Genomic DNA, 52803 nt, shown 5'->3' with positions numbered 1-52803 from the left:
AGCATTTATTATTGAGATTTTTCATTATAGATTAAAATGCGATTTCAATTTTTGTGATATTGAGAAAAATCTTGTTTAATTTATATAAAAAATTTCAAAATGCGAGTTGAAATTATTGTGATTATAACCCTGTCACGTCTTTTGCAATAGTAAAAATATCACAATAATTTCTGAATTTACAGTAAGCTGCTGTCACATATTTATCATAGGAAAACCATTTCTATTTTTAGATAAAAAAAAACATTTCATGAAGGCACATTATCTCACAATAGAGAGTTAATTATGTGAAATTGACAAATAATATCTGATATAAGTAACTAACTTGGATTTCAATTAAGAACAATAATCACAAAATTAAGGAAGCATTTCATAATAATCAATCTGTGAAATGGGTTTGACGGCAAAAGTTTAAATCTTCTTCCTTTGGTTTAAATAAAATATTTTAGGTGACAGAACTTTTAAGTTTAGGGTCAAGACTGAATACATTTCACACATGTTTTAATTTGCATGCACTTCTTTAAGGATCAAATATTTTAACTTTAAGCTGATTTTCAGTTACATGACGAAATTAGAAAAAGTTTAACATAGCACTTTTATCCCTGTCATCAATTTTATCATGTTTAAGGCAGCTAAAGGTGCCTTATTTTCTGGAAAGAAGCTGTTAACATATGGCATCAGAATTATATATGATCATGGATACAAACTGTTAATGTCTCTCTTTAACCTTTATATCAGGTGAGCCCACTTGTTCTAGCTAGCTATATGTTTTAATATATAAAATTTCAGTATTCATTTCATTGATGTTAATTTTAAACTTTTGATTAAACAATTTTATAATATATTTTTGATTTCTTTGAATCAATTAACATAATTTTAAAAGCTGAACTAGCATTGTTATGCATTGACATGTAATAACTGATACACAGGAAGTATTCATCTACTTCTGTAACTTGAGTCTACATTAAAATCAAGAAACTACAATCTTCTATTTAACAAGAACAGCTATGTATATGTTGCTGCAAATATTGTAAATTCACTAACAATAAAAATCCATTTACAGCTTTGGCAAATATCTGTATAATTATTCTGAGAGCACTATCAAATAAATTATTGCACCTCGCATAACTGTAAACCATTATAAACATGACAAAGTAGTCTATTAGTAAGCTGGTTAGAAACATTTTTATGATTATCAAAATACACAGAGAAATCTATAATGTCATACATTTACAAAGAAACATAAAATTTCTGTGATAAGTTAATATGTTCACGCACATGATAAAGGATGAAAATTACAAGGATTTAAATATTTCCTACCAATGAAAACAAGATTAAGTGCACATTTCATGTCTCTACGAGTAAGAGGTAGAAGTTATATTGCAGCCAGTTATACCAATAACAGGCAGTTTTTAATGGCTACTAGTACTAATTAACAAACAATAAAAATAGATTGAAAATAAATGTTTCAATTTCTATACCTAGTATCAATATTTCAAAGCTTGGAAAGATTTTGTTGACGGATAAATAACTACTTAAAGATAACATGGGTAACAATTTCATGTTCAAGAATAGACTGACTGCAAATTTCATTTCCCTTTCTTTATCTAACATATAACAGCCAAAAATTGAGTTTTTAGTTCTTTTGAAACATAGAAATTTGAACAAAAGAATATGTTGTCTACAAAATTTGATATAAAAGCATGAAAACCATTGAATTTTTAAGAAAAAAACAGCATGATGACCCCTAGATGTCTATTTGTTTTTGGGTGTTGTTCGGATGCTCATTGATTAAGATAAGTCATAGCACAATATGTAAGTCTTGTCTGATCTAAAGTAGCAAATAATGTCACGAGAAACTTTACGCTTAATGATAGTAAATGATGATTGTCAATTTCAAGTTCAAAGTGAATAAAAGTTATGAATTTTCTGCATTTCTGCATTTGGTGTAATAATTAACACAAATGGTATCACATACAGACTGTGATACAGTGTATTCTTATTTTTACTTGCATCTTTTTTTTACATCCTGCATTGATGTATCCTCAAAATGTTTTAGAGAATCTATAGGTGGTTTTTTTTTGGTGTCTATTGAATTATTCAGAATCTTAGCAGAAGTTTATAAAGTGAAAACAATCAGCATTGTGATGTACAATGATAAATAATTAGTAATACAAATTTCTGTGTACAATGGTGTATAGGTTCCAAATGTCTTGAACAAGAGAGATAACTCAATTCATTTTGCCCACATGTTTTATCAGTTTCTATTCTTATTGAGTAAGAGACAACGATATTGATTACAAGAACACAAAAATTTACATGTTATTTCAGCATGTTACAGATTTAAATGTGTTGTTGCTTTGTTTTGGTGACACTTAAACTGAATTCAAACATTCTTTTTTCTTCTTAAGACAGAGGTATAATGTGTTACAACTTACAAGTTTTGAGTTTGAATAAAACTACTAAACTGTAGTTCTTATTCTAACATTTGATCAAACCCAGATATATATTTATTTTCTCCTAGCTATAGCCTACTATAAAGAAGTTTGCCATTTCACAATAGTATCACACAATTAATATTTGCTGCAAAGATATCTTATAATAATTATTATTAACTTTATACATCCGTAAATAACATAATCTATAAAAACTGTAAACCTTGAGTAACAGATATAATTAAGTACCATTCTATACAAACTCTTGAGTAACAACAAATATATACATAAGTAATTCTATTCGATGGTTTATACATTATCACAGTGGTAAATATATCAGGTGGAACTATTGTCATGAAAACAAAGGTTAAGACTTAAAGTTAGTATTTGAAATAAGAGGAGCCATAGTTAATGCTCAATTAAACCCTTATTAAATTATCATGTGAGGAAAAACTGTTTTAACCTCTTTTTAGATATCAGAATTGGAAAACTCATCCAACAGTTTTCTTATTATGAAATCTTTTTTTTCTAAATGATGATATTGCTAGTGAAATACATGATTCTTCCATTTGTACAAAGTGAAAAAAATCAGTTTCTTGTAAACTTTTTCAGCAATTGTCTTTTTTCAACAAATTAGTCAATCTGATTAATTGGAATGTTATAAATATTGCACTTTACTTTACTTTCAAAAATCTATGTATTATTAATACCCCCATCTTTTTCCTAAAATCTGATTTGATATTTACTATATATTTTATTGAACTTGAATCATAACACTAAAATTTCTGCTATATATAGATTCTTACATTGGTACCAGTGGATTATCGTATTTATCCAATCGAGATAGTTAAATTATCAATTTTAAAGTCCGAGCCGCCTCGGCGAGGACTTTTAAAATTTATAATTTAACTATCGAGATTTGATAAATCCGATAATCTACGAGTAACTATGTAAGAATCTGTTTCTGTAATGATTAAAAAGACATTTTCTTTTTTTTGTTAACCGAAAATCCCCTTCAAGTGCCTTTCACATTGCACGAAGTTGTCAATTTCATTAACACCGGTTATCAAATGTGATTCATCCAGTTAGCTAAAAAGGTCATGACCCTTAAAATCATCCAATGATCTTTTGAGATCACCAGCAACCACACGTTGATTAAATTTTTTTATACATTGGGTTTCGGAAAGGGATAAATTTCCATAGAATTAGAGAAATTTTCTTATAACACTAGTAACATTTTAATTAACAGATCCTAAACATGTCATGCTACAATGTTACACTCTAGTTTCCATTATTGTTCTGTTTAATTTGACAACTGTTTCCTTTTTCTTTCCATTTTTCTGTAAATCAGATCCATCTCTACTACTTTGATTTGACTTTTGATTTCCATTAACATCTTTACTTGATTTCGTACCTGTCAATTTGTCATCAACACATGATGAAACAGACTCCTGATATGAGACATTTAACTTTTTGGCAAATTCTTCCTCTTGATTATTCAGGTAACTTGTTTGGGAAGTTCCTAAATCGAAATTAAAACGATTTTCATCTACACAATTATCAGCCGTACTGATAACACTCGTCTGTGAATCTTCACTTAACTGTCTGCACACATATAACTTTCGACAAGTTTTACGATTATTCCTTCGAGAAGATTTCACATCCCATGTTTTACTATACTTTGACCAATCCTCCTCGGTCAATGCATTGTTTGAATTTTCATCAATTTCATTCTGTAGTCTATGAGCTACTTCCTCAGGGAATATAGTGGATTTTGATCGAGGACATAACGATACTCTTGTATTTGAGTTTTTCCTTGACCCTGATCCGTGCAGTGATTCTTGATGGAATCGTTCTGCTGCTTTTCTTAAAAGCATTGGAGAGGATGGTAAAGACTGACTTCGTCTTTCAGTTGTGTTTTGTCTTTTACCAAAAATATCAGGGGTTCTGGGCGTACATGGTGGAGTTAGGGCATCTGATGGAGACGGAAGATCAAAACCCATAGAGTCTCTATTACGTGGAGTACCTAATATTTTCCCACCATATCGTTGAAAGGCAACAAAAGGATTAGCATCAGCAGGAACATAGAATGGATCATCTTTACTCATTGCTTCTCCTACAACCTGAGGGGTCAAAGGTTCACTATAATCCTCTACTACATCCGTCAGATTTAATATATTGTCCTCAGATTTGGACCTTTTGTGACCAGTTAAAGCATTTCCTAAAAAAATATTGACATATTTGTTAGATTACTAGCAAGTGAAATCATTAATTTGAATTCAACTTTTTTTTGTAAATTCTTAACACACAATAATAATGTAAGAGCATATATTTGCAGAGAACTCATTTTAGTAATTTTTGCAGACTATTTCTTTATTACTGTGGAATCATTGATATTTGTTTTTAAAATACCAATTCCGAAAGATGACAATTGATGACAGAACCTTACATGATCAATGAAGATTGATTGACTATCAGCTGCTTAACACTCAGAAGCAAATATAAAAAGAATATTTAGAGTTAAATATGTAAATGTTATAAGAAGATGTCTTGCTTTGTTCTATTCTGACTATTGAGCAAGAGTTTTTTACATATGCTAGCTCGATAGATAGCAGAAAACATGTTACCATTTCTGAATTATTTCGGCCCTTAATGCTATATGCTTGGCAAAGAAGCAGTGAATACCAGTTTTAAAGTCTTTGGAATGACCCTTAGCACACTCATCTAGGTGGTTTGGTAAAGTCGGGTCAGAAGAGCTATTAAATGTAAACTAGAAAGAAGTGTTTTTTCAGTTGTTTGGCTCACAAAATAATGCCCCTTATATATACCTTTGATATGTTGTTTCTCTGGAGTATTAAGATTATCATCTAATAACCTCTGTTGAATCTGAATTAATGAATGAGCTATCTCTGTAAAACTTGGCCTCTTCTTTGGATCAATCTGTAATAATGGAATTGTATCAGTTATTTATACTTTATACTGACAATATGTTGGTTTTTTTTTTTAATTTTGAAATGTTACTAACATACATAAATCCATTACACACACATATTCACTTAAGGTAGATTCACTGTATACCACCATCTTGGATTGTCCAATAGCAGTACATGTCTAGTTCTTTGCTAATCTTCATTTTATTTTGTGTTATTTATGTGTAAAACTGCTTATTTGTATACAGAAAATTAGGTGATTGATTGCATTATCCAAAAATTAAACAAAGTACCAATATTTATGTTTTTAGAATCAATTTTTCATCTTTGACAGGTGAAGATAACCCTTATGAATTTTTAATGTTTTACTAGTAGTAAGAAAACAAGTTCAGTGACACCATTTTTTCTTTATATTTTCTTAAAGCATATTATAAAACCTATCTTCTTATATTTTATTTCAAAATTCTGTCGCATAGATTTCTTAATATTCACAAAAAAGTGTATCATTTTGTTTATTAATTTGGACTGATCCCCTTTAAAAAAAAATTCTTAAATTGACATCATACAATCCTGAAGTGCTTTTGTATGAATTAAGAAAAAATAGTTGCAAGCTGTACCTTTTTGTAGTTTTAATATGGGTAGGCATTATATTCATGATTAAATTTTCCAAAGTGCTAGTGAGGGCTAAAATAACATGAATATAATGCATACCAATGTTAAAACTACAATAAAGTATAGCTTGCATCAATTATTTGGATTCTGATAATAACAATTATGGTAAGTTCTATGTCTGATGTGTATAAGCGTAGAACGTCTGTGTAGGCCCTTCCTTGAAACTCCCTTTTTTGTTTGTAAACAAGCAAAAGACTGGCAAAGTTATGTTTCAGAGGGAGGAGTTTTGAACAGCCAGCATGAACTGTTGTCATATATATCTAAGTCAAATATGGCAATTTTGAATTGTAACACATTAGTCATAATAAATGAATAAGTTACAACATGTGCATCATTGAAGAGGTTAGAATTGTTTTAAGTAAACCAAATATATTAAATGCATGCCAATTTGAAAAAAAATCAATTTTCTGTAGTAGTAAATATTCGCATGTGCAAACAAATTTTATTGGATTTAGAGCATGGGTTTATTCACAAAGCCTGTAAAGCACGTCATATCAGATTCAGATACAAGGATGACAAATATAGTAGAATACACTTCAATTTAAACCCGTGTTCTTTTTTTTTTATTAATTTCTATTACGTTGATGTTTTTATATTTTATTAAGAATTTTTTTAAGAAACCCAAATGCTCTTTTCTTTTGGCTATCATTTTTTTTCTGCAAAAGTATTGTTCATTGAAAGATAGCATGATTTTTTTTACTTCATTCTACATTTTAATAAGTTTTGTTTCATTCACATTTTTCCTCCATGCTATTGTGGAAGCCCTTTTTTCTCTTTAAAACAGACTGTTTGAGAAAGGAATCAATCCAAGTCTTAACTCAGGACAGAAAAATAGTAACATTAATGAGTGGGTCTCATTGGGGTCTAAGCGTGACGCGGGATTGGCGATTTTTCGTAAGCGGGAAACGTGAAATTCAAATTATTGTGTCGTGAAAACGGGAAATGAGGTCTTGCAGGACCCGGGAAATGACAAAAAAATGAGAATTGCTTACGTATATAGTGTAAGCGGGATACGGGAATCTGACAAAACAGTAAGCAGGATCCGGGATCGGAACCCCCCAATGAGACCCCCTAATGAAATTGTAAAATTTCAAATTCTGCTGTTATAAGTATAAAAACATTCCTAGATGACAATTTGAAATTAGTCCACTTTCAAATAAAGACAACAATCAAATGAAATGACCTTTACCATCTTTTCACAATGTTATTTTTGTCTTTTTTCTCACATCAATACACATTACCTGTAATTTACTCAAACAATGTGATGTTTATCTTTGTTTTAAGGAAATATTTTTGTAAATTTTCCTAACATTCTTACCTGACAACATCTGAAGGTCAACCTGAGATAATCCAAAGGACAAAATGATACCATCTCACAAAACTTGACATAATCTAATCCAAATCTCTGTGAAAAGACAATACATACAATATAATATGAAAGGATAATTAAATTGCATAATATTAAAATATTTTATGTTCACTTTTCTATAGATTTTTTTTTTATTTTTTCCTGATCCGTGATCATAGAAATTTATTTTCTGTGTGTGATTGCCAAAAAATCAACTCATGAATTGAGCGGTTGTGGTTTGTTTTTTTATGTACATGTGGTTCATAAATGTATCTCTTTTCTCTTTCTTTATAAAGATTACCCTTTGGTTTTCCTGTTTGAATGGTTTTACACTAATTTCTGGGCCCTTCATAGCTTGCTGTTCAGTGTGAGCCAAGGCTCTGTGTTGAAGGCTGTACTTTGACCTATAATGGTTAACTTTTAAAAATTGTGAATAAGATTGAGAGTTGTCTCATTGGCACTCATACCACCTCTTCTTATTTCTATATACAACATATGTTAACATACTTCACTGAGACAGGGTATACATGTAACTATTTTTGTATTAAGACAAGCAATTTTTTTCTATGATTGTTAACTGAAGATCATGCATATAAAAAGTTTTCTGCCATTATTATAACTTTTGTAACCAAAATATTCTAATTTACCGATGTTCTTGGCATAAAATCTGGATCAGCATCTATTCTGGCTGTTATTTCACAGGATATAATACTGTAGGAAAATATATCAGCCTGAAATGAAAGCAAAATATTAACAGAAACTAAAAACAGCAAAAGTAAAGTCCTCAAGACAAAAACAAATGGCAAATTTAGGCCTTCAGACTTGCTTTCCTAATGGCTTAAATAAACATGTAAATTAATTTTCAGAAATATGGCAACCAAGTCATAACAGGTTAGGTAAAAAAAGGCTGTTTTTTTTTAGCCTGTTTATATTTCTATCATTTATTCACTGTTACTACAAAAAGGAACCAGATGCTCCGCAGGGCGCAGCTGTATACGACCGCAGAGGTTGAACCCTGAACGGTTGGGGCAAGTATGGACACAACATTCAAGCTGGATTCAGCTCTAAATTTGGATTGAGATTAAATAGTTGACACAGCATAGGTTTCTGACACAGAATGAATGTGGTCTAATGAACTTAAAAATTTTTTTTTGCCTTGGAGCAATTCACTATGCTGTTGAATATTAATCCTCTCAAAAAAATGTTTGAAGAAATTTTCTTATTTATTAAATCTGAAATGGAAAAAATACCCCCCCCCCCCCAATTTTTTTTTCACATCCCCCTTTCCCTTATTTCAAAACTGATCTCAATTCAAATTTCTAATGAAGTTTGCAACAATAACTACTCATTTAAATACATCATAAAATATTAAAATGTAAAAAAAGTGCTTGTTATCACTGACAATGACTGAATGGTAAAGATTGTTTTAATCTATCAGTTGGTAGTAAAAGTGAATATACATTGTATATTGTATAAAACAATGATTTAAGTTGATTCAACTACTATTCTGGACAAAGAAAGATAACTCCAATTGAAATCCAATTGGAATTTCTTGCTATTGCACAATATTGTGCAATTAGATATTTCTTGCTATTGTGCAATACTGTGCAATTGAAAATATTTTCTATTGCACAATACTGTGCAATTGAAGATTTCTTGCTATTGCACAATACTGTGCAATTGAAGATTTCTTGCTATTGCTGAATTTATAACTGTGCAATTGAAAATTTCTTGGTATTGCACAATACTTAAAATAATAATTTTGGATCCTGATTTAGACCAACTTGAAAACTGGTCCCATAATCAAAAATCTAAGTACATGTTTAGATTCAGCATATCAAAGAGGCCCAATAATTCAATTTTTGTTAAAATCAAACTAAGTTTAATTTTGGACCCTTCGGACTTTAATGTAGACCAATTTTAAAACGGGACCAAAAATTCAGAATCTACATACAGTTAGATTTGGCATATCAAAGAACCCCAATTATTCAATTTTTGATGAAATCAAACAAAGTTTAATTTTGGACCCCGATTTGGGCCAACTTGAAAACTGGGCCAATAATAAAAATTCTAAGTACATTTTTAGATTCAGCATATCAAAGAACCCCAAGGATTCAATTTTTGTTAAAATCAAACTAAGTTTAATTTTGGACCCTTTGGACCTTAATGTAGACCAATTTGAAAACGGGACCAAAAATTAAGAATCTACATACACAGTAAGATTCAGCATATCAAAGAACCCTAATTATTCAATTTTTGATAAAATCAAACAAAGTTTAATTTTGGACCCTTTGGGCCCTTTTTTCCTAAACTGTTGGGACCAAAACTCACAAAATCAATACCAACCTTCCTTTTATGGTCATAAAACTTATGTTTAAATTTCATAGATTTCTATTTATTAATACTAAAGTTATGGTGCGAAAACCAAGAAAAATGCTTATTTGGGTCCCTTTTTGGCCCCTTATTCCTAAACTGTTGGGACCAAAACTCCCAAAATCAATACCAACCTTCCTTTTGTGGTCATAAACATTGTGTTTATATTTCATTGACTTCTATTTACTTAAACTTAAGTTATTGTGCGAAAACCAAGAATAATGCTTATTTGGGCCCTTTTTTGGCCCCTAATTCCTAAACTGTTTGCACCAAAACTCCCAAAATCAATCCCAAACTTTCCATTGTGGTCATAAACCTTGTGTCAAAATTTCATAGATTTCTATTGACTTAAACTAAAGTTATAGTGCGAAAACCAAGAAAATGCTTATTTTAGCTCTTTTTGACCCCTTATTCCTAAAATGTGGGGACCAAAACTCCCAAAATCAATCCCAACCTTCCTTTTGTGGTCATAAACCTTGTGTTAAAATTTCATAGATTTCTATTCACTTTTACTAAAGTTAGAGTGCGAAAACTAAAAGTATTCGGACTACAACGATGACAACGACGCAGACGACGACGCCAACGTGATAGCAATAAACGACGAAAATTTTTTCAAATTTTGCTGTCGTATAAAAATCATTTGACTTTGTCAGCATTATTGAAAGTAGTTTAGCTTTTAGAAAAAGTTTTAAATTTACAGATGAAATAATGTAAACAATACCAGTAAAGTCTGTGTAAAGTTAACTTCTCAATTGACTATTATTCACGTGTATTCATACTTAACAATCTTGTAATATATGTTAATTGTGATCAAATATTTGAATCTTGAACCAGTACCTGTTCATTATACCATTCTCCATTAAGGACTTCTGGAGCCATCCAATATGGTGAACCTACTATGGACAACCTTTCTGTCTTGTTTCTGCAAAATAAGTTTAAATAAAGATGCATGTCATTTTCTGGAACATTGCAAGACTTTTTTAGATTCGCCACAGATAAAAACAAGTCACAAGGGAAAGTGTTATACACAATTTGTTCAACTTGCATCATGAAAGTTATTGAAAATGTCAACCAGATGCTCTGCAGGGCTCAGCTTTATACAACTGCAGAGGCCGAACCCTGTGGCAAGTATGGATGCAACATTCAAGCTTGATACAGCTCTGAATTTGGATTGTGATTAAATAGTTGACACAGCATAGGTTTCTGACACAGAATGAATGTGGTCTAATGAACTTAAAATGTTTTTTTGCTTTTGAGCGATACACTATGCTGTTGAATATTGACCATGTGGTTGGATATCAACTTGATCACTTTCTTTCCATGTGAACCTTGGTGGGTTACTGTCTCATTGGCAATTATGTCACACCTGATTATACTTGTTTTATAATGTATTTTGTTAATCAAGCATATATTTGGCATGTAACTGCAATTTATAATAAATAATGACTATTACAGACAACAATTATCCTTATGATAGATTATATCATATCTTACACTCTATATAATTAAACCGATGATTGCAAAATGGTTGCCAATAGTCTGGTATTTTTTTTTTTTGTGCAATTTTGTAGCATTCTGCCATGTTTTATTTTTCACAACAGATCATGCTTTTGATATTTTCTGATACTACCCAAATTGCTGTTTTTGCTATAGATCATTGACTATATACCTCTTTTTTTTACTTACAGTTGATCTGGAATTTTTGCTGCCAGTCCTAAGTCTGCCACTACAGCTTGTAAATTGCCTTCTGTAATTCTCACTAATACATTCTATAAAATAAAACGTGTAAGGGACCAATTAGCATTTAAGGTAATTTTCTAAATACTACTGTATACATATTTCAACTATCTTAAATGGAATGTTCAATGTCTATCATTCAATAGCATTTTCACTTCTGAACCAATTCTAATAGTTAATGAAAATAAAATAAATAAAATTCAGAGATATTTTCAAATGGTTATATCAGCAAGTTTACAAGATATATCCATTACTTTCTATTGTTTGGCTAACCCTGGAGACTTTTTACAAATATCAATATTTTTATTCCAAGTCCTTAAATAAAAACATGAAAAGTTGTAACTGTTCAATCATTCAAATTAAAAAGAAACTTCACTTTATCATAGTTTCGTAGAAGTATAAAGAGCGAGATATTTTATTGCATTACATAAATCTGCTTCTGCTGCACAGTGTGCACTTCCTTTCATGTTAAGTGCATCTGTATGTTATACATTGACTACAGAGATTTATAATTGATGATCAGTACACTACAGGTAATCTACTGGTGAGAGTTATTTACAGGTAATTATCACAAGGTGGGCTACAAAGACAAACTACCTATAGTTATAAATGTCAGGATTTATTGAAAAGTTGAGTGAATTCATCTGACATTATCTAGTTATTCTCAATCGATTGCACCACCAGAGTGATAAAATAAAAGTCCTGAAAGATATTATTTTCTATTTTTTGTTTTGCTTTTAAATTTGATAAAACTGATAAAAAACCTTACTTAAAATAGAGTTTTTCTTATTTTTTATTACCATTCCCTAATAATTCTGGTACCAATTTTTGTTTACATTGACCTTAAGATATATTTTATGGTTGATCATGTATGATAGTAAACAATAATAATTACATGAAAAGTCAATAACAAATGTAAATTAAGTATACCACAAAACCTGACATCTCAAGGATACAAACTTTATCTTTTATCTGTTATAACAGCAAATAAAGTAGCTTAGCACAATTTGTAAAATAATTCTGTTTTTGTTTTATAAATAAATGTGTGCTTTGAGAAATGATGGTCATCTAATTTAATTAATTTCATCTAAAAAATTTGCAATTAATTCGATCGAGTTCCCAATCCAACCACTTTTTCTGAGTTACATAACTCATTTTCATTTAATTCAATGCATTTATCACCATCAAAATATTTAAAATACCTACGTTAATCCATACTATCTGACTAGTTTGGATTAACATGCTACTTAAAGGCGCCGGCCTTAAACAAAATACTTCAATGAAAGATAAAAGGGAAGTAACTTTGACCTGTTTAAATCTACAAAAGTAAACAATAAGGGTGTCAAGCTGAGTCACATACAACTTTTAGTCTCTACTGACCAAATTAACCGATTTCAATGGATTACTCAAATACACTTGGCAAACAAACAAATCCTTTGAGAACTTCCTTTTAATTCACAAACATAAAACTTCCCATGATAAGTAATATTTCTTTTAACAGGAAACAAAATACAAGATAACAGGATTGCTTCACTTCCTTGATAACTATGTATTACCTATATCTTAATTCAGGGTATATAATTAAATCACAAGTTAATTCATCATCCCACAAAATTTGATGGGAAATGCAAAATTTGCACATGTACAATCACGACTAAGTAAAACCACCTAAGGAAATGTATAATTCGGCACCTGTTTTATATTTCATAACTCGCAGCTAATACAAGTTGTGACAATATTTTCCTGTGAATGAAATTTCCGTCTGAAATGTTAATTTAATCATGTATTATCTAGAATGTGGTAAAATTTCATATAAGCAATAGTACCCTCATCTGATAGTATTTCAATTAGCTGCTTCTAGGATATATCTTACATTCTCAATTTCCTATTTACAAATCCATATCAAAACTAAATTGTTCAAATTCAGCAGAACCTAGTGTTAAGATTCAATGCCTTTTAAGCTATGAAAAAAGATAGGAGACTAATATTTTTTCAGGGCGAGTTGATGACCAAAACCATGTTTTATTTTTTGGATTCGAATGGGCCACCTTCTTAAAACTTCTGCTAAAGTGACAAATTACCCACTTAACACAGCCACTTTGAGACCATCTAAATATTTTAGGTTAACAAGTCTTGGGTAATTCTCTGAGAAACTAGCCTTTAAAGGTATAGATTTTCCATCTATTTTTGAAAAGACTTACTCTAGATGTCAGATCTCTATGGAACCAGCCTCTTGAATGTAAATACTCCATCCCCTTGGCTATATCTAATGACATACTTAATTTGGCTGTCCATGGAAGTTCAAAGTCTTTATCAGCCACCACTTGATCTAAGCTTCCACCATTAATATACTACAATATAGGAAACATTCTATCTATGTGGTTTTTTTTTAATATAAAACTACTAGTATTTTATCACATTCTATGTAGTTACTGATAGACAGAGAAGATTTTTCAATATCTTATACATGCAGTGTGTTAATAAATTTATATTAAACCCATTTCACATGTATATGTCAAGAAAAGTTGTCATTTGGAATAGTAATAATGTACTCTTAGTTGACAAACATAGAAAAATCCAGGTTTTTCAATGACAAATTTGTTGATTGGTAAAACATGACAAATTTTCACAAGGTTCCCCAAGTGGTATACCCATTGAAAACAGGACATGTTGACATGTTGGTGAATTGGGTCATTATCATGTAAACAAAATCTTTAGTATTAAAGATTTCAATTTGATGCTGCATCTATACTATTACATCAATCAAACCTATCTATACTATTGATACTTTGGTTTACACCTAATACTACATAACCTCTCAATTTGAAGTGTTATTGGTTACAAATTGTATATAGAATGTAGAACATGGTTAATATCTACTTCTACATAAACAATATGTTAGAAATCTGAGTAATTGTCAATTCTCAAAGTAGATTTTAGACTGATCAATTGAAGCTTCATCTCCTTCATAATCAGCCACATACCAGTTTAGAAACCAGAAATATCAAAGCCTACTAGCTTAACTGGATGAAATGAACAGATAGATTCAAGTTAATCACAATATTTTCAATTACACTTTATTGTTTATAGCTAATATAACAAGTTTATATATATTGGGTGTTAGAGATAGAACTGTAACAATTATGGATGATGGATTGGTTAGCTGATTAGGAAATCTTAGGATCAATACAACAAACTTAGAGATTGTTGTAGCCTTATGTTACCTTAAACCTCCAGTGTCATATATATTTCCTTTTACTTAATAGGATGATAGAGTTAATTATTCATACTTATCTGGTATTCATTAGTATCATTGATGCTATTGTTAACATCTAAAGTAACATTAAAATCACACAATTGTTTTCCCTTAAAAAGTTACATTCCCGTATGTGTTCTTTTTTTCTTTTTTTTTTATATAATTTTCCAAATAGCATACACATATTTCATTTTATTATTCTTACTCACATATCTTGTCTTGAAAATTTTACAAGAAAAAAGATTATATTATCAGATTCTGTTTGAACAAATGTGTGAACATGTGAATAACCTTTCTGTCTTTGGATGGGGGAAGAGGAATTACAGAAATATTTTCTCCCAAACTCTTGGTACACCTCCACAAATCTGATAACTACATGACTGGCCTAATTATTCACAATTAATTAACATCAAACACAATCTACTTTATCAGATACAGTGACTGTCAGTCTGTAATTTAGTATTTGTCTTAATCCACCCATACCAATGTCTATACAGACAGAATACAAAGTCCTGTTCAAACAAACTAACTACCAGAGATTTATTTGTCATGGATGAATTGCTAAATTATACATGCTCAATTTGTTGATATACTTCATTTTTCTAATAAATATTTGTATCACATCAGGTAATGGAAGTGCAAAATCAGGTGTTTGTGAACAAAATATGTTTAAGTTTCTGCAATACCATATATAAGTCTTTCTTCATACTTAGCTGTCCCACATCAAACCAATTAGACTCAATAACACTGAGCAATAACATAACAATGCACATCAAATTCATATCATTATTTGTATTACTTCTCTGCATGTTTTACTACTGTTGTTTTAGTGTCTGCAAAACCCAATACACAAACTCCACTTGCATAAACGTTGAATGCAAATGTTTGCAAAGTACACCCCACTTGTTATTAAGCATTGACAAAATAATTCATGATCAGCAGTTATTATAAAAGTAAGCATTATCAAACAAGAAATGACTGCCCAACACATTATATACTTGCTATCACAATATAAATCTACTTCTAATGTCTAACAGTCTAGACAAAAATATCAAAGCTTTCTATGATACAGAAGCTGACAAAACAAAATAAAAATCTTCCATGTTCAGAGGGTATAATAAGACTCACTTTAAACAGTAAGGGACTAAGCAGCAGTAAGGAAAAAGGCCTTTAAGTAAGTTTTAGACCAAAATATCAATCATTCCTTGCTGCATTGAAGTCCCATTGGTGGCCTTTGTCTGTAATCTGCTCTTTGGTTGAGTTGTTGTCTCTTTGACACATTCCCCATTTCCATTCTCAATTGTATGTACTTTATACAGAAGTTGAGTTGAAAGTAGAGAAAGATATGGACTGACAGATGGACAAAATCAGTTTCATCTTGAATGGGGTATATTATTGCGTCTTTCCCAGCTTTGTTCCAGGATAAATGTATAACTTAACTTACCTCTGTTAAAGCATGGAGTTGTCCCTCATGAACACATACACCAATAAACCTGTAATCAGATAAGGACATGCATCAGATTTAAAGCTTTATATAACATATTTCAAACCTATATTTTAAACACATAACTGTTCTCTAAAACAGTGCTATATATATATATGGTATACCTAAAGCATTTTTTTTTAAATTTAAACCATTTGCATAATTTAGAGAAATTCATGCAAATTTCATTATATCATGCTGCTTTTATAAATTTATTATTTGATGAAATATGCCTAAGCAATTTAGGTTCCTACACCTTAGCCATAATAATTTGTTTAAAATAATCTTTCAGAAAACTTGTTATGTTAAAAACATGTAAATTTTATATTGGAGGAGAGATGGGTTGTAAATTACTTTCAATCTGAAAAAAGTAATAACTTTGGAGTAAATATCTGGACTTAAATTTCAAGTTTACACATCTGTATTACACATAAGGAAGGTGGGTAGTTACAGCCCTTCTCGCAAAATTTAAAGTATAATCTGATAGATCATTTGATTCTTAATGCAAAGTTCTGTTTTTATCTAAGTGACCTTTCAAATGTGTACAGAACAGTTTGAATTGTAAGTAACAATATATCAAGTGTCTAGAATTCATAAAGAGATATTACCGGTACAATGTTTAAAAATCACTTATCAATAAACTGTGAAAGACAACTTTGAGTCAAGAATTATAATATGAAACTTAGAGAGTTCCAGGATATGCCTGGTAAACTAACTATTCCCTATTACAAAATGTATGAAAATTTCTACATCATTGAGTCCCTCTCAGAAGTTTATATTTAGGTTTCTTCAAAACTTTAAACTGAAATCTTATTAATTACAACTCTATTTTTAAGTTATATAATTTTTTGAAGTGCAGGTTATAAACAATTTGCCATGTGATATACAACTTAATGTTTGGTTTTCAACAATATAAATGAGGTGGAAATTTATGAAGTATGTCTCTGTGTGGGTTGGTACAAAATGATAAATAACAAATACTGATGATTTCATCATTTATTTCATGGTACTTGGAACTAATGCATTTCACCGCAGCTATCCATTCTGTTATCTTTAATTGAAGATGAAATGCAAATAATAATTTTACCTAAAGGTCTCCTGTACTTTTAATTGTCTTACACTAATACTTGAGAAGATCTGGCAGACTTTAAGGGGGAGAAAAGCTTTGAATACTTTAAATGAATTTTCACTGATAGTTTTGACAGACAACCAGCTATGTTTCTTAAATTATAGTTTACATAGCTATCTGCATAGATGAGGTCTCAAATCAGTTCAATAAAGCAAAGATGAACTTTGAAGATCTCATATATCAAAATATGTAAGAACTAAATGTATATATTGATTGTTAGTAGCATTTATAAGTTGTAAGCTGAACTCAGCTAACAGATACTGGCATATTCTACTGCCCCACCAACAATCAATGATATTGTTGGCTTTTTTCAAAACTACCCCTACCCTTTTTTATTGGGAAAATATGCGTCATTTTTATCAAATTGGGAAATTTAAAATAAACCATGAATTTGACTGAAGCTTCAGTTTACAGACCCATTTTCAAGAGTCAAACCCTGCTTTAAAATAAGACCCCATTTTGTCAGTGATGATACATAAATAGACCCTAAAATGTGCAAATATAGTCATTTTAGGCAAGAAAATTATTTAAATGAGTGTTTTTCAGTCTGAATTCATGCACAATTACTACTGAAACTGCACTGTTTGGGGAAAAAGTTGTCTTTTTGGGAATAATTTTAAGCCATTTTTTTTCAAATTGGGATTCTTCTCCAGGGGAAAAAGCCTTTATTCTCCACTAATTTAAGGCAAACAATATCACTGACAATATAAATGATTGAGGGAGGGGGGGGGGGGGGGGGGGGGGAAGCTACATTCTAGAACCAGAATAGACAATAAAGGAGGTACATTTACATCTAGCATATTAAGTTTAAGAGTCGTAAATACAAATTTATCTGCTTGACCAAGAAACCTAGTAACAGAGATTCAAATGATTTGACAAATTATATAATTTGTTTCTTTTTATCTTCAAGTGTTATTCCTACTGTCAAGTGTGTTTATTCAGATTATATTTATATGTAATAATACAATAACTGCACAAGTATAGTATTTATGGGTTATATGAAGTCCTGAGTTTCCTGAAGTACATCATGTATATCATGTGTATATCACCTGTGAATAAAACAAGTCCCTGAAGTCCTGAGGAATTCCCAATATCATGAGAGATGACATCTAGCTGTTTATTCAAATGAAATTTATAAGAATTAATATAATTATTGTACATTTATCTTAGAACTAAGAACATAAACCGGATACCAGTAACCCATGAAGTTTGTGTCTGATTTTGGTTACTGTGGTTAATGCAGCATGTGATACAGCTTTTACCATGTATTATTCTCTATACATAAAATACCAATGTTGTTTAGTACCTAGATGTATTGCACAAGCTCAAAGTGTCCACTAGTACATATATGATGAGATATAACATATAGATGCACTTTCCCATTTTTGGGACAAAAAATATTAAGATGTAGTCTAAGCAATGGTCCATTAAAGCCTGGACATGTTATCTGGTTTAAAAAATATCCTAAAATAATCCTATTCATGACTAATGTACTCATATCTTCATTTAGAATTTGTCCGATTTTGTTATATTTACAAGCCAGAACATCATATATGATTGGGGTAACTTTTTTTGTTATAAAGGTTAATTTGATTTGAACCGATAATAATTGTACTCATATTTCATCTTTTGATTTTAGATTTAGATTTAATGACAGAATAATAACATTTACTGCTAAGGCAAGTTAACATTATGATCTCTGAGATTATATGTTTAACCTTCAAAACATATCCCTAATCTGTTTTCAGTCTGGAAGTTATATGTATACAGAGACATTATACTTTAATCTGTTATCTCAGGACATGAATCCAGGAAAACTGGGCATTGCATTTAACTAAATCTTCCTTACAATTTACAGTTTCAAACTATTTAAGTATATGCATATATGTGATGCACCCTCGAAATATTGGTACATGTATTGAGTATTGACCCATCAATATTTGTCAATGAAATATAACTTTATAGTTACAGCAGCTCATACATCTAAACTGGCAGTATATAAAAGGATGGAGGTTTTCTAAAGTTTAACAGTCAAAGTTTTCAATATATATTATAGATGTCTTCATAAAAAGTATCCTAGTTTTTTCAACATGGCTGTTTAATTCTTTCCTGTATTTCTAGGATGCAGCTTTAAGAAATATGATAATTCATGTATCTTTTTCATAAATCTAATCCTAACTATTATCAACTATATGAAATATAATAGTTATTTTACTGCAATCACCTACCTAATTTCAGTATTTCAGTTATCTTTCACAATTTTTTTTCCCCATCATTTTATATGGTAAGTCATTTGAAATGGTCACAATTTTTAAGAAGCATGGATTTGAAAGGAACAATGATCATGTTAGACCTGCTGCTGTAGAAGCCAGTTACTTTTGAAAAAAGAATATATATATACATAAAAAATCAGCTCTTAACAAGTCTTGTTTGAAGGGGATGAGTTGAAGTAGGACTTGTACAACAGTCAATGCATAGTGACCACATACAATACTACACCTACTAATAAAATTACAATCTATTAGTGAACAGATGTATCCTGCTTATTAGATATCAATAACTTAATCTAATGGTTGTCACAAGTTAATTGATAAATAGTAAATAAAAGGTACAACATATGTAAGATTTGTCAGGTTAATGAATAGGATATATTGCTATTTAATCAAAATATTGAATAATTGGAACAGATTTTATCAGAAATTTGACTAAAACAATCAATAGACAAGAAATATTGGAGCGTTTATCAAAAATATTACATTAATTCAATAAAATATGCTATTATAATGGATATATCTTGTCATACAGCATTGAATTTGTCTATTAATAAAGTACAATTCACAAGGAAATCTTTTTAGATTTCAGATGGACACATGTTTATCTGTATTTGCATCTCAATTTTTTGCATCTGTTTGATGCCAAAATTGTGGCAGTTATGTTTAAAATGTAAGTAAGTGAACAGTTATTATTACCCAGTATACATGCATGAACAAAAATGAACGCAACCAAAATAACATAGATTATTATTTGTATAATTAGGTCCAGTATTATAAAATATTGTGCATACAGAATCAATTATAGCACATCATAGCCCTGGAGGTATAGGAACAAGGTGTTTACAACTTCAACAATCCTTCTTTAGAGCACTAGGGTTCCACAAAACTTGTTAAAACTTTCTAAATCTAATTGACTCCCTGCTATGAGACAGAGGTTAATCTTTTTATGCCAGGATTGAAAACACTAGCCCTACAAATAGCTATGTTCCCTGCCTTAAAAATATGGAATGAAGCTTTATCATTTGCCAATACCTTAGGCTTTGTAATTCATGTTTTAACCCCAGAAGAAAGAAACAAATTTAGACATGTGCTCTCATGCCTCAAGTTTCCCCCTATATCTTTTGCTCAAGATCTAGAGAGTATCGAATATCAAAAGTTTTGGATGAAAGCAATACTTTTGTCTTTTGTTTCTTTAAGAAGATTTCTTTTGTATCTAACATGTCTAATTCTGAGTAATATTGTGTAATAATTTATTTTTTAAATTTGCCTAATTATCTCCCCTGAAAGTCTCAACTTTCCACAATGTCATCTCAATTCAGGTCCTCAGTAGCTAAACATGCTAGTTGCTACTAATGTTCCACAAATCAATTATCCTTTTAACTCCTTCAAAAAAATGCAATTTTATTGCAGAGGTAAATTAACAATACAGTTCCCCCCAATGAGCTTACCGTAAAATGTTTGGATGTGATAGTCTGTTCATAAGTTGTACTTCACGTAACATGTTAGGACGATTTTCAGAGTTTGTATTCATCTTCAGCACCATAACTTGACCAGAGACTTTGTGAGTTACCTACAATACAGCAACAAAACACATCAAAATAGAAATGGTAAAATCTATAACTCATACCTTCAAATAAATTTTAGTGATATCATCACACAATGTTAACAAAAACTTAATCAAATTGTTGCAATAAAAACGTTTCATTTATATATTGAGGACTACAGTTATACATAATCCTGCACTTACTGGTAGACTGTAGCAATTTGAAAAAGGATTCTATCTAAGACTAAAACTAGATCTTGAACAACTTAATGAGGCAAAAAATTAGTAAACTAACTTTGCTTTCCCTGAATTCCCTTATTTGTCCAATATTCTTTTCAACATTTCTTGTTTAATTGTTAATCTTCTTGGATATATATATATAAATAAATGGGGAATATGTCCATAGGATACAGATGATGCCCTTGCTTGCATATATATCATAGTTATAAAGGGAAATAACTGAAGAACAATATTAAAACGTGATGCTACACAACTTGTACTTGGTCTGACTTTTGTGGTAATAAGTATTGTGTATAAGTTCATAACATTTGGCTGAGTCAAACTTAGTTAGAGAAGGGAAACCAAAAGTTTGTAAAGGGGCAAAACTCTAGAATGGTAGAAGTTGTGCCCACAAAACATTTGATTAAGGCAACTAAAGTAAAGTTACAGAACGGAAACCTACTTTTGGACGTACAAACAAATTTACGAAAAAGTGCAAAACTTAATGCCCACTCTGCTACATCAATTTTAAAAATTCTATCAATTTACATGCTGGCCTTTTTTTAAGCAGTTTCCATTTTGGTCAAACCAGGATGTTGTGTTGCAGCGTTTCATATTTTCTTCAATACATAAATAAATATAAATACATGTATTGAACTTTCAAATTAATATCTTCAATTAATAGTTTTGATGTGGTTGATTCAGGTTTTAACATTAAGGTATACACTATGTTTGGGGATACTTATCAGTACAGTTTAGTGTAGATAAAGTCTATTCACACCTTTTTAACAACTGAAGATAAGATTTGTATTATGTAAATCCTAGTTTCTTTACATATCATTAACATATATTTCACGCATAGAATTTTAAATCCGACCCTTCATGTCATTTAAAAATTTAAATTCTAAACATGTAAATGTGTTTGGACTAAAAATACCATTCATAAAATTATCTGAAAAATTTACAATAAAAATCTTTCACAAGTGATAACATAAAAGTGATTGTCATCTTCTTATATTTTGTTAAGTCACTACCTATACAGTCAACAAACTTTCAAAAATATGTTTAAAACAAGGATTTTTTCAACATTACAGAAAAAGTTGATGCAAATCATACAATGTATGTATATCATATAACAGTACACTGTCAACTTCTGACAACTCGAGGCATCTTATATGAATGCTAATTTTTGAATACGAACTAACTGCCTTTCATAATTATTTCTAAATAAGGAAAAGCTCAAAATGTTTGGTATATCAATATTTTTCCGCAACAGTGCAACATTAAAAACTGTAGATTCTTTTTTTACATTAGCTTCAGCCTTAAAAGTGTCTCATTAGTCTGTTGTTAACCATGACTTTTAAGCAGAACATTGATAATCTATCATTCACAAACGTATCAAAAAATATCAGCCCATATATCCTTCTTCCAGTACAGTTGAACTTGCCTCTTGTTCCAATTTCAGAATTTATATTTCAGTCATACTATCATGACTATTAAATCTACACTTGCTTTTACAAAAACAAAATATAGCCTTTATATGTTTTAGTACATTTAAAGATAAAAGGTAAGTAATACATACATGTACAATCTACAAACTGTACATGTATACTTTCAGTGAAAGAGGCTTTTTATTTGACAGTAAAAACTGATCTATACATGTACATGTACCATATTAATGTAAAATATGGGTGGCCAGTTGGACGTGAAGATTTGACCACAGTGAACCAAATTCCCTGTGCTTTTCTTTCCTACATTCTATTACGTAAGAACCAATAATGTTATTAAATATTGCTGGTAAATAACAGAATAAAACAACAAATAATAATTGAGGGAGGAAGGATTAATGAACGGCTACTATTTTGTGACCTTTATTCACCTTTGGGTCAATAATGAGTAATTTATTAGGTAGAAGGTAAACATAAATATCAGTACATTATTTACACATTCCTATATAACATAGTTACATAGGTACTGTCCTTGATTCAGGTGTACCTCCACTAATGTAAAACACTAGCGTGGGTAGTCATAATGTCATCTTCTATCTTAACAATTTAGTGCAAGATTGATATATCTATACTGATCTACTCTGCACATGTTGTTTTTTTTATTCAGGTTTCAAACTGTTTTTCATTAAAAGAAATGACCAAATATATAAATTTACCAGTAGTTCCCATGGTTCCTGGCATGGTCACTTATAATTAATTCTACTAAAGCATCCAACCACGACACGCATACAATATATTTTTATTTTTGAATTCTTATAGTTATGGTGGAAAATTTTAAAATTCAATAAAATTGTCTGTTAATATTTTTAGGCATACATGTACATGTATATATGTAAATGCAAGTACACCTACAAGTACAATATTGGTGAACAAATAACTACATGTGCATTGTAATGTACATTGAAAGTGATGGTTTGACCTCAAAGGACTCACTTTATTTTTTTGTCAGCCACTGAACTGCAGATAAGTATAAGTTGGTATAAATTACAACAATTACTCTTACATAAAGTGTTGATGTTATTATATATAATGTAAGAATAGCATTCTTTGGCAGTTGGTGTAGGTGTAAAGAGAATGCTGCCAACATCAAACAAAATGCTGATTCTTTCCTCCAAACTTTTTACTAATTATCTTTTGTATCACAATAAAGCAAACTCATCAAAAATTACATTTCTAAATTATATTCTTTGCACTGAAAAATTGTAAAAAATGTATTGGGCGCTTGCTAACATATTTTATTCCCCCACATTCTGTAATCCAGTGGTTGTTGTTTGTTACATCTTTGCATATTTGTTTATCGTTTTACTATTTTTGATATAAAATAGGCCCTTATTTTTTCTCGTTTTAATGTGTTTTACATCTCAACTGTCAGGGTCTTTTTAAGATGACTTAAAATGTATGTGTTATGAGCTTTTCTCATTCATTGATGAAGCCTTACAGTAACCCAATGGTAACCTAAAGTTGTTAACTTCTGTGTCATTTAAATTTGGTCCCTTTACATATTAGCACAACAAATGGCCTTCTTCAGTGTTAATGTCTTTCTATCAATTTTAGATCTATCTTTTTTCTCGTAATTTTCCTATTCAGATCTATCTTTCTTTTTTCAAACTCCTAAACTGCCCTTTCCAGGCTCCAGCAATCATAACTACCAACAAGGGGAGGGTTTTTCTTTTTGATCTACTTATATTTATTGAACTTCATATGTAAGGTCTCTTAGATACCTTTTTAAATAAATACAGTTTTACATCATTTGTACAGGTCACAGTTATAGTAAAGAATTAATATTATTATGTAAGAATAAAATATATCTTATCTACAATAAGAAATGTCTTATATTAACTTAATTACATTTGTATTTGTTATTTGACTGATAATCAACTTCTTATTATAGCTTTTAAAGGTGATAAAAACAATTTCACAAGTTTACCCTAATCCTGAATCCAGATTTATTTAGAGAACAATGCCTAATTATGACATTGTTGAAACATATAATATTCGTAGCAATGCAGGTTCATTTCATGTACATTTGTAATCTTTTATACTATTACAAATTTTTAAAATATTTATCTGATCAAGTTCTGAAATTAAGGAAAATACAAATTTTAATATTAAACATGTTAAATGCAATCATGAAATTACAATGTACTGAGTCTGACAATGGAAAAAACAACATTTGATTTGTGATATGTTTACCACAATAAAGAATATATAAAGGAGTGATGGACACATGTCTGATCTCCTTTCTCATTATATCTATTACCTGAACATACATTGTACAATGTACACAGAGGCAGATTTAGGGGGGTCAGGTGCCCATGCCCCCCCCCTCTTAAAGATTTCTGCTGATGAATGTAAAATTTTTATCTTCATGATATGGCATTATCATAACAATTATCTATTCCATTTTGGTGAATAAGTGGGAAGAAAATACGCGTACAAAATGTATATTAAATGTACATAGACTAGTTATTTTTTGGTAAATGCATAGTTGTCCCTATGGGTCGACGTCTAGCATGTACATTGTATGTCTTAATCATACACAGCATTCCTAAGAATCTAGACAGTGTAAGGCTGGAAATATTTCTCTGAACATAACACTCGTACTTATCATGCTTATTCACAGGTACAATGTTCTACAAAGAATGTCACAATTGAAAAAGATTCAGGTGAAAAGGATTACATTTTTAAGTCTCTTGAAGTTTCGTGTATCTTTTACATCTATATATAGGCCATACATTGACCTATAATGGTTTACTTTAATAAATTGTTATTTGGATGGAGAGTTGTCTCATTGGCACTCACACCACATCTTCTTCTACATTGTATGTAAAAAAAAATGTCAGATGACAACTGAAATATTTCAAATTTCATAAAGTTTCATAAAAGTTGAACCAGGTTGAAAAATATTCATGCATGAACAGAAAACAGTTTCCCATTGGTGTACTATACAATTTTTTTTCATAAAATCATGCTTCAGGCCTGTAGATTTAAAAGTTTATTGTAAATAAACACTATAAGAAGAGATTGATATTAATCCTGATAAATTGTGACTTTTTCAGGTCACTGTCAGAACTAATTTTCCTCTCTGTAACCGGCAATACTAGAGCATTCATGTACTTGTACATGTATGTGTTAAAATGTTAGTTTTATAGTTAAAAATTTAAATATGATTTAAAATTACTATCGTTAGAAACTTAGAAAACACAATGGCATATACATGTATACATTTATAGAAAAAAGGAGTCAATAAAAATTGAGAATGGAAATGGGGAATGTGTCATGTCAATAACTAACAGAGATAAAAATGTATAATACCTAGAATGCTATATTTAATGTGTTATTCAGACACAATATATCTGGTTTTTAAGTACATGTGACATATTGGCATGGAATATATATTTAAAATGAATTTCAAGATCTAACCTTCATATATTAAAAATTGACCTAAGGATCATCATGACTTATATATACACATTGATACCGGTTGGAAGAATGAACAATAGCAAAGATTAAAATAAATTGACAAGTCATTATCTTAATCAAATTTTGTTTACCCTTTATACATTTTCAATGTTATATTAATGCATAAAGATTAAGAATCAAAAACATGACCGTGTATGAAACAAAATAATGATGCATATTTTACATTTATATGTACCTTGAAAACTTCTGCAAAAAATCCATGTCCTATTTTTTCATGATTAAAATCATCTAGTCTAGTAAGTGAGGAGACAGCATGTCGTAGAGCTCGACAAGATGCTCCAGGCGCACGGGATTTTAACAGTGGAGATTCTTCCTCTACCTCTGGGAGGCTGGAGTTTAGAAGAGATTCTGATGGAGACATATCACCAAAACTACTAATAGCAATCGTTCTCGATCGTTTCATGTGGCTTCTACAATTTTTCATACTTTGACTTATATCCTTCATCACCGAATTATCTACATCTTCGTAGGTTTAATATCCCTGTATGAATATAAATTTGATAGGGGAAGTTGCAATGTGAAAACTTCCAAGGTGATTTTCCTCATTTCTTTTTCCCTGTGATAAACACTGCATTTATTTAAGTAAAAATGAAATCATTTTGTTATTCTAAGAATTTATAATTCACTTCAAGAGAGTGTCATTGTACACAGAACGTAATCCTTTACAAAACACAACCATTTGTGTGCAGATCCTTTTCTCTTCTGACTTCATTTTTGATTGTAAACTTTCTGTTGTATTATGGGTAGGAAGTGCTTTTATTATTTTCGCGGTAAAATATAAAATGGTTACCTTCTTCTTCTTTTATATAACTTCCTCCTAAGAATGAGGAAAGCCGTTTCGCCATTTTATGATAACCAGGAACCTCGTGTGGAAAGCCAGGAACGTATAATTGATATCTGTTCACAGTTCGAACTCACAAACTTTATAAGATATCTTATAGTAACGATATCTTCCGAGAAATCTTTTAAACTGGCTATTAAGTTGATATCTATTATAGTCGGTTTTGAGATATCTTTAGTTTATATCCGGCTGGGACTATAATACTAGTTAGTATAATATAGTCCCATCTTATATCTTATATAGTTTATGAAATATCTTATAAAGTTTATTAGACTTTTTCTTTAGGTGCCGATTTGACCAGGTGACGATTTAACTTGTACCGTTATAAACAATATGAGCGGATATCTCAAGTTACAAACTTGCAGATAATCAAAATTGGTAATTTGTAATGCCACAGGTCGGTGTTTATCATGTAGGTAATTTGGTATAGCGGTAAATTCATGTGTGATTTTTAAAAGGAAGTTGCAGTGACAACATTTCATTTTGAATTTCCTTCATATTTATTTTTCTCTATCATGTGAATAAACTGATTTTATGAAAATGAAACTTGATAATTTCTTAATTGTTTCAATCTCTAATGTTTCATTATCAACACTGGAAGTTTTCGTAGTTCTAAATGAATATTATTTTAAAACAAAACTTTTAATCTTGCCATCATGAAATCAATCATAAAATGATAAATTCATGCTTTATACATTTTTTTCCAATGAAAATGTTAGATTGTTGTGAAGGTAACAAATCTATTCCCAGTACTGTCTATATTAGTATAAGCTTACACCTTATCAGTTGCGGATCCAGTAATTTAACGGGGTTAAGTGGATTGCATTAGTCATAAATGTTGACCGTATCAATCGGCATTTGTCGTTTTTTCTTAATAATATTCCTTTGGTAATAATTTTGTTAACTATTCTTACTATCTTAGGGTATACACACACAATTTGATGGACAGAAATAAGGAAATGTTGCTTAAAAGTCAACGAGACAAAACGATAATATAACCAGAATAGACATATATTGACAAGTTAGGATCTGATTGAGTATGCAGTCCACAGATGTGCTTGATAAACCGTTCCGGACACTTGATTTAAGTGCATAGCTTGTGTCTAACCTTTTAAAAAACATTGGTCTGAAAGAAAAAAGCACATGTTTTTATATATATTTTAGCATATCATTTGAATAGTAACTTTTTTCCCTACGGAACTAGATTAAATATTTCAGTAAAGATAGATATAAGAATAAGATGTGGTATGAAAAATGCAGGATTAAAAAGTAAATCACAAAAATACTGAACTCCGAGAAAAATTTAAAGTCTTTAATCAAATGGCAAAATCAAACATCAAACACATCAAATGAATGGATAACAACTGTCATATTCCTGATTTGGTCTAGGCAATTACTTGTGTAGAAAATGGTAGCTTAAATCTGGTTATAACTCTAGACAAACCTCTCACTTGTATGACATTTTGTATGCCAGACTCTCGTTTCGTCTACAAAATACTCATTAGTTTCGCTCGATTCAAAAAGTTAAAAAGCACAAACTGATAAGGTGCGAATTTGAAAAGCATTTGAATTCTTTTGTGTGTGTAAATAACAACACACAAACTACTTAATGACAGTAAAGGTATTGACAAATCACCTGAAAACTCAACATATCAAAACGTAAATACAAAGATGTCGAAATGGATCTTCTTTCACTCTACGGATACACAATATACTTAAGACTTCTTTCAAATACCATCATTTTCCAGTTACAGTCAAAATTTCTCCGACCATCATCCCCGAATGGCCTCTATGTGACAAGACCTACCAATTGTATATTTATTGATAACTTGCATGCATGACATATTTGCCACTGGACGTTAAGCAACCAACAATCAATCAATCAATCAATCTTTCAAACACCGTTATATTACTGGGTATTCAAAATGTTCCAAGAAACCTCTTTTCAAACTAACATAATATATATAAACATCAGTTTTTTAAACAATCAAACCTTGGCTTCAGAGTTACTACGAATCTACGCACTATTTGGATTGGGGGGGGGGGGGGGGGGGGCGAAACGAATGCTAAGATCTGTTAGAGAACAGGTAATTGGATTTTTTACTTTTCTTTCAAAAGTATATCTAAGACGTTCGAAGCTTTACCTTGTACACTAGTATTTTACATTCTACGAAACAAAATACCGATTAAAAAAAGCTCTGACACAGACGGTTTGTTTAATTGAAGATTTACTTTTTTTACTATTGGAGGACGTGTCGTAAAAAAACAATCGGCAATTTTATGGGAACAAACTGTGCACCTCTTCTCTCCAACTTGTTCCTTTATTAATCATATCTGGCATATTTCATACACGATGTTCCTTTTATATAACTAGAAAAAATGATAAGAAGCTATCTTTGTCCTTCAAATTTATGTCCGTCTATATAGGTGATGTCCTATCACTAAATAAAGGCAACAGTAGTATACCGCTGTTTGAAATTCAATAAATCGATTGAGAAAAAACAAACAAATCCGAGTTAAAAAGGCAATAGTGAAACTTTCTATTTCTATGTGTAGCAAAATTATAACAACTATTGCATACGAAGTATACATTTCTAAGTTGTTGCGATATTTCAGAAGACTTCAATGATAGATGGTTTCACGGGACGGTGAACAAAGACGCTCTTGAACCGAGGCTTTCAAAGGGGGTAAAGTTAAAGTCATCCCTTTGAAAGTTTTACAAGTTGGTTGACCGTTGTGAAATAACTATATGTCGCACATGACAACGGACACCACAATTCCACCCTATTTGTCTCGATTGCAACATCCCGGAATGGGACTCATCACTAAATTTGAGTTGACCACTAGTATCGCCAGAGGAACAAGAGCATACACTGTATTGAACAAGCAGGGTTCATATGTATAAACATTGAATATTTTGTGAAATAATCCTTCATAAGGGGGAAAGACATATTGAAGATTTTATGGGTATGTCCTTTACGAAGGTGACTACTGGTGATTCCAACGTCATACTATCCATAGAGTGTAAGCACTGCTTTTGGTTAAGCAGTATTTTTTACAACCGTGTTTAAAAATGGTTACACTTGTACAAACTTTCGCTGGATTGCACGTTGTCTTGTTTCTTGTGCAAGCAGAGATTACTACATTTCTATTGACAATTTTTTAGCCAAACAAAAACCATTTTAGTCTTGTTTCAAACGAACTCTAAGAGAAATTGTTTTCAAACCAAAAAATGCCAGGCGCAAAGTTTGAAATACTATTATATAAATATAAAAAATCAATTTCAGCATAGTATGTCGTAGTTGTATTTGAAATATTATAACTTTACTGTAGCTGTTTAGCCATTTATCAAATAAGATTTGTATCTCATAGATATTTTTTCAGTATTCCACACAACGGATATACATTACGCATTTCTCTCTCTCCATCCCAAAGCATAACTGGTGCGCGATCAGTCCCTGGAGCAGTTTTTGGTCCACTACATGGTAGATCGAACCAATAACCCGATGGTCCTATTACAATACAGTCCTCAATTCCATCATGGTCATTATGTTGTCCACTAGTAGGATCCCAGTTACTAAATAATCCTTTGTCCCCGTCCCAATATACGTCTGTGTCCTGTGGGTTTGTTGCATTTAGCCAATGAGGTACTTTTACTTTGGATATTATCTTTGTGGCAATATCATTCCAGTCATTTGTATATATTTTAGCCAGATCAGAATACTTGTTTATATTTTTACACCTATTTCGGGCAGTTGTTTGGTCATCGTAATAACCTATCCGAGGATGGTATACGGACCCTTTCAGGGAAAATAAACAGTATTCTTCTTCAAAGGGTGGAAATAAACTACATTCGTACTGTATATTGGTTGATTTGCTTGGAAGTATTTCTCCTATTACTGTCGATCTATGTATAAGTCGAAGTCCGGATATTTCCGATGGAGTCTGAGTACCGGGGCCGGCTATATGTGCAACTGAAGGATTGTGTATCATCAGAAAATCCCCAGGGTCATAGTTTACAGAATAAATCAAATTAGAAGCTAATATTTTAGCATGAAAAATATCTTGAATGTATTTTGTTTCTTCTACAGATAACTGCTTATACGGGTTGTCATTGTTATCAGAATTAAGCTGTAAATATTGACCAGATAACGTTCCCAATGCTATCATACTGGTGTCATCATTTCTAAAGGGGTGTTTATAAAGAAGAGGTATTTGAATAGAGGAATTAAATGCATTACGAACAAAATTTTCTCAAGATATTCTCTCTCTTTGGTTGAAAGCATGTCGATAATTTCTTTAAGCGGCACAATGAGAGTTGGGCCATTTGAATTGGCATGAACACAGTAAATCAGAGTGAATAAATGTGGCATCTCAAATATGTTTCCGTCTACATGCCAACCTTCTATTCCAATGCCAACAAGTCCAGCGGTGTGGTCATTAGAAAATATTCCTAGACGTGGATCTGGATTTTTATCATATTTCTTTCTGTTGATAGAAGACGTTTCTTGAAACGGTGTGCCAAACAACGAGGTAACGTGAATTTGTTTTTGCCAAGGCAGAGTCTGATTTTTGAATAATAAAAATCTATACATATATGCTTCTTCTCGAAGATTCCTTGCACATTCATCGGAAATGGTTTTTAGATCGATTCCTTGAATTCTGGCTCCAAATATTTTAGTTAGTGGAATGACGTCATAGTTACAGCTTTTTGTTGTTGATAGAGACTGAAAGATAAAGAAAAAAATTAAAACCTTTCGGATATTTGGGCCCTTATAACGTTTTTGATTCGAGCGTCATGGTTGAGTCTTTTGTAGACCAAACAAATGCGCGTCTAACGTACAAACTTTACTACAACTTCTGCGCGTCTGGCGTACAAATTTTGATCTTGGTACCTATGAGGAGTTATTGCTATCGAAGATTCGAGTGTTTCTTATACGTTAACATGCACATATAGAACTCACTATGATTTCCTAGATTTGTTTAATATCGTTTTAGATGAACAAGTAAAGGTATAAGAGTATCGAGCAACAGATTATTTTTACAATGCTCTAGTTTAATGCTGTTACTTTTTTTTATTCTATTGTTATCAGAGTCAAGAATATTGCAAATATACAGTCTTGTAATATGCTGCACAAAATAAAAAAAATGCCTACTTACTTCATCACAATTGTCACTATTGTCTTTGTAGCATGTATCATGATTTACATCATTCCCATGACCAGCCGGTATAATACAAAGGCATATCAAAAGTAAAGGTTTGATATCCATTATAATTTACAACTGAAAAAAACCATGACAATCATAAATTATAAAAAGGAGATTAACTTGAAAATTTTATCGAAACGATTTCAGTGTATTTTTTTTTTATTCACTATTCAACTGAAACCGGGTACAACATATTTACCAGGGTCTGCTTACCCCTTCCGCATTACCGTAGATCGTCCTATTTTTTTTTTGTTTAAAAAAAACATATGTATACCCTTGCTTCTTATCTCAAAATGCAAGATTGATTGATTAATTGATTTATCATTATTGGTGTTTTAAACCACTTTTTGTGCGCTACTCTGGGGTTATTTCGTGGCGGTAATTTTTTATTGGTGGAGGAAGCCTGAGTGTGCGTAGAAAAACAACCGACATTCCATAGGAAAACTGAAAATCCTAGTCAATAAAATTTGGAGTCGAGTGCATCCGCACGAGCAGGGTTCGAATTCACAACCTCAGAGCCTAGTGATTACAATAGTTGAACTACGTCTTAGACCACTTGGCCACCGAGGTCCCTCAAAACGCAAGGTGACTGTCACCTGTGAACGCAGTTTCATACAAAACCTTATGTGAAAGACAACGAAATAGCGCAAAAGCATCAGGTGGGGCACAACCAATACATTCAGTCAGTGATAATTACACAGTCAAACATTGATTTATTTTAAAATTACTATCCACACTTATCTGTGTCCACCCTATGTATAGTTATAAAATGTGATTTGGTGTGCACTTCAAACTGTTTGCAAATTAGTGAAAAAAATGTCCTGTTTCTATGGATACCAACAGATAGATTTCTTTTTTTTTTTAAATGTCTATGAATGACAAAAAAGACAGGCTTTTTGTGAAAATGTGGTCATATCTATACTGACCTTTCTTGTAACTTCATGATGTGTAGACTTTTGAGTCCGTATAATTTTTTAATATCTTGCATGTAAAAAATCAAATACTCTGGTTTTGTTTCTGCCGTTCTCGGTTATTGAAATAACTGCATACAACTTACCTTGAACGGATTTATTAGTTACTGTGTTATGTAATGACATCGGGCGGGTACAATATTATCTGGAGTCAACAAGTGTGCTGTATTATCGTCAAACGAGTTTAAAGTAAATAAGACCCATTAAACTACAGATGTAATCTTGTCATTAGTCTATTAAAAACATACCGATATACATTTCATTTACTAAAATTGATGACTAGGGCTGAGACTACTATAACACGTTATAGTGTTCTCAGACTAGGGGTACAGAAATATGACAACCTCTTGAAGATAAAAAGATGTGGTATGATTTCTAATGAGACGATTATTCACCATGCAGAGACAATAGTTAATTAGGCCTTTCTAAATATAGTATTGTTAGAGGTAGATCTAGGTCGATAGTATATAACTATTTAAAACCTCATACTATTGTCTCTGCATGGTGAATAACAAAACTAATAGTTTGTTTTGGTTTTTTTTTTGGGGGGGGGGGCTTTGAGGTATGTTTACATAAACATATAAAAATAATTAGACTTCACCATGCCTTAAAAATTTAAAAACTATAATCATCACTATAATATGCAAAAGCAATAGTATTGTCGTTTGTTTTGCTTTTAAAGTCAAATAACATGAGTTACAAAACCGGATCCTAATCGGATTTATCCGTCATCAGTTTGGCCATTACAACGCTAATATTTGAAAATGGCGACGTCCATGTCGCACTCCCGCTCTTCGACAACGAGCGAAAAACATACAAATGCAGCAAGCTCTGGTGAAATAAATGGACATAAACAACCCAGCCATGCTGACAAGAAAGGATCTGAATTTGCTGCAAAACAGTTCTACTCAAATAAGCATATCACCCTGAAAAATGTCAATACCGTCCTCACTGAGGTGATAATTTTTTTTCAGCCTGGGACCTAAATTATACGAGGTTCTAGTTTCTGCTTAGCACTGATGAATAGAACAGTTGTTGTTCTAATGTTTATAGTATTATTTAATTTCCCGTGAATGATCTTCATTTATCATCTTCGTCAGACGTTACTAAGTTAGTCACTTCACTTTGCTCGGCCATCACTAACACCTGTGTGAGTTAGTGGTCTAGTGGTCAAAACCGATGGCTACAGTGCTGAAGGTCCCGAGTTCGATTCTCACTCAGGGTGCTAAAGATATCAGCACATCAGAAGGGTAATTTTCACCCTTTCACACACATCTCTGGTACCCAGACAGGTGTGTAGCTCCCTACACGCTAACACACAGTTGCATGCACATCGATTAGGCATGCAAAAAAATATTGCAAAATAAAAATATAAAAACGCATATGTTGTCACTTTTTTAATTGATGAATTTCATTATAAATAAAGGCATTTGGTTTCAAAATAGAAGTTTTATTGGAGATCATGTCAAAATCGAACAGTAACTTGTATCTTTTACAAGATCATTGAAGATTTGAATTTGTTATACTCAGACTCAGTCTAAGAAATGTAGTTTTGGAGCACATTTAACAGAGTACGGTTTATCTGTTTGGAATGAGGGTGGGAGGGTTCCTGATCAGGGAATCCTGGGCTTAAAAATATGAAATCCAGAAATCCAGGGCTTGAAAACATGAAATCCCGAGGTCCTGAGATTCGAAAAAAGAATTCCCTGATCATAAATGGGTCAATCCGAAATCCTGAGCTTAAAAACACCCCATCCCGGAGTCCTACCCCCCTCAGATGTACCAATCAGCATTAGATTCATCAGAACCCTTTGATATCGTTGAAACTATGCCACGGTGATGTGTTTGATGGACTACCAGAGCCAATCATCCTACAAACACGCCAAAAACAGTACTTGAAAGTCTCATTATATTTTGCGTTCATAGACCATATGATAATGGAACTGGAGAGTGGAGTCACGTCTGGTATTATCATAAAATCGCTTCTTTGTGCCGTATCTGCTTCCTTGTGTTGTAGGAAATATAACAAACAATAAAATCTCAACATTGTCTGAGACATACGAAAGTGACCTAGTATGTAAAGACCAATTCAATAGACCACTTTCGAGTTCATCCGTCACCGGCAAAAACTCGTCAATTATGCACGCCTTTATGACGTCATTTACCAGATAGAGGGGCTCGCCTGTATCCCTGCACTATTTACGTTCATCAAGCGTCTTAGTGATCGTCTTTGTGCAGGATAAACTAGAAATAATGGTTGCTCTGTAGGTACTTACTGACAATTCCCTAATGACAGCAGAGGTGTTTACATCTACGATTTTGCCATAGTTTCTACGGATTTCAGTGAAAAAATACGGACTACGATTGTCATATCAAAAACTACGGGTTTGAAAGAAATTCGTTTCGTTTCAAAATCCGTTAAATTTTGATCTTGATCAGTTAAATGATTGAATTAATTAGAATATCAATGCTTTAAAGCGCATATAAGACAAGGTAAATTGAAAGCATGTCCAAGAACCACTGATAACAATAATAATAATAATACAACCCGACCAACATCGACAAATAAATCATGCCAAAAATTCGTAGATTGTTAAAGGGAAACTTTCCCTTCTTTGGGGTTTCGAAGAAGGGCCCAACATTTGTTTACTGCTTTAATGCAACTGCTGAACGGGGGGAGGCTGGTAAGTAATTTATTTTTTGTAAAGTCTATAATTCACTGTGCTAAGAAGATGTTCCTTTAGGATAAGGGGAACTGCCCTCCTTCTTAGTGCAAGCTCTTCCTCAATTGCCCAATCTTTCAAGGCCTTAATTTGTTTGAAAAAAATGGGAAATTTGGATTTTCTAGGAGCCGTGCTGCCCAAATTTTTTATGAAAGTTGAACTTTTTCAGAATTTTTTTGGTCAAATCATGCAAATTATAGGATATAATCTTAGTCAAAATCTTTGTTCCAAACATGTCTGAATAAGACTGCAAATACTGTCAGAATGCAGGAAATTGCATCTAATTTTTAAAAAATTTCTTGGGGGGGGGGGGGGGGGGACATGCCCCCAAACCCCCCTAGAAGATTCGTGCCGCTACGCGGCACTCATCGAGAGGACTACTGACAACATTGCAAAACTACTGACAATTCTACTGATAGACATCAGAATGGGTAAACAGGTCTGTGACAGCAGTGTTGATTGTCAATTTTGAGAATTCAATTTGCCGAATAATTCGTACAATATAGAATTATAGTTTTCCAACCACTCGCTCAACATTGGAAGGAAGTGACGACGCCCTAAACGCACAAATGACGGTGATAAAGGCGCGTATAATTGACGAGTTTTTTCTGGTGACGGATGAACTCGAAAGTGGTCTATTGGGAGGTCCCTCAATGGTGAACACGTACACTGGTTTATTACATCTCGCGAGTGCTACCGTTGAGATCTATCAGTGTACTACCTCTGTTGAAATCAAATGTACAATGAACAATGACAGGTTATCATCGCTAGCATTACTGCATATTCATCGGGATTTCAGTGTGAATATTAACAAATAGATAGAGAAGCTTGTTTCTGCCTTGACCTGAAGAGCAGCTTTTTGAGTAAATTATGTATCAGAAAAATGTTTAGTTTATGTTTTCAATTAACCATGATTCACATTATTCAGAAGCTTTATGAATAGTTTTACATTCATAAACTGTTTATCAGTCCTATCTATATGTAGCTCCTCTTTCAACTTACTTATGACCCAAAACCGAAAAAAAAACCCATTTTCCTGCATAAAAGGGTCGCTCGGCGGTAGTTGCTTGTACATCGTTTCTTCCCTGCTATGCCCCTGCCAGACTGAAGTTTAAACTAGAATGTGTACTTTGGGGGCCTGGAGATCAATATTCTGAAATCTCTATCTCTCTGGTTTGTCTGTTTCCACCGAGTGGCCCGGTGGTTATCTCCGAGTACATCGGCTACCTCCCCCATGCTAACAGACTGCCTGGTGTCCTAGCACTTCCTTTTTGTTGGGTTGGGATTGATTGTCCTTGTTAAAATAATTGTCGTATAAACATATGTTAGTGACACATCTCCATTAATCCTGTTAGGGAGTGTACATGAATGCCACTGTACCCTCGCAGCTTTTGAGGGGTTCTTTTCGGATATCCGAGGCATTTACCAGTACATACATACTGCCACTGGCCAGCATAGATGTTCACAGTATTGAATTATCCACTATCAGTTGCTTTCGTCTTAGACAATTTACCATTTCTTTTTAAGTCATTAAGAAATAAATAAAGACGTAAAAACAAACTAGAAAAGCCTAAAGGTGCAAAGAAGGGCTTCAAGGATTGTCACTAACAGTCACAGAAACACAGTGACATGATTTAAAATGGAGAAATCTTGCACACAGTGACAGAAGAACAGATGCTTGCCTTGTACTGTTTTATAAAATCAAATCTCATCTCATCTCAATCACAAAAAAATAATCCCTAATACAACAGCTCACACAGTCCCAGAATGTGCACACACACTCAAACTAAACACAACATAAGGAAAGCAGATCAGCTATATGACGGAAATCTGTATTCTTAGATTTTTTTTAATTTTTTATTTCTAACAATAAAAAGTACACGTACAGAACTAGATAGGTATAAGAAGATGTGGTATGAGTGCCAATAATACAAGTCTCCATCCAAGTCACAATTTGTAACTACAAGTAAACCATTATAGGTCAAAGTATGGTTTACCATTAATGATGCATGTCATGAATGACACAGCTGAAAGAATAGTGATAAAAAAGGGGGAAATTACGCAAACTACACACATTAACACACTTTTGTTCGCTAAATGTAATGCAACACAATGTTTTAAATCATTGATTTAAGTTTAATTTATGTATCATTTTCATTGTGATCTGAAGTAGTGCGGGCATAGACCCATGATAAATCTAAAAATTGGTTCCATGTGTTATGATTGTGTAATTAGATATTAAATGCATATAAAGAGAAAAGGCAAATTGTTGAATGCTGCTAGCGAAACATAGAAACTAAATAAACTTACAGTTAATAGATATGAAAAAAAAGACTACTCAGTATTGAGGGTTTTATATTTTTATGCTAGACACTGCAAATATTTTTATAGTTATTTTTACATGTTTAAAAATATTTACAGCTAACTGGAACATTGACTGAAAATGGATTGGAAATTTTGGAGTTTGATGAACAAAATAAACAAGGTAGATTATGTTAATACATTGTAGAAATCAAATTACTAATAGATTTAATATATATTTGTGCGTGTGTTGAAGAACTAACATTATCCTGGAACGTTTTGTTATTTAGTTTAACAACGAATAAGACTTTTTGTATTAGTTAGGTCATGTATATATGAAGCACACACTCCCACACTGAATATATAATTCAATATTGTTTGTGTTTGTTATTGTATCTATGTGAATGTCATTATTAAAAGTTTTAGTTTACAAAATCAACACGTGTTCTGTTCAGCTATAATACAAAAAATATATTATAAAATATGTAGTTTATACCGCATGCTTCTATTTCAGTAATTTATAAAAGTTGTGTACATTTGTATTGTGCATATAAAAACTTAAATCAACTAGCTTAATTTTGAAATTATCATTTTATCTGTTTTAGCAAAAGTTCAATTCAAAGACTGTGACAATGTGTTAGACGTGATGGAGTACTTGTCAAGGTCATTTGATGTATCAGTTGAAAGTTCAAATAAACTTCTATGCCTTGCACATCTGCCATCCACTTACACTGATCAACAGTTGAGAGAGCTGGTTTCATCACATGGCAGTTTATGTAAATGTTTCATGTACAGATGTAGACATTCAGGTTGGTTCTTGTCTTTAACTTAGAACTTATCAGTGCATTTCACAAAGCTATTGCTCCTGAAATTAAACACAACCAATAGGAAGATGTTAATCTTATTCCATACAAATTTTGATGTATATGAATAAAAAAATTAAATCAGAATCACAAATATGTAATTCTAAAATATTTCCTGATTCATGTTTTTATTGCAAAATTCAAAATATATATTTATATTGCACCTCGCTGAAAAATGGTTCATTCCTCAAGTTAAAATTTACCTATTTGACCAACAATGGAAGAATTTTGATAGATTTTAAGTCCTAAATAAGAACATGAAGAAATACTTGATTATTCTACACATGCAGTTTCTGTTCATGTAGTTTCATTGAACTTTATTTAGAAAAATCCATATGATTATAAAATAAATAATTTGTAGAGTCTGCAAATATATACCCTATATTTTAAGATGAACATGAAACACAGAAATTATCAGATGCTTTTAAAACTATAATGCAAGTACATGTTCCTCTCATAAAGTTCTAATATTGTGACATGGTCAGCTCAAAATTCATGTGTTTCTTGAAATTTTAACAAAACAAGTGATACATGTAACAGCACATTGAATATTGACAGTTCAGTGAATAAGGGCAGACTAGCAAGAAAATTCAAACACGTTATTTGGTATTCACAATTGAATAAAGTTAGTTATGGTTAAGTTTGTTTGTTTTGCAACACCAACACATACTTTATAGCAAATCTTTCCATCATGCTATCAGGTGCTATAAAAACAATAATTTTCTGTAACATTCGACAAATGAGAAAGGTTATATATTTTTTAAAGGATATAACATGATATTTTTTTAGGAGAAAGCCTTGGATATGGATTTGTGGAGTTTGATTGTACAATAGAGAAATCTAAACAGATAGAGCTGGAGTTAGATTGGAAAGAAGTAGACAGTCATTCAATACACTGTGAAACTGTTAACATCAATATATATGACAAATTGTGTTCTAAATGTTTGTTGATAGACAATCTACCTAAGGACTTCACAGATGTAATGGCTCTACGGGATATCTTTAGTTGCTGTTATAAACCTCTTTATTGTCAGGTAGTTGTCTTTTAATGTTATAATTATGATATTCAAATAATTACACTTAAAGAAAACAAATACACATAAAAAATCACAGATGTTTTTATCCATACACTGCTGCTGTTGTATCTCTTTTAATTGACTATTGTAGATAAAGAATGACTTTGTCGTTTAATAAAATTTTGTAAAAGTGCAATAGGACATATAAATAGATAGATCAATTAGAAACACAAAAAACAACTAATATAATCTGACAGAATTTTTTGAGAGAATGCTGTGAAATGACTGTTCTGTTTATAAGAGTGCTGAATTTCATGTTTATGTTTTTTCTTAGTGTATATTTAATCAACTTTTTTTCCAGATTGTAATGAAAGACAATGAATCTCTAGGATATGGAATAATAGAATACAAAACAAACCAAGAAGCTCAAAGGTCAAAGAATAAACTGGATAATCATGTGATACAAGACCAACCAATCAGATTAACATTCTGTATTCCTGGAAAGCCAGGCATCTTTTTATGTTCAAAGATTATTTCCAAATTTGTGAGTTTTTTCTCTTTAATTTGTAAAAGAATATTCAAATTACAACTGGATATGTTCATTCAAAGACATGTAATTGTTTGCATGAATATAAGAGAATTTCTTTGCATTGTTATAAGATGCCAACGTGATCACTATGAGGGTTAAGTTAAAAGTTAAAGTTGTAGACTTCTGCCAATTATGTGGGGGGTGGATAGGAGGGGTCCTGATTATGAAATCCCCCACTTAAAAACACGAAATCCTGAGGTCCTGAATTTAGATATGTTTAAATTCCCGAAAGAGTCAATCCCGTAAACCCGAGATTAAAAACCTCTGATCTTATAGTCGGACTCAGTCCTCATAAAGGTCCTATCCCCCCTTAATTATCAAGATAAATTACATTAAAAAATGATTTGTTTAGATTGAATAATATTTCTCTGGCTGCTTTTTGTTCTAATGAAATAATTCTAGAAATTATTTCTTTTCCAAGACTTCAAACTTCAATTAAAGGACAATAATAAAAGTGCTGAGTGTGTAAGAATTTAAAACAGAATCTATGGAACATAACAGCATGTTTCAATGAATAGTATGTCTAACTTGCAAAGCAGTAAACATTTTCATAGTGTTATTGTTATCAATTTCATGATAAAACATGGCACAGTATAAGTGTATCATAAACTCTGTCTGACTGACAAAATGTCAGACAAATACTCACTTAGTCAGACAGATTTTTTTTAGATTTTTTGGTCAGACACAAACCGTAAAACAGTTTGGCAGAGACTGCAGTATATCATTTTATATTTTACATTGATGTGTACATTATATGTATAGTTATCATGGTTATTATTTCCTTAATAGTTTACTGTGTACATTACAGGGTAGTTGTGATAAAACAGAACCACCAAAAAAAGGCTTGTTACCAGATCCAATTTTTATGAAAGATGATTTGTTGAAGACACCTTTAGTCAGACAGCTCTGCCAACAGCAGCCTAATTGTATGTATCTTAAATACAACCAGGAATGTGAAGTCTTGTGTTTTTAAAATAACTGTTACAGTACATAGAATGGAATATTTTGACTATACTCTTATTTGGTTTATTAGATTATAAAAGTTTGTGCAAGAGGAAAACGATAAAACAGTTGCTATCAAAATATAGATAAAAATAAAACAAAGTGGGCTGTAAAGATCTGTAAACAAAAATGGATTTTTATATATAAAATAATCACACACAAACTAAAAATTAATTTGTTTGGTATTTTTTTAATTTTGCCTGTAATTGTAAGTTTACCGGACAGAATGTTTAAGTAAAAATTAGATTAACATCATGTACACTGTATATAAGTAAGTCAGTAGAATTAATATATCTATAGAGCATAGAGTTATAATTTGACATAAAACAGAAGCAAAAGATACCAAAAGGACATAAAAACTAATAAGACGAAAATTAACTGACAACACCATGTCTAAAAAAAGAAAAAGACAAACAAAACAAAATAAAATCAGAAGTACACAAAACAACACATGGCAGGTGCACTCAACCTCAGTCTTAACCTGCTAGGAATGTTACTTTTCTTACCAAAGGGTGATGTTTTTCTCAAGGCACTCCGGCTTCCTCCACTTATAAAAACTAACCACCAGGAAATAATATTATAGTTTTGAAGGTGGTGTTAAACATCAATTAATAAATTTAAAGATAGCTCACATTTTCATTTGACCATTTCAATCCTAACTTACACATTTTGTAGATATTAAAGTTTTCTGTTCTTGTTTTGTAGTAATGGGTTGTTTTAAACAAGCATTAACACAGTTACAACAGACTTACATGAATCAAGTGAACAGTTCTGCAAAACCAGGTAAATATTATAGTGCTCTGTAGTGTCTCACATCAGTGATTTTGCTAGCGCTCGTCACTTTCGTATTTTACGAAAAGGTTTTCGAAATGACGAAAATATTTCACATCAATTTCGTCACTTAAATTTGGAAAGTGTAAAAATATTTACTTGAATTCTACCTGTCTTTATGTTTCTGACACCTTGCTATTATAAAAAATAAGGCTGATTTTTATCACGTGCAAAAGTGACTAAAGCCCTCAAAATCCTAGCTGAAACCCTGCTCACATTCTTCAAATTCTGATATGTGTCATTTATTTTCTTTCTTTTTTATAGTGCTCTTAGTCCATACAGCCATTCTGAGAAATTTGTTTTTAATATTGTTTTCCCTCTACTCTTCTTGAAGCATTTCATGAATCTTGTATTCTAGAACAACATTGCTGATTGAGACTTAAGTTAGTTAAGACTCATTTCAAAGAGTTATACTTTCAAAATATGATATATATTGCAGAAGAACTATGGTCACAATGACTAAATATTGAAGAAAAAGCAGTCAAAGCAGTGTAAAAATGAAAAATTATTAAAAAAAAAGAAAGATTTAACAGCTTGGTGTTTTTGAGATTCAAAATTGTGCATTTTTGAGATTATTATGGCCCTATATTACATGTCAATCTGAAGTTCAAGATTGTTGCCATATTAGTTAATAAATGAAAATATTTTATTATTTTTACATATGACAATTTTGAGTTGATTATAGAAGACTCTAAAAATTACTATAGTAGTCCTGCTGAATCCATTGCAAGCTGATGACCAGTATGAAGTCAAATTTATCAGAAGGTTTAAAGTTCTGTATAATTTTTTATTCCATGTAATGTTTTTGCAGGATTGCTGGGGCCTGCACCTTCTGTTCAACTTAATCCATTGATCAACCCTAGCATGCAGCTAGGACTTATAGTCTTATTGGCATTACAGTTACAGTCAAAGTCTCAAAACAAGGTATAGTATGTTTCAGTATAGATGTCACATTCATTTGTATTTTATAGAGCATATATTTATAAACAAGAGTTCTCTAAATTTTACTTTCACTGTGGTCCTTAAAGAAAATCTGCTTGTCATCACGATTATTTTTGTTTCAAAAACACTAACATGTGTCCATCCTTTGCAAAATTTGGTGGGCAAAACCTTTGGACCCCCACTTTAAGAGAACTCTAAAAATATAGATATTTATATGTATAATTAAATATTCAGAACATTTGGTCTTGATTTAATGCTTATGAACAATTGATCTTTTTTTTATGTTCACAGATATTGAGTCCTCTGGATTTGTTTGGTTTGGTTTTAAATCAACATACAAAACAGGTATTTTACACATTATGTATTTAGTATTTTTATTTTGAGACTGAAACTATAAAAACAATTAAAGAGTTTGTTGGTGAAATAACAGCTTTCATACAATGATGGTTAAAGAAGAATCTTTAATAATTTCCAAACAAATAAAAATTAAACTCATTGAAAAAAACCTAATGTATGATAATCAGTTTCAATAATATTTAAGAAATAATTCATGGAAGCCATAGATTGTTGGAAATTTACACATGGCGTGGGCCGTGATATTCGAATTTTAACCTGAGTGTTAGTGAGGGATAAAATTAACGAATATAACGGCCCAGGCCATGTGTAAATTTCCAACAATCTATGGCTTCCATGAATTATTTCGATTCTAATAGGACAAATACGGTCATTTAAAACTGAAGCTATGGTAGGAATGCTGTGTGTTGCTGTTCTTTTTTTACTCGCGGTTTGATAAAGCTCAAACATTGATAAAATCTGTAGCTTGCGTGGATTGTTTAGTGAATAACAGCTAGAAAAAAATTTGTTGAATTCTTTAAATTCTCAAACCCAATATTTGCCATTTATAATTTACATGTTTTTCTCTTAAGCTACTGTCAAATCCAAAGTTGACATTTCGTTACTAAGGAGCCGCCATATTGACTTGTTGAAATCATAAATATGCAAATAATGCTATAGAATAGGGAATAATACAAAACCTACCTTACAAATCAATTTTAATACACTATTATACGAATTTCGATGGTACATGTATCAGAAAATGTTCTACTGTAGCGTTTTCAGTTGTATGACGTCATGTTTTGAAATGACTTAAATGCTTCAAAAACATTAAAAGACTTTTGCGGAATTTCATTTTATTTTTATTTTGTTGATTTCTCTGAGCTCTTGTGTATTAATTCTTTTTATTATGCATCCGAATAAGAATAAAAGTTATTTTGTCTTTTTTTAACTGCAATTTTAAAAACAATTAAATCATCAAATGGTTTGCAAATAGGTTCCAATACATAAGGATTTATGTGGGAAGTATATTGTAACAGCCATATTATGTATATCTCTGAGTCTGCGCCAAGTATAGATATATGGAGAATTTTATAACAATGTTTACAAAGTGAAAGAAGCATGTCATATTAGAATACCTGTTAATACTCAAAATAAATTTAAATTAATGGTATCAATGATAATTTTAGGATTTTTCTAAAAATTTTGATACATAATTAAATCTCTCACTTTGGCACTTGTGTACTAGTTACATCAATGATGTTCTGACAATTTTTTGCTTAAAACTTGTATAACTTTCTTTTCAAATTCTTCATCAAATTATATTCATATACAGATTTCTAATAATCTTAATCTGTTTGACTAAATTGATTAGATGCAAACCACAAAAGGTCAGGGTTAAAAGATCGCATAAACTTCCAATTATTTTCTGAATTATTTGGGAATGGCAAACCCTCCTGTATATCTGGTTCTTGTTTTGCCAAACAAATCAAAAAAACATATTACTGGACAAGTTAGTTAGGACAATACGACAGTTTTGTAAGTTGTAATATGAAAGGGGGTTGTTGACAATTTTTTATCATATCCACAACTAATGCATACTGGTATTTGAGAAGATTTCTGAAAATAAAGTTTCTGCATAGACTTTCAATCCCTTTATTTCATTTATCCTAATGTTTTATGAATAATTACAGGATGGACCATCCTCTATTCTTGGAGACCCTTTAGCAGTCCAGGCCAGTGCTGTTCTGAAAAATCTGACAAGTCAGATATCATCAGTGCAACCTTTGACCTCTAATCCACCTGTCAATCTTCAACAGAACAACGAACATAACTCATCCCTACTCCAGTCTTTGGCATTAAACTTAAAAAATATAAACATGAATATGTTAATAAACCTAGGACAGTTAGCTTCCTCAATACAGACTTCATCTGGTTTGTTAGGGAGTGGACCACCCCAGCCATTAATGAATGACCAGTCCCTTGTTAAAAATGCCAAAGTCACGGAACAGAAACCCAAACCAAAAAGTTTATTGGACTTGGATATGTCTAATTACCAACAGAAAATGTATCCAGTTCAAGATCGAATGAAAAGTTCTGTGAAAGAAAACATTCCATATAACAGGGGACCAGCTATACAACAGGAAGGTGTCTTTAGTGCAAATTCTGCCAATAATAGTAACATGCAGACTAATAGACAAAACTCTGGTATGCATTTAGATCAGTATGGCAACTTCACATCACAAAATGAAAGTAGACATTACCCTGCAGCTTATGACCAGATAAACAAAGCTTCCTCCTTGCCAAATGTTAACCAAGGTTTATTACATTCATCACAGTATGTAGACAATGCCACTAATGTCAAACCTTTGATGACAGATATGTCCAGATCACAGTATGTAGATAATGCCACTAAGGTCAAACCTTTGATGACAGGCATGTCTAGATCACAGTATGTAGACAATGCCACTAAGGTCAAACCTCTAATGGCAGACATGTCTAGATCACAGTATGTAGACAATGCCACTAAGGTCAAACCTTTAATGACAGATATGTCCAGATCTCATCTCTATCATGAAAATATGTCTCAAAACAGAATTGGCCAAGTATTTAATGGAAACTCAACACAAGGTCATGATGAACCTGATGGATTGATGCCTCCTCCTGCCTTCACAAATATGATACATCAGCTTCCACAAACAGAAACCACATCTACATACCAAAATAGGGTAAGTTGGTGGGTGGAGAATTGCAACATGATTATGTTAAAATGAAAATATTAAAATCCTTCTGTGAACATTTTTCCCTATGCCATCCATTTTTAAGGCCTAAAAATAATAAATATTGATAAACAATCAAGCATCAAAATATTTCAAAATGAACAAAATGCAGAAATCATACAAAGGAAACAATATAACAATGCATTTACATTCAGAAAAAAAGGCAATGTTAACAAATTCACCGTTTTCATGTTTAAAATTTATCTATTTTGAATTGAAAATTGACTTGCAACAAAAGAAAGTATTTTGATGACTTTAATCTTTTTTTTATATAGTAAATAAACCACAACTTTGATGTATCTGTCATTTTCATTAGCTCCAATTTTATTTTTGAAGTATAAATATTTTTAAGACATATTTTATTCTAACAAATTCTACAGCTTATACTTATTGAAATTTACCTTTATATGAAGAAAAGATATGTGAGGTTAACATAAATTAACAGCAACTCAACAAAAATGAACACAAAATTAATTCCTGATGTTTATTTTTTTGCAGTCATCCAGGACATATGGGGATATGACTGATCCGTATATGACTAACCAACCAAATGGACCACAGTCTCTACTGACCAGAACAGCGTACCATGATGACTTGTTGATGGCTGGTACCAAAAGAAGCAGGTCTCAAGCCAGTTCTATCAGTGATTTCTCTGACACATACACCGATCCTTCATCATTGTATGACCAGTCCTACAGATCTAATGACTCCATGTATTCTGATGGTGGATTCTCTACAAGTGGATATTGTACACCTATTGGTGTGAAAGATGATGGTTTATTGGTAGGTATTACAGAAATTGATCATTTGTGAAACATTCATCAGACTTCACTAATTCATTTATTCATTAAAATAACAAAAAAAATACAAATAAGGCATTCTTTATCTCTTAAAATAGGACCATTTCATATCTTAAAAATATAGGCTAAAATATTCTTCAAGTCAAGTCTGTGATAAAAGCAGTATAATAATAACTTGAAAAGGTCATATGAATTTAAATTCCCACAATAATTTCTTAGTGCTAAGACTGTGACACAATAATTAGGTATATTAAGGAATCAGAAAAATTTTCACTGTATGATTTAAATGAGATCATCATTCTTTATGTTATAGCTTTCTTTAAAAAAATCAGAGAATTACACTTCTTTTTCCATTCTTAATCCTTCAAAAACAAAATATACACCTTTCATCTAGAGTATTACACAAATGTACAATGTTTTTCAAAATATTCCTAGACAAGAAACTTTATTAAAAGAACAATTTTCTAGGAAATAACAGGAATTTATGTATACAAAGTGAGATAATGTAATTCAATTTGACTTGATAATTTTTATGTGAAATGCATAAATGAGTATGGATGATAAGCTACTCTTAAATTCTCTTTTAGAAAACACCAATAGGACAGAAGAGGAGTTACAGCCACCTACTTCCTCCTCCAGAGGCCAGTCCAGAGGGTGATTTTGTTGGTCAACATTCACAAGGCATTGGAGGACATTATGCTGAATCATACAGGAAACGTCCACGACTAGATAGAGAAGATCTTAAACTAAGATACTGAATTTTTCGTACAAAAAAAAATATTTTCAAATTTTCAAAAGATTAATGAATAAATTGTTTTTGAAATACCATAGAACCTCTTTTATAAAATAGGAAATGATTTTTCATTGAAGAAAGAAGTATATTTAAAGAATTCCATATACCTTTTGTGTGTGCCATATATATTTTCCAAATTATGATTAGGTTACATGAAAAATTCATGCTATATAAAATTTCAGGGTAAAATAACTAGATTTTTGTAACAAAAAAAATGTGAATAAATTCATACACTAATTACATTGTATATGTAGAGGGGTAATATTTATATTAGTCTACATTTTCCTGGGATATAGGACAATTAAGTCTTGCCATATCATATGAAGAATTCACATTGTCTTATCACATGCATTGCAAATTTAAGGTTCCCCATCATTTGTTAGTTGTATTCTACAATATTACCCTTTTGTCTTAAAATGATTTTATAGTACATTTGTACATGCAACAGAATTAAAAAGAAGCTTCTTTTTTTGCATTTGATTAAGTTTATGTAAAAGTATACAAAGTAAATTCAAAACATTTAAATAAAATGTGGTTTTCATTTCAGACAAAGAAAAGGGGAGGGGTTGTTTTGGATTTTGATAAAAAAAAAAAAAAAAAATATTAAAAAAAATAGGTGTCTGATTTTCTAAAAAGTATAAAATTGGTTCAGATGCATTTTCTTTACATTAAGGTTTATGTTCACTTTTTCAGTTGTATATAACCATCTTTATGTATTGACACAATATTTTCTACAAGATCTGAAAGTTTTAGACTTGAATATGGTTGTTATGTTTTCAAAATATTTATTATCACGTTATACTTAAAAGGATCTAAATTCTAAAAGTTTGTGTAGTTTCCCCTAGGGGCATGTGAATGCTTTATGTTTGAGAAAAAAAAACCACTATTTTCTGGCTTTCAGTTGTTTATTTTAAGATATTTCATGTTTTAGTGATTGTTGTGTTTTTTTATTATTTAAATTGTATATATGGGAAGCATATCCCTTTGTATTTTTTTTCTTTTCTGTTCTTCTCTCACTTTCTTTCTAATTAATATTTTGTGAGACAATTTCAGTTGTACATATTTTTAGATGTCTCTCTGTATGTTTTTTTAAATAGTTTGCAATCCATTTATTGTTTATTTATCATTGCATATAAGATATTTGATAACACTTTGTTATTGTAAAAATGTATCTTATTTTGCAGAAATCATTAAATAGTCACTTTTGCTGATCATTTAGTTTATAGAAAACTTATACATTGGTGAACCTTTACCCAAGAAATTCATGAAAAGGATCTACCCACAAGCAATAATGACACAAAAATGAAAATTTCTTGAAATAAAGTAAAACTCTATTATATCCTACAATAAAACAGTAAAATACAGTTCAATTTAAAGTTTTCGTGTGGCAGGTTTTAAAAATGTTGTTACACAACTACAAACCATAGAGTGCTTCTTAAAATAGGGATATTTTTATTACCATCAAAATTGAAATATTTGTGAAAATAAAATTATGTTTTCAATAAAAGAAATTATTGTTAGAAATATTTTCACATCTTTGGGTATTAAAGCATGGAGGACATGTTCAAGGAGCCTGCACAATGAATTAAGGAATTCTCTTGACACATATTCTCACATTGAAATGTTTGTGTCAGGAAGGGGAGGTAACTCATGAAAACATAACGATGCATTTAACAGTATTAAATATAATCAACCGACATAGTAAATAAAATTTGTATGATAATTAAATTTTGTTTTCTGTATATATTACAAAAAGTTTAAAACATTTGATATGGAATTATGTTGTGATATTTACAGTTGTATTAATAAAAGAGGTGAAAAAGATGATAATTGGATTATTTTAATAAACAAAAACAAAGTCATCATCACCATATGTAATTTTCCTGTACTGTTAGGTATAAATAAATGTTCACCAGTATAGTGCATTTTTTGACTGCATCCTTTCAATGTTTATTTGTGATTTTCTATTTATATTTCTGGTATTAAAAGTTCAAGCTTGTTTAGTTATCAATTTTGTTATGTTGAGAATTTCTAATGAAATATTTGTCATAATCAGTGCTGTAAAAATATTTGTGTAAGTTGTTCTTATTTTTCAAACAATGTCTTACTATGAGTTTGAGGGAGAACCTTTTAGTGCTCCCTGCCTTTAGTGCTTGCCAAATGTTTTAAAATTCATGCATTTTCATAAAACTTCAGTTGTTTTTCAGTCAGCTGACAATTGATGAGGTTTCAATTTAATTTTATTTTGTTTATGAAGATTTATAATACCTCTACCAACATGTGTTCTAGAACAATGCTCTTTTAAAAACTAAAAATAAATCATAAACAAATGAAGTAAATATGAATTGTATCAAAACTTTGACTACTTAAATAAGCTAAGAAATTCGTATTTTTTCTAATTTAATACATATTTTGTCATGTCTTAGTCTCCTTGTCCCTCTCCTTTTAAACAGACCAAAAAAATCAAACTAAATTATTTTTGTGAACCCACAATGAACCAAGGTTTCCACTAAAACAGGAGTCATAGTCTCTTCTTTTATCTAATTGGTGAGTTAAAAGATGCATAAACATTGTATCTGTTTAGTCCATACTATTTAATTGATATTAAATAAAGTCAAAGGAAAGTTTAAAAATTAATCTTAATCTGATTAATTTTATCATTTTTTTAAGTAATGAATTTAGGCATTGCTATTTATTGCTAAATACAAAATGTACCTTAATGAGAATCTTTGTTTCTTTTTATGATTTATAAGTACTGTATTTATGTTGACTTTGTCTGGGGAAATGATATGAATGAGGCCACTATTTTTGTGTATTTCATATTTCAAGTAAATGCAAGTTTTCAATGGTATTTTTTTAGCATAGATTATTAATCACAGAAACAGCACATATGTGCCACCATATATATTTTTTTTCATACAATTTTCAAAGAAAAAAAAGATTTATATAAGAAAATATATTGAACATAAATTAAACTTTGCTACAACAGAATTGTTACTCTCTGTTAACCTGATTTGTCAGTCTATTTTAAAAAAACCTATTTTAATTAGATTTGTGTTTTGCATATTTTAATTAGAACTGTTATTTTTTTTTAAAGGATAGAAGTCAAAATTGTTCATATGCACTGAATACAAAAGATATTATTTTTTAAAGGAGTTTTATTTAGATAGTTTACCATTGTTCACTTTCTGCAAAATATTTAGATCAGCTGTATAGTATTCTGTAAATTCAGAAATTATTGCGAGGGTTTTAGTCATTGAGAATTATGCAATTGGAAGAGTATGGCAATAATTAGCTGTGGGATCGTAGCTCTTAGGTCCTTATGTTATTTTTTACTATTTATGGTCCGTAACTTAAAAAAAAAAAAAAGGATCAAACAAGGAATTATTTGAATCTGGAATAATTTTGAATTCTGGAAAATTGATTAGAAATTTTTGATGAAAACTAACCCAACTAAATAGGGTTAGCCATGCACGCATGGCTAAGGTTAATTTTTCTTTCACTATCATTTCAGTATTACTAACTAACCCCCTTTGCCATGCGCGCATGGCTAACCCTATTTAGTTGGGTAAGTTTTTATCAAACATTTCTAATCAATTTTCCAGAATTCAAATTTATACCAGATTTAAATAATTCCTTGTTATCATAAGATTTACTGTTCCGCAGCTAGGCATTAATAAGAACTGCTTCATATACCTGTAAGCATTTTTTCCCAAATCAAAATGATCAAACTCACATTTTTGTCCATTCTTAAAAAATTGCAATAAAAATGCTTTGCAATAATTTTGGTATATACAATATAAGTGTCAGTAGCCAAGTAAAAGAAGGCAACCTACTATGATATAGCACATTTTAGAGTTAACAAATTAACTAAGTATATTGAAGTATTGATTTTTGTCAAAACTAGTTCCAGTAAATTTAGATGTTTTTGCACTTTTATCAGTGAAACTGTTGAATAAAGCTAGATTGATCAAGTCATTTTTGGAATGTTAAAATGAAATGTGAATTTTCAATTTTTGCCTTACCCTAAATTAAACAATAATTAAAGCATTGTTAAGATTTACAGTACTTTTAGTATAAAAGTTTATGATGCTGTACCGTTTATGTTTAAGCCTGCCTCTTTCAAATTATGGAAGACACAGTGCATCTACACAGAGTCTCAGACAGGTTTACCTTTATTGTCATAACATTAAGAAATTTTTCATTTCATATATTAGTATGATTTTAAAATCAAATTATACATAAGAAATATAGTCTATCATAAGAAACCTATTTTTGATACACATTATTTAACAATGTTGAGAAGAGTCAAACTCTTTGCTACCTATTTTCTGAAATAGCTTAAAGTAATTTCAGGAAATAATCTGTATGAGTTGCAAGCTTGTCTCATTTGCTGTAAACCCACTTTTTATTTTTATGCCCCA

The 52803-nt window shown here is 31.0% G+C and overlaps 2 protein-coding genes and 1 pseudogene across 2 annotated transcripts; 1 reads left to right on the top strand and 2 right to left on the bottom strand.

Moving 5' to 3' along the window:
* Positions 1-3665: 3665 nt before the first annotated feature.
* Positions 3666-27131, bottom strand: LOC134685794 (dual specificity testis-specific protein kinase 2-like). Its single transcript, XM_063545677.1, has 10 exons — positions 26562-27131; positions 21082-21203; positions 16193-16241; positions 13694-13843; positions 11442-11524; positions 10593-10677; positions 8030-8113; positions 7353-7439; positions 5261-5372; positions 3666-4653 (listed from the first exon to the last, which is right to left on the bottom strand). Exons 1-10 carry the CDS (start codon positions 26829-26831, stop codon positions 3707-3709), a joined length of 1989 nt encoding a protein of 662 aa, XP_063401747.1. The 5' UTR covers positions 26832-27131; the 3' UTR covers positions 3666-3706.
* Positions 27132-30337: 3206 nt separating this feature from the next.
* On the bottom strand, positions 30338-33589 carry LOC134685778 (uncharacterized; annotated as a pseudogene).
* Positions 33590-34146: 557 nt separating this feature from the next.
* Positions 34147-51751, top strand: LOC134685762 (uncharacterized). Its single transcript, XM_063545676.1, has 12 exons — positions 34147-34362; positions 38551-38614; positions 39036-39239; positions 40083-40327; positions 40671-40853; positions 41707-41824; positions 42606-42683; positions 43543-43655; positions 43965-44018; positions 45701-46735; positions 47285-47569; positions 48174-51751. The coding sequence occupies exons 1-12, from the start codon at positions 34171-34173 to the stop codon at positions 48342-48344; spliced, it is 2742 nt and encodes a 913-aa protein (XP_063401746.1). The 5' UTR covers positions 34147-34170; the 3' UTR covers positions 48345-51751.
* The last annotated feature ends 1052 nt before the right edge of the window (positions 51752-52803 follow it).

Source organism: Mytilus trossulus, chromosome 1 (genome assembly GCF_036588685.1).
Source record: "Mytilus trossulus isolate FHL-02 chromosome 1, PNRI_Mtr1.1.1.hap1, whole genome shotgun sequence".
In the NCBI taxonomy this organism is placed as follows: domain Eukaryota; kingdom Metazoa; phylum Mollusca; class Bivalvia; order Mytilida; family Mytilidae; genus Mytilus; species Mytilus trossulus.
The sequence above is the reverse complement of the archived record's forward strand: the minus strand, read 5'-3'. Positions and strand labels throughout refer to the sequence as shown.

Coding starts and splice junctions, on each gene's coding strand:
- LOC134685794 (XM_063545677.1), bottom strand. CDS start 26,831: ATGAAGGATATAAGTCAAAGTATGAAAAATTGTAGAAGCCACATGAAA. Junction 16,242..21,081: donor TCACATCCAAACATTTTACG/GTAAGCTCATTG, acceptor ATCTGATTACAG/GTTTATTGGTGTATGTGTTC. Junction 4,654..5,260: donor AGAGAAACAACATATCAAAG/GTATATATAAGG, acceptor ATATTTTTTTAG/GAAATGCTTTAACTGGTCAC.
- LOC134685762 (XM_063545676.1), top strand. CDS start 34,171: ATGGCGACGTCCATGTCGCACTCCCGCTCTTCGACAACGAGCGAAAAA. Junction 34,363..38,550: donor TCAATACCGTCCTCACTGAG/GTGATAATTTTT, acceptor AAATATTTACAG/CTAACTGGAACATTGACTGA. Junction 44,019..45,700: donor TAAATCAACATACAAAACAG/GTATTTTACACA, acceptor GAATAATTACAG/GATGGACCATCCTCTATTCT.